General features: G+C 49.1%; 1 protein-coding gene across 1 annotated transcript; it reads right to left on the bottom strand.

The window, feature by feature from the left end:
* Nucleotides 1–32,947: 32,947 nt before the first annotated feature.
* Nucleotides 32,948–64,141, bottom strand: LNPK (lunapark, ER junction formation factor). Its single transcript, XM_078609082.1, has 12 exons — nt 63,777–64,141; nt 59,304–59,345; nt 56,162–56,349; nt 51,954–52,012; nt 50,953–50,993; nt 49,677–49,760; nt 49,243–49,285; nt 48,164–48,481; nt 47,209–47,314; nt 45,310–45,380; nt 44,176–44,379; nt 32,948–43,272 (listed from the first exon to the last, which is right to left on the bottom strand). Exons 1-12 carry the CDS (start codon nt 63,804–63,806, stop codon nt 42,971–42,973), a joined length of 1,488 nt encoding a protein of 495 aa, XP_078465208.1. The 5' UTR covers nt 63,807–64,141; the 3' UTR covers nt 32,948–42,970.
* Between the last annotated feature and the right edge of the window lie 7,948 nt (nt 64,142–72,089).

Genomic DNA, 72,089 nt, shown 5'->3' with positions numbered 1-72,089 from the left:
TGCTGTGTACTATGTGTCCTGTGTTGTGTACTATGTGTGTAGTGTGTGTGTACTGTGTGTATACTATGTGCGTAGTGTGTGTACTATGTGTACTGTGTGCGTAGTGTGTGTGTAGTGTGCGTACTGTGTGCGTTACTCGGCGGGCAGCTGTCTCCTCGTGCGGTGCATTGTGGGTTGAGTCACTGCGCACGAGCCATGCGACGCGAGTTCGCTTTGTGCGCCTTTTTTAAAAACGCATCTACTACTTACTACTACTACTGCCGCGTAAAGCGAGGGAAGCCCTTGCATTGCACATACAAACCCGCCAAGCAGTTTGAGGAATTCGACGTGGCATTGCAAGTGCAGGCTTGTATCTCTCAGCGGTGCTTTGTAATATTCCTTGGCAGTACATTGAACAAAGTATTAGGGCCACACATAAAATGCGGTCTCAGATCTAACCCAATGCGGATGTGGGAACATGGGGAGAGAGAGAGAGAAAAAAAAAACGCTTTCGGCTGCCTGAAATGAGGGGTACAAAATAATAACTCATTCAACTCCCGAAACCTCTTTCATGTGGTTACGTAAATGCGACGTGAATATCGCCGCATAATTTCGCGGGATTTTATTTACGTGTTTACTCATTTCGCTGGCTTTCATTGCGTTTCCCCATAATTTACGTTCAACTCGGCAACTCGTAATGCAAGTTTGAAAGTTTTCATTTGCACACGATCAGCTTGAGCCTACATTGTAACAGTGATTTGTTAATATTATGACTTCGCCTGTCTACTCCAGAGCATACTAACAACGTCTCCATTGAGTCTCGAGACTAGATTTGATTTTCAGGATGGCACTGCCAAATATTCACAGGAGTTGATGGGGGGGGGGTTGTGACGATCGCTGTTAAGATTCCTATTTGAGTCAATTCGTTCATTGGAATTTCCATGGTGGATTGATGATGACTTTGATGATGATGAATGTTTTGACGACCATACACACCACGCGCCGTTATACTCACAGCTGATTGAATTATTTATCTCAATTGCGAATAGAATTTCGATTTAAAGCTTACTTACTATTAAAATTCCTTCCCTTTATTACTGCTAGCCCTACCTCCTCCCTTTGTTGCTGCTAATCCTACATAATGCACGGGCATAATATGACTTTGAGACCCCCCACACCTCCTACGCATTTCACAAGTAGTGACAAATCCCATATCTGCATTTCCATAAATATGCTAAATTAATCTGTTGATATGCAAATTCCTTTGTCAAGGCGCCCTTCCCCCCCTAACCCAGCTTAAATATACGCTGCCAAGATTGGTGGTGTTCATTCAGACGCTGTCTTTCCGACAGACCTGTTCTTCACCTGAGGACGGCTGCTGGCGTTGTGGCCGAAACGTCGTGAAAATTGTATTTTATTATGTTTCATTTTTGTTATTTTATTATTTCCCTTCTACATGACTTTACCGAAAGAACCAAGAAGATGCTAATAGAATGTTTGCTCAGTTTTTATCCCCCCCCCCACCCGCCTCTGTCTACCCTGCACGATATAACTCAGTCCCACAGGTTAACACGCAGTCGGCTTTCGTGACCGATATCATTCATAATAAAATGTTTCATGGGCCAGATCGCCTGAGTATAGATGTGTCGTTAACCCACCACCACCCGACACAGCCAATTAGTGAGGTTTGTCACGTTAACAAAACGCGCCGAGCCGTTTCTACTTCAGCGCACCGCTTGTGTGTTGCAGAGTTAAACCCACAACATTTACAACGTGAGTAACTGTCACGTGTCACTGGTGACTACAACCAGCTTCGTCAGGCGATGTCGCCAGAATTGTGGAGGAGTCCTCTCGCCCACAGTAAGTCGGTCCATAGTCAGGCCGGGCGCGTGCGTGGTGGTGGGGTAAAACGTGGGTATTCTTCCCACCTTCTCCAAAAAGGACGTCTGGCCATGTCGTGTGGAAGAGTAGGCCGTGAGTATTGCCCCGTGTTAGAGCGGCTCTCCTCTAGAAAGTGCACGGAGTGGATGGAGGCGCCTTTCTGCCAGCAGCAAGAAATTGCAGGGAGCTGTGATATTCCCTGGCAGTATATCTAACAAAGTGTTAGGGCCACACGTAAATGCGTGGTCTCAAACGTAACCCATTGCGGATGTGGGAACATCGGGGAGAGAAATGCGAGGTACAAAATAATACTGGTAGGAACCTCCTGGTTACACCAGCCCACAGGGGATTATTGTGTCCGTCCGTCCGTCCGTCGTGCATCCAAAAATAGGATGGGTGGGGCTGGGTGGAGAGGGGAGGGTGGGGAGGGGCTGGGTGTGGAGGGTGGGGAGGGGCTGGGTGGGGAGGGTGGGGAGGGGCTGGGTGGGGAGGGTGGGGCTGGGTGAGGCTGGGTGGGAGGGGTGGGGCTGGGTGGGAGGGGTGGGGCTGGGTGGGGAGGGGCTGGTCACCCCGTGGTGCCCTTATAAAACTCAACGTTTAACCTACTCACGCCGGCTTGTGCCCGCCCTCACAGTCGGGCATATTTGCGGAATACACCACGCCGCCGTTGACCCTGGCCATTGACCGAGCAACCCAACGTTCCTACCAGCTCCCTCCGCAGGAATGTGTTTAAACGGGTGACGTTGATTCTAAACGTGGACGTTAAAACCGGACCACCCGAAGAAAAATCCACGCGACCACGGGGAGAGAGACACACGCGGACTCAAAATATACAGCAGGAGTCGGTGTGGGGATCGAACTCACGACGTCCTGTATACCAGGCGAGAGTAGTTAACATCTCGCCACCGCGTCATTACCGCGGCCTTTATGTAAAATGGTTCATGTGTATGTACATATCGTTTAGATATTCACGCATCATTTCACAGCATTAGTCGCGCCACCCTAGAAGCTATCACATGGCTCACAAACTTAAATCTGGTCGGATAATTTACGCGTACCGTAACTTGCCATGCGCGCGCCACAAGACGGAACCGGCATCGCCAAATCATCACGTTGTTCGCGATTGCTTTTGAATTATTTATCGCCAAATCATTTTTTGCGCCCACATAAATACCCGGAGATGAGTCTTGCCTGTAACATTTCAGCCATTCTCCAGCATTGATTCAAGCGAGGCTGGCACTGCTGATGAGACACTGCCAGTCGAAACCACTACAATGGATTGACCTGTGTAAAAAATAAAATAAAAGCTATTTTTTTTATTTTGCCACGTAAGGCCCACTGGGCTATGTAGCTCTTTTTAAATCCTTTATATTAAGTTCGCTTGCTTGCTTGCGTGCTTGCTTGCTTGCGTGCTTGCTTGCTTGCTTGCTTTCGACCGTGCAAATCTTTCGGTCGTTTTTTAGCCCACTTCCCGTGATCCAATCGAGCTGACATTTTCCACACAGACTCGTTGTGCCAGACAATTAATGTTGGTGAAAAAAAATTCCCAAAATTGTACACTTTTTAGGCAAAAAAAATTATTTAACATATATTCAAATAGAACTCGTTCATCGCTTTGGCTGAACGTCACAGTATTAGAGCCCAGAGCGTAACCCCTCCACAAGCCGTGGCGGAGTAGCGCAGTTGGTAGTGCCCTCGCTTCCCATGCCAAAGGTCGCGGGATCGATCCCTGCGTCCTCCACAGGCGAATATATTTTAAATCCTTTATATTAAGTTCGCTTGCTTGCTTAGGACCGTGCAAATATTTCGCTCGTTTTTTAACCCACTTCCCGTGATCCAATCGAGCTGACATTTTCCACACAGACTCGTTGTGTGTGACAATTAATTTTCGTGAAATTTTTTTTTCAAAAATTTTACACTGTTTAGGGAAAACAAATTAAATATTTAATTACCAATTGCTTAATACTGGCAGACAATCATCTGACCCATAGATTGCAGCCATCTCAAGCCAGAGGACGAGAGGACTCGAGCCGCCACCCATATAAAGGATTTAGAGTGAAAAACTTTGTTTTTACGGGTTTACTTGTTCAGAATCGACCTGGCCACAGATGATGACTCAACGAAGTGGCTTATCATGTGGAAATGTATAGCAGCCAAATGCTTTAAACGCACGTGGATTGAGAGACACGTAAACTCCAGTAATAGAGGCGTCAGGTTCGGGATCGAACCCACGACCTCCTGTAGATCAGGCTAGGTAGTTAACATCTCCTAGCCACCGTGGCGCCCCCGTGTCCCCTGGCATGTGCCCGTCTATAGCTAGCCGCGTGCTCTGAGAATAGAAACATTGCACTCTGTTGTTGCTTTTGGCACAGTAATTATCTAAAAATATACGTGTTTTTGTTATATATTTGATTTGTTATAGAGAGCGAAACAAATAATGTGACCTGTGTCCAAAATAGTTTTTTTTCAACCCACTTCATCCGTGAAAAAAAACATTTCATTTATGTATAAAAATAAATATATATTTATTACAAAAAAAAATATTTTAACGCCCTTCCGAATTTTTTTTATTCTACTGCCACCCACGAAAAATATTTTCCCCACCACCACCATCAGCATCACGACCGGCAGCAGCAGCAGCAGCAGGAGGAGCAGCTCGAGGAGCTCCAGGAAGAGGACTCCGCCACAAACGGGATGGGCGAGATCCGTACCTGTGAGCGCGTGGGAAAGCGTCAGGGATGTGACCCCGACACACGCACGGACGGTGGAGGAGGAGGTGGTGGTGGTGGTGGTGGGGAGGAGGGGGTTAGAGGAGGAGGTAGAGGAGGAGGTGGGGAAGATCGAGGCGGTGGAGGAGGTGGTGGTGGTGGTGGTGGTGGGGAGGAGGTGGGGAAGCAAGTGGTGGAGGTGGTAGTGGAAGAGGTGGTGGTGGTGGAGGCAGGGGATGAGGAGGAATAGCGGACGAGGTGCAGGAGGAGGTGGGGAGGAGTGTTGTGGTAGACGAGGAAGAGGTGGAGGAGGAGTGTTGTGGTAGACTAGGAGGAGGTGGAGGAGGAGGTGGAGGAGGAGTGTTGTGGTAGACGAGGAAGAGGTGGAGGAGGAGGTGGAGAGGAGTGTTGTGGTAGACGAGGAAGAGGTGGAGGAGGAGTGTTGTGGTAGACGAGGAAGTTGAGGTGGAAGTGGAGGAGGAGGAGTGTTGTGGTAGACTAGGAGGAGGTGGAGGAGGTGGGGAGGAGTGTTGTGGTAGACGAGGAGGAGGTGGAGGAGGTGAGGAGGAGTGTTGTGGCAGACGAGGAGGAGGTGGAGGAGGAGGTGGGGAGGAGTGTTGTGGTAGACGAGGTGGAGGAGGTGGAGGAGGTGGAGGAGGAGGTGGAGGAGATGGGGAGGAGTGTTGTGGTAGACGAGGAGGAGGTGGAGGAGGAGGTGGAGGTGGGGAGGAGTGTTGTGGTAGACGAGGAGGAGGAGGTGGAGGTGGAGGTGGGGAGGAGTGTTGTGGTAGACGAGGTGGAGGAGGTGGAGGAGGTGGAGGAGGAGGTGGAGGAGATGGGGAGGAGTGTTGTGGTAGACGAGCAGGAGGTGGAGGAGGTGGAGGTGGGGAGGAGTGTTGTGGTAGACGAGGAGGAGGTGGAGGAGGAGGTGGGGAGGAGGAGTGTTGTGGCAGACGAGGAGGTGGAGGAGGAGGTGGAGGTGGAGGAGATGGGGAGGAGTGTTGTGGTAGACGAGGAGGAGGTGGGGAGGAGGAGGTGGAGGAGATGGGGAGGAGTGTTGTGGTAGACGAGGTGGAGGAGGTGGAGGAGGAGGTGGAGGAGATGGGGAGGAGTGTTGTGGTAGACGAGGAGGTGGAGGAGGAGGTGGAGGTGAGGAGGAGTGTTGTGGTAGACGAGGAGGAGGTGGAGGAGGAGATGGAGGTGGGGAGGAGTGTTGTGGTAGACGAGGAGGAGGTGGAGGTGGGGAGGAGTGTTGTGGTAGACGAGGAGGAGGTGGAGGAGGAGGTGGAGGTGGGGAGGAGTGTTGTGGTAGACGAGGAGGAGGTGGAGGAGGAGGATGAGGTGGGGAGGAGTGTTGTGGTAGGCGAGGTGTAGGTGGAGGAGGAGGTGGAGGAGGAGTGTTGTGGTAGACGAGCAGGAGGTGGGCCTTGTTTGCCACAATCACGAGGGGCGTGCGTTCGTGCAGAAAAACAGGAAAGAGGCTCTTGATGAGGATCCTACACAAAGACAAAGATCCCCCGTGTAGCCCTAACAGACTGCTGGGGGCAATTGCTGTTAGCGAGCACCTATGAAGTCCGACACGGCACACGAGGGGGTGGGTGACCGGCATCACGCCCGGCCGCCTTTGTCTCCCTCGTAGCGATGTTTTACAAATTGCATCAGAGTCCTCATTTTGAGGCTGAGCCGACCTAGGTGAGGCCCAGAACCGGTTCGGATCGATTCGTCACCGGCGTTGGTGGCCATGAGCGGGGATCGAACTCGGGGTGGGGTGTTGGGCAGTGCGCTCACCACCACGTTGCCGAGGGGCTGGTGGGGGCGGGTGAGCGGGGGGGGGGGGGCTGGGGGGGGGGCTGGGAGGAGCGGCGGGGGGGGGACTCCACGGGATCCTGGCTCTCGAAACCTGCAGCTCCCTGGGGAGAAGCGACGCAGAGGAAGAGCCACTCCCGCCGTTAAGCGAGCAGGGGAGAGAGAGTGAGTGAGTGAGTCGGAGAGAGTGGGAGAGTGAGTGAGTCAGGAGGAGTGGGAGAGTGAGTCGGAGAGAGTGGGAGAGTGAGTCGGAGAGAGTGGGAGAGTAAGCCGGAGAGAGTGGGAGGGTGAGTGGGTGAGTCAGGAAGAGTGGGAGAGAGGGCGAGTGAGTCAGGAAGAGTGGGAGAGCGAGTGAGTCAGGAAGAGTTGGGAGAGCGAGTGAGTGAGTCAGGAAGAGTGGGAGAGCAAGTGAGTCAGGAAGAGTGGGAGAGCGAGTGAATGTGTCAGGAAGAGTGGGAGAGAGGGCGAGTGAGTGAGTCAGGAAGAGTGGGAGAGTGAGTGAGTCAGGAAGAGTTGGGAGAGCGAGTGAGTGAGTCAGGAAGAGTGGGAGAGTGAGTGAGTCAGGAAGAGTTGGGAGAGCGAGTGAGTGAGTCAGGAAGAGTGGGAGAGTGAATGAGTCAGGAAGAGTGGGAGGGTGAGTGAGTCAGGAAGAGTTGGGAGAGCGAGTGAGTGAGTCAGGAAGAGTGGGAGAGCGAGTGAGTGAGTCAGGAAGAGTGGGAGAGTGAGTGAGTGAGTCAGGAAGAGTGGGAGAGTGAGTGAGTCAGGAAGAGTGGGAGAGTGAGTGAGTAAGTGAGTGAGTCAGGAAGAGTGGGAGAGTGAGTGAGTGAGTCAGGAAGAGTGGGAGGGTGAATGAGTGAGTGAGTGAGTCAGGAAGAGTGGGAGGGTGAGTGAGTGAGTCAGGAAGAGTGGGAGAGAGTGAGTGGGTGAGTCAGGAAGAGTGGGAGAGTGAATGAGTGAGTGAGTGAGTGAGTCAGGAAGAGTGGGAGAGTGAGTGAGTGAGTCAGGAAGAGTGGGAGGGTGAGTGAGTGAGTCAGGAAGAGTGGGAGAGAGTGAGTGGGTGAGTCAGGAAGAGTTGGGAGAGTGAGTGAGTGAGTCAGGAAGAGTGGGAGGGTGAGTGAGTGAGTCAGGAAGAGTGGGAGAGAGTGAGTGGGTGAGTCAGGAAGAGTTGGGAGAGTGAGTGAGTGAGTCAGGAAGAGTGGGAGAGTGAGTGAGTCAGGAAGAGTGGGAGAGTGAGTGAGTGAATCAGGAAGAGTGGGAGAGTGAGTGAGTGAGTCAGGACGAGTGGGAGGGTGAGTGAGTGAGTCAGGAAGAGTGGGAGGGTGAGTGAGTGAGTCAGGAAGAGTGGGAGAGTGAGTGAGTCAGGAAGAGTGGGAGAGTGAGTGAGTGAGTGAGTCAGGAAGAGTGGGAGTGTGAGTGAGTGAGTGAGTGAGTCAGGAAGAGTGGGAGAGAGTGAGTGGGTGAGTCAGGAAGAGTGGGAGAGTGAGTGAGTGAGTGAGTGAGTCAGGAAGAGTGGGAGAGAGTGAGTGAGTGAGTGAGTCAGGAAGAGTGGGAGAGAGTGAGTGAGTGAGTCAGGAAGAGTGGGAGAGTGAGTGAGTGAGTCAGGAAGAGTGGGAAAGTGAGTGAGTGAGTCGGAGAGAGTGGGAGAGTGAGTGAGTGAGTCGGAGAGAGTGGGAGAGTGAGTGAGTGAGTCAGGAAGAGTGGGAGAGAGTGAGTGGGTGAGTCAGGAAGAGTGGGAGAGAGGGCGAGTGAGTGAGTCAGGAAGAGTGGGAGAGTGAGTGAGTCAGGAAGAGTTGGGAGAGCGAGTGATTGAGTCAGGAAGAGTGGGAGAGTGAGTGAGTGAGTCAGGAAGAGTGGGAGAGTGAGTGAGTCAGGAAGAGTTGGGAGAGTGAGTGAGTGAGTGAGTGAGTCAGGAAGAGTGGGAGAGTGAGTGAGTGAGTGAGTGAGTCAGGAAGAGTGGGAGAGTGAGTGAGTGAGTGAGTCAGGAAGAGTGGGAGAGTGAGTGAGTGAGTCAGGAAGAGTGGGAGAGTGAGTGAGTGAGTCAGGAAGAGTGGGAGAGAGTGAGTGAGTGAGTCAGGAAGAGTGGGAGAGCGAGTGAGTGAGTCAGGAAGAGTGGGAGAGAGTGAGTGGGTGAGTCAGGAAGAGTGGGAGAGCGAGTGAGTGAGTCAGGAAGAGTGGGAAAGTGAGTGAGTGAGTGAGTCAGGAAGAGTGGGAGAGAGTGAGTGGGTGAGTCAGGAAGAGTGGGAGAGAGTGAGTGGGTGAGTCAGGAAGAGTGGGAGAGAGTGAGTGAGTCAGGAAGAGTGGGAGAGAGTGAGTGAGTCAGGAAGAGTGGGAGAGTGAGTGAGTGAGTCAGGAAGAGTGGGAGAGTGAGTGAGTGAGTCAGGAAGAGTGGGAGAGAGTGAGTGAGTCAGGAAGAGTGGGAGAGTGAGTGAGTGAGTCAGGAAGAGTGGGAGAGTGAGTGAGTGAGTCAGGAAGAGTGGGAGAGAGTGAGTGGGTGAGTCAGGAAGAGTGGGAGAGTGAGTGAGTGAGTCAGGAAGAGTGGGAGAGTGAGTGAGTGAGTCAGGAAGAGTTGGGAGAGTGAGTGGGTGAGTCAGGAAGAGTGGGAGAGTGAGTGAGTGAGTCAGGAAGAGTGGGAGAGTGAGTGAGTGAGTCAGGAAGAGTTGGGAGAGTGAGTGAGTGAGTCAGGAAGAGTGGGAGAGTGAGTGAGTGAGTCAGAAAGAGTGGGAGAGTGAGTGAGTGAGTCAGGAAGAGTGGGAGAGAGGGCGAGTGAGTGAGTCGGCGGTTGATGAGTTTGACCCGCGGTTTAGAAACCTCGCCTCCTGCCACCCGAGCCTCGCCCCTTAGCGAACAGCGCGGGCACGGCACATTCCAGTTTCAGTTTATTTATTAGGTATCGCCCTGTGAGCCATGCAACCGCAACAAACAAAAACAAGAAACCTAAGCGGCTATAGCAGGCCGACGTTTCCCTGACCTTCGCATGAAATCCGAAAAATCCGAAAATCGTGAGTTGATACGAAATCTCGGATTATACAAATTGTATTGTTTTGTTTGTGTCTCGGTCTGCCGACCAAACCTTGCCTGCCCATCTGTGAGCGCACTCCCCCCGCGTGTATCTCTCCGTAGATATGTCGCTCTGCCCACCTGAAGGAAATAAGCGTTGACTTCTCGGCCTCGCATTGTGCTAATGAAAGTGGCTATGGCAAGGGACGCGTGGTTTATGGATCGGCGAGCGATGGTGCTGGTGGTGCTGGTGGTGCTGGTGGCGGAGCCACCCATGCCAGCCCCTGTGCAAGGAATCGAGAACAAGCAACCTTTGGTTTTTGTAGCTAATATGATCCATATGTGTGGCATATGTACTGCAAAGAAGGGTCATTGCCGAAACGTCACCTATTTTATATATATTTTGTATTAAGGCCGTGCTGTGTTCAATGTGATGATGATATCAGTTCATAGACTCACAGTGAGACCCATAGACTTACACATAGACTCATAGATTCACACAGAGACCCATATATTCACAATGAGACCCATAGACTCACACAGAGTCACGCAGAGACCCATAGACTCACACAGAGACCCATAGACTTACACATAGACTCACAGAGACCCATATACTCACAGTGAGACCCATAGACTCACATAGAGCCACGCAGAGACCCATAGACTCGCAACAGAGGAATTTCATAGAGGCCCATAGACTCACACAACGCTAGACTTGATGACGATGATGGCGGGCTCAAGCAGACAGTGCGTTTCTCAAACAACAACAACAACAAATACAACACTAACACCGTGGCCTTAAAAACAAAAAGTATATCATGTAATGGCCCTTCTGCAGAGCACACATTTACAACACAGCGCAACAAATGCACGTGCGCTATGAATAAGGGCTACCGCCCGAAACGTCACTCAACCTGTATATGTATGTATTTATTTTCATTTTAAGGCCAAGCAGTGATGTTATTGACACGGCTGGGGCATCGCTGGCAGGAGCAGCAGCAGCATCACCACCACCGGCATATTTCATTGCTGTGCTCGGCAAGGTGATGGTTTGTTTTTAATCGGTCAGAATGTGACCCCAAATACGCGTGTGACTGGGGAGCGGTGGTGCAGCAGTTAGCGCTGCGTTACGAACCCGGCGATGATTATCTGAACGGGTCCTCGGACTCCGCTAGGTCGACTCAGCCTCAAATTATTACCGGTTGCTGACCTGTCCACACTGGATGTCTGTGGTAAAGAGCTGCGTATCTCATTGGATTCGTCCCGTATAAAGAATTAAAAAAATGTCATAATCTCATTCTGGTGCGGTGTAGTAAACATTGCCGCGAGGGAGACAAAGGCGGCCGGGCGTGGTGCCGGTCACCCACCCCCTCGTGTGCCGCGCCGGCCTTCATAGGTACTCGCTAACAGCACTTGCCCCAAACGCATGTTAAGGCTATACTAAATGGATAGGGAGAAGGGGATCTTTGTCTTTATTTGGAATGTCGATCTTGAATTCTGAATTAAGAACTCGCCGTGTTTATGGCGCGCGTCGTAAACCCACGGCGCGGTGTGTCAGAGCGAGAGAGGGTGAGGAGGTGGAGGAGGAGGGGTGGAGGGGGTGGAGGTGGAGGAGGAGGGGGTGGAGGGCGAGGGGATGGAGGAGGTGGAGAGTGAGGAGGTGGAGGGGGGAGGGGGAGGTGGAGTAGGTGGAGGGTGAGGAGGTGGAGGAGGAGGAGGGGGAGGAAGGTGAGGGGGGGTGAGGAGGTGAGGCAGGGTGGAGGAGGAGGGGGTGGAGGTGGAGGGTGAGGTGGAGGGTGAGGAGGGGGAGGAGGAGGGGTGGAGGAGGAGGAGGGGGAGGAGGGTGAGGAGGGTGAGGAGGTGAAGGAGGGTGGAGGAGGAGGGGGTGGAGGAGGAGATGGAGGGGGAGGAGGAGGGGGTGGAGGAGGGAGGAGGAGGGGTGGAGGAGGAGGAGGAGGGGGTGGAGGAGGAGGAGGAGGGGGTGGAGGAGGGAGGAGGGGGTGGAGGGGGTGGAGGAGGAGGGGGAGGAGGAGGGGGGGTCCCATCCCCTCTCTCACTCGCGGCATGAGTCACGGCCGAACCACTTCCATTGGCGCGCACCTCTAAATAAAAGCGTTATTTATATAGCGGGCCTGATATATGAATAAATACACGTCTATACTTATTCAGATATGTATTTGTATGTTCCCCCTACCCACAGGCGCGACGATTACCAACGCGCCAAACCAGGAAAACGACGATCAATCATTTTATATTTGAAGCTTTCGTGACTGCAAGGATTCATATTCTTAGGTTTTTTCGGTAAAGTCACGTGGGTAAAAAATTAAAATTAATAAAAGTAAAATAAAAAATAAATAAAAATCACGACGTTTCGGAGGCAACACAAGCTCACTTGATACAGCTATCGTGCTGTGACGGTTCCACCTGAAGACGGAAGCTTGTGTTGCCTCCGAAACGTCGTGATTTTTATTTTATTTTTATTTTACTATTATTAATTTAAATTTTTTACCGACGTGACTTTACCGAAAAAACCTAAGAAGACGATCAATCAGCGCGGTGAGTTAGGGCCCTATCAAACTTGGGTTCGCACCGCAGACGAGGGCGACAGCTTTGTCCTACCGCACCTCGAGCGTTCATTGAGTTAATGATGACATATTCTTAGGTTGTTTTCGGTAAAGTCACGTAGGTAAAACATTTAAATTAATAAAAGTAAAATAAAAAATAAAATAAAAATCACGACGTTTCGGAGGCAACACAAGCTTCCGTCTTCTGGTGGAACCGTCACAGCACGATAGCTTGATACGAGAAAGATTAACGAATCACCCAAGCGCACACAAATTAAACGAAACCATCCCCATCCGACCGCGGGTCGGAAACCTGCGGCTCCGGAGCCGCATGTGGTGGCTCTTTAACGACTGCAGCGCGGCTCTGAAAATATTGAGAGTTTTTATTTTTTACCGTATTCCAAAAAAAGTCCTCTAAGCATGGCAGTCCAGTTTACCATGGGTGTCCATTTTACTATGGAAGTCCAGTTTACCATGGGTGTCCATTTTACTATGGAAGTCCAGTTTACCATGGATGTGCATTTTACTATGGAAGTCCAGTTTACCATGGGTGTCCATTTTACTATGTAAGTCCAGTTTACCATGGGTGTCCATTTTACTATGGAAGTCCAGTTTACCATGGGTGTCCATTTTACTATGGAAGTCCAGTTTACCATGGGTGTCCATTTTACTATGGAAGTCCAGTTTACCATGGGTGTCCATTTTACTACGGAAGTCCAGTTTACCATGGGTGTCCATTTTACTATGTAAGTCCAGTTTACCATGGGTGTCCAGTTTACTACGGAAGTCCAGTTTACCATGGGTGTCCATTTTCTTATGGAAGTCCAGTTTACCATGGGTGTCCATTTTCTTATGGAAGTCCAGTTTACCATGGATGTGCATTTTACTATGGAAGTCCAGTTTACCATGGGTGTCCATTTTCTTATGGAAGTCCAGTTTACCATGGATGTTCATGTTACTATGGAAGTCCAGTTTACCATGGATGTGCATTTTACTATGGAAGTCCAGTTTACCATGGGCGGGAGTCGGCTCTTCAAGGACTACTTCTTCGTGACGTTATTTATCAATGACCATCACCGTCTCGTATTCACCACGCAGTGCATTGCGGCTCTTGAAATATTCAGCGTTTTACCGAATTCTAAACAAAAAATATATTATTGTTGTTTTTTTGGTTGTCGACCCCTGCCTTAATAGATAGGGGGCTGCAGAGCTTTGGCGGAATGTGGCGCTGGAGAGCATTGTGCGTGCAATGCTGTGGTCACATTTCACGCGTTCAAGGCATACGGTTGGGAGTGGTCGTGCCTTCCCGCTGCTTGTGAGCAGCACACCTTTACGATGTTAACTCACTCACCCACCCACTCGCTCACTCACCCACTCACCCACCTACTCACTCACTCACTCACCCACTCACTCACCCACCCACTCGCTCGCTCGCCCACCCACCCACTCACTCATCCACTTACTCACCCACCCCACTCACTCACTCACTCATCCACGTACCCATCCACCCACTCGCTCGCCCACCCACCCACCCACTCACTCATCCACTTACTCTCTCACTACCCCAACCACCCACCCACTCACCCACTCACTCACCCACTCACTCACTACCCCCAACCACCCCACCCACTCAGTCATCCACTTACTCACCCACCCACCCACCCCCTCACCCACCCACCCACTCACCCACCCACCCACTAACCCATCCACTCACTCACTCACCCACTCACTCACTCACCCACCCACCCACCCACTCACCCACCCACTCACTCACTCACCCACCCACTCGCTCATCCACTTACTCTCTCACTACCCTAACCACCCCACCCACTCACTCACTCACCCACCCACTCGCTCGCCCACCCACCCACTCACTCATCCACTTACTCTCTCACTACCCCAACCACCCCACTCACTTACTCATCCACGTACCCATCCGTCCACTCGCTCGCCCACCCACCCACTCACTCATCCACTTACTCACCCACCCGCCCACTCACTCACCCACCCCACTCACTCACCCACCCCATTCACTCACCCACTCACTCACTACCCCAACCACCCCACCCACTCAGTCATCCACTTACTCACCCACCCACCCACTCACCCACCCACTCACTCACCCACTCACTCACTCACCCTTCCACCCACTCACCCCTCTACTCACTGACTCGTTCATCGAGATTAGACCAAAATCACCCTCTGGTGGAGAGACCCCTTTCCGCGAGCAGTGGCACATGCAGGGCTGGAACTTTTACCCTTTGACCTTGTGCCAGGGCGCACTGGGTGACGACCGCGAATAACACGCGCCTTGCTTTCCTGTTATGCCCCAGAGTCACGGCGAAGTGCAGGGATTCCGTAAAGGCCCCCCCCTCCGTCCCCCTCCCCTCCAAACTCCTCCCCTCCTCTTCCTCATCAGGCATGGCCAAGCACTGAACCCTCCCACACGTGCTTTGCTCAAACGATGCTTCAACGCGCCAAAGTTGTGTGTGTGGTTGTGTGTTAAGGGGAGCGGTAGTGTAGCGGTTAGCGCGCTGCGCTATGAACCTGGCGACCCGGGTTCGATTCCCGCTCTACGGCTAACACCAGTGACGATTATCTGAACCGGTCCTGGGTCTCCCCTAGGTCGACTCAGCCTCAAATGAGTACCTGGTGCGGTGTGTAAACATCGCCACTGGGGAGACAAAGGCGGTCGGGCGTGGTGCTGGCCACCCACCCCCTCGTGTACCGTTCCGGCCTTCATAGGTGCTCGCTCACGACACTTGCCCCAACAGTCTGTTAAGGCTACACGAGGGTGGGGTGGGGAGGGGACCTTTGCCTCTATCTCTCTCTCAGTTTAAACAATTAAATTGGGCCCCTCGCTGTCTACGTCTTCGTCACGGAGCCGCCCCCGTGTCTGCTCCGCGAACCACGATCGTAATCTCGAGTGTTTGTTGAAGATCGTCGTGGGAGTCTTTGCGCGCGCGCGCGTGTGTGTTCCGTTTTAAAGATCTTAAATGGCTCTCTCGCTCCGGCCTACATATTTATCTCATCTCTCTCTCTCGTCCTCCATCTCATCTCGGTGGCATTATTACCGTTGTTATTTAGATTTGTTTTTTCTTTAAACAATCGCAGTTGTTGAGCAAAATGCCGCTCCAAAAAAACAAGTTATTGGCGACGATGAGGCTGAGCGCTCGTTTTGATGAGGTTCGCGGTTCAAACCCACGCGGGCGCCCTAGTTAATACCGCAGTGTTTATTCAGTGCATATACGTACACTATGCCGCGTCTGGCATCACAGAATGGGGGGGGGGGGGTGGAGGTGGGCGACGTTAAATATCCCCGTGATGTTATTCGAAGAAGAGTTTAGGGCGTTGTGTGTTGCCGGCAGTCACGGTCCAAATTTGCTCAATAATGAAAACAAAAATTCCGACCCACTTCAATTTGGTAACACCGCAGGGTGGCGAGATGTTAACTACCTCGCCTGGTACACAGGAGGTCGTGGGTTCGATCCCTGGATCCTCACAATGCCTGTAATTTGGTGAGATGTTAATTACCTCGCCTGGTACACAGGAGGTCGTGGGTTCGATCCCTGGATCCTCACAATGCCTGTAATTTGGTGAGATGTTAACTACCTCGCCTGGTACACAGGAGGTCGTGGGTTCGATCCCTGGATCCTCACAATGCCTGTAATTTGGTGAGATGTTAACTACCTCGCCTGGTACACAGGAGGTCGTGGGTTCGATCCCTGGATCCTCACAATGCCTCTAATTTGGTGAGATGTTAACTACCTCGCCTGGTACACAGGAGGTCGTGGGTTCGATCCCTGGATCCTCACAATGCCTGTAATTTGGCGAGATGTTAACTACCTCGCCTGGTACACAGGAGATCGTGGGTTCGATCCCTGGATCCTCACAATGCCTGTAATTTGGCGAGATGTTAACTACCTCGCCTGGTACACAGGAGGTCGTGGGTTCGATCCCTGGATCCTCACAATGCCTGTAATTTGGTGAGATGTTAACTACCTCGCCTGGTACACAGGAGGTCGTGGGTTCGATCCCTGGATCCTCACAATGCCTCTAATTTGGTGAGATGTTAACTACCTCGCCTGGTACACAGGAGGTCGTGGGTTCGATCCCTGGATCCTCACAATGCCTCTAATTTGGTGAGATGTTAACTACCTCGCCTGGTACACAGGAGGTCGTGGGTTCGATCCCTGGATCCTCACAATGCCTGTAATTTGGCGAGATGTTAACTACCTCGCCTGGTACACAGGAGATCGTGGGTTCGATCCCTGGATCCTCACAATGCCTGTAATTTGGCGAGATGTTAACTACCTCACCTGGTACACAGGAGGTCGTGGGTTCGATCCCTGGATCCTCACAATGCCTGTAATTTGGCGAGATGTTAACTACCTCGCCTGGTACACAGGAGATCGTGGGTTCGATCCCTGGATCCTCACAATGCCTGTAATTTGGCGAGATGTTAACTACCTCACCTGGTACACAGGAGGTCGTGGGTTCGATCCCAACCTGCTGTATGTTTGGAGTTTGTGTGTCTCTCTCTCTCCCCGTGGTCGCGTGGATTTTTCTCAGGGTCCTCCGGGTTTAGAATCAGCACGCTTCTGATGACGATCTATAGAGTTCATTGTAAAAATATGATGATTCTGTATAAGAACGGCACGAACGCCACCAAATTCATCTATTGTTGTTATTATTATAAACTCGCACTGCCAGCGCTTTTACGTGGGATACAACACCGGGGCGGGGGGGGAAAGGCGTGATGACGTCAGCGCGTAAGAACCCAACCCCGGGTCAACACTGTGGGTTGTGTATGACGTCATCACGCAGAACCAAAGAGTGTGGATTCCTGCAGTCACGAAAGCTTCGAATCCAGATTGATTGGCAAACCAAAAACATGTAATCGATGGGAACTCATCTTGAGGAATGGATGTATCAGAAGATAAAATTCAAATGTAAAGACATCAGAATTACGCACTACGAGCCCGGTCAACCGAGTTCAATTTCCCGGCCACAGCCAACAGCAAGCGGCGAGTCGTGGGGCTACCCCTAGGTCGACTCGGCCTTAAACTGGTACCTGTGTGCGTCGTGTTGTGAGAACGTCGGCACCGCGGGATACGACGGCTGCCACGGTTCGTCACATCCGCACAAACAGCGGCAGATGCGGACACCTGATGCCCAAGTGGGAAATTAATTTTAAACAAAACACGACCCAGGAGTATGCGACTGTGGTCATCCGTGACGGACCACACGACAGATGACGACGCAAGACCCGATCCACAGACACGAAGGAGACATCGCAGCGATACGACACTACTCCCGCTGCTCCCGATGCGCGTATCAGGCTTGACCACGTGAAAGCGACATTGTCGGTTGCTGATCTGCATCTTCATCGTCAGCAACACAACAAGAAAAACAAGTTGTGCCGTTCCGGCATTAAACACATTCCTGCGGAGGGAGCTGGTAGGAACGTTGGGTTGCTCGGTCAATGGCCAGGGTCAACGGCGGCGTGGTGCATTCCGCAAATATGGCCGACTGTGAGGGCGGGCACAAGCCGGCGTGAGTAGGTTAAACGTTGAGTTTTATAAGGGCACCACTGGGTGACCAGCCCCTCCCCACCCAGCCCCACCCCTCCCACCCCCCCACCCAGCCCCACCCTCCCCACCCAACCCCTCCCCACCCTCCACACCCCACTCAGCCCCTCCCCACCCTCCCCTCTCCACCCAGCCCCACCCCTCCCACCCCCCCAACCAGCCCCACCCTCCCCACCCAGCACCTCCCTACCCTCCCCTCCCCACCCAGCCCCACCCCTCCCACGCCCCACCCAGCCCCACCCAGCCCCACCCAGCCCCTCCCCACCCTCCCCTCTCCACCCAGCCCGACCCCTCCCATTTTTGGATGCACGACGGACGGACGGACACAATAATCCCCTGTGGGCTGGTGGAACCAGGTGGTTCCTACCAGTAATAGGTGCTCGCTGACAGCAGTTTGCCCCAACAGTCCGCTCAAGACTCCACCGTCGGGGAGCAAGTTGAGATCGTCATCATGATCACCATCATCCGCCTGCCGTGGTCAATCCACTGCTGGATGAATGCTTCTCCGAGCCGCCGCAGCGCTGTGCCTGTTTGGCGATCCACCAGGGCCACCCTCACATCCCATCGCTCCATCTCCACGATGGAGGTGCTCCCTGGGTGTTTTCCTTACTTCCTTTCGGAGGGATGATGGCCTAACATTTACGGGTGCAGGTAATGGGAGCAAGGGGGCGAGGCAGAGAGTTTAGCCCGGATAAATCATAAATCAATCAAGGCTTTATTTATATAGCACTGTTTCGTGCAAAAGATGCAATTGAAAGTGCTGTACAGGTAAAGCTAAATATTGTTAAAAGGCTAAAATGCAAGAACAATAAAAAGTGAACTTCCAGATAGAACAAAATCGCAATATCATAAATTGCTAGCAAAGGCATATTTAAAAAAATAAAAAGTTAAAGCAATTTTCAAAAAGTATGTTTTTAAATTTTACTTAAAATTGCTTCATGATTGCGGAGCCCTCAAACAAAAACACAGACGATACAAAACGTTGAAATAATCAGCAGCAGCATCAGCAGCAGCAGCAGCCATGATCGACCCACTGCTGGATGAAAGACTCTCCCAAGTCGATGAGGCTACATCGACTTGGCAGGGGCGTGGTGGGTTTGGGGTGGGGGGGATAAATACGGCGAATCGGGGGGGGGGGGGGTGGTGTCGACCGCCCCGGGCCCCGCGCTTGCTCCCCCCCCCCAACTTCGACGTCACGGTGTCAAATGTCGTAACTTGTGGTTGAGTTTGAAGGTAAAAATTTTAAGTTAATAAAAGTAAAATAAAATAAAAATCACGATGTTTCGGAGGGAACACAAGCTTCAACACAAGCTTCCGTCTTCAGGTGGAACCGGCACAGCACGCTTGCTGTATCAAGTGGATGAATGCTTCCCCAAACCTCTCACTTGATACAGCTATCGTGCTGTGACGGTTCCACCTGAAGACGGAAGCTTGTGTTGCGTCCGAAACGTCGTGATTTTTATTTTATTTTTATTTTACTTTTATTCATTTTAATTTTTTACCTACGTGATTTTACCGAAAAAACCTAAGAATATGAGTTTGAAGGCTTCGTGGGGGGCGGTGGAGGGGGGGGGCACACGGTGGGGGTCTGCCCGGGTCCCCGAACCCCCCATGGACGGCCCCTACCTCCCAGTTGTCATTGGAAAAAAACCTAGCGATGACTTTTCAGGAAACAATTTTGCTCGGTTGGAGTTTTTTTTATCTTTCCATTTATTTTCACATCCACGTTATTTACAATGCCGCGGAGTGATTCTGTGCTTTTTAAATGTTGTCGTTTAATTTTCTCGCGCACAGAGAGACAGCCAGAAGGGGGGGAGGGGGGGGGCTATGTTGATACATTGCTTGTCAAACAAATTTCAATCTCTATTCTAAGTGTACATTTAATATTAGTTTATACCTACACCTTTAAATAATGCATTACACACACACACACGCGCGCGCGTCCGTAAACGCACGCACACGCGCGCAAGAGCAGAAATTCCACATAAAAAAGGTGCAAAAATATATATGTGCGGTAAATTAATTCAGCCGGAATCTTATTGGAATCGCGGTCTTTGAGGCTGGCTAAATTATGGACAGCACGGCGGGCGGGCGTAGCGATGCACGAATATGCGTTTGAGCTAAACACGAACCGAACATCCTTTGAACAAAAGAAAAAAAAAACCTGAGAATTGTAATTCGTCATTTTGCCGTCAATGTTTCGTACCACGCGTAACCTCTGCTGTATTTTTTTGCTTAAATTGGTCTCGCTCAAAGAACAGAGACCACTGGTCCATTAAAGCTGCCATAAATGACCACACACGCATACGCACGCGCGCGCAAAGCAAAGTCACCGAGTTAAATGTGTGTGTGTGTGCGCGCGCCAGGGGCTTGTGGCAGATAGGCCACTTTTGAAAGCATCTCAACTCAGAAGTACTTCTGTGATATCCACTTTCTGTATACCCCCGCTCACGGCCAACACCAGTGACGATTTTCTGAACCGGTCTTGGGCCTCCCCGAAGTCGACTCAGCCTCAAATGGGTACCTTGTGCGGTGTGTAAACATCGCCACTGGGGAGACAAAGGTGGTCGGGCGTGGTGCTGGCCACCCACCCCCTCGTGTACCGTTTCGGCCTTCATAGGTGCTCGCTAGCAGCACTTGCCCCTACAGTCTGTCAAGGCTATACCGGGGATCTTTGTCTTTGCCAGGGACTTGTGGCAGATAGGCCACTTTTAAATGCATCTCAACTCAGAAGTACTTCTGTGATATCCACTTTCTGTATACCGTTTGCCACAATTCCCAGTGGCGGTGGCGGCGGTGGTGGTGGTGTTGGCGGGGAGAGGTAGGGGAGGCGGGGTAACATTACCGCGGGCGATGGAACTTCAGGATGGAATCCCGTCTTGTCAACACGTGACTTGCGCAATTTGCGATAAAATTGGAACGGTCAAAAAAATGAAAAGAGTAAAACCGGTGGGAGAAAGAAAATAACTCACGCCGCCGTAAATTATGGGCGATCTCGTGACCGAGTGAGCGGGCCAACTGGGCGGTAATGGAAAAGCCCTTTGCATTGCACATCGCAAAGCGACTCTCGATCAATCAACGTCACGTGGCTAGCCCCGATGCAATGTAACCCCTTATTATACACAATGCAACCCTTTGAGATACATTTAACACGTTATTATACACAATGTAACACTTTGTGATACATTTAACACGTTATTATACACGATGTAACCCTTTGTGATACATTTAACACATTATAATACACAATGTAACCCCTTGTGATACAATTTGATGTTGTGGTTTCACGCTTCAACACACCGGTGGGCTAAAGCAGTGAACTATTTGTCTTTTGTCAACGTGACACTTTTTTGCTGATTGGCCGTGTCGGGTGGTGGAGGGTTACGACACATTTATAAATAACGCGATCTAACCCAAAAACGTTGATTATGAACAATTTAACCCGTTATTATAGACAATGTAACCCTTTGTGATACATTTAACACATTATTATACACGATGTAACAAATTGTGATACAATTTAACACATTATTACACACAATGTAACCCCTGGTGATACAATTTAACGCATTATTATAGACAATATAACCCCTTGTGATACAATTTAACCCCGTATTAAATACAATGTTACCGCATTCAATACAATGTACAATGATACAATTGAACTATTGACATTTAGGGACCTTCGGAAGCCAACAGATTCGTAAGTTTCACGTCCACGGTTGTTTGTGAACCCGTATTTAGCCCCCCCCCCCCCCCCCCCCTGGGTTATTATCCAAGCTGCGCAAACCGTTAATTCAGTAATACAATTTATAATGCGCACGAATCATAGACGGTACTATTTTTAAGGTATTAATATATTTTATAGCCTCAAATAACCTCTTGTTCTTCTTGGTTCTTTCGGTAAAGTCACGTAGAAGGGAAGTGACTTTACCGAAAGAACCAAGAAGATGAATCCCTGCAGTCACGAAAGCTTTAAATCGAAATTTAACCTCTTGTTGTAACAGCTCTCTGGCCGGTTCAGCAGTTCCACTGCTGGATTATTGTTTCCGCCTGAGGACGACCGCTTGTGTTGCGATCGAAACGTCGTGATAGATTATTTTTTGTTTTATTTTATTTTTCTACCTCCGTGACTTTACCGAAAGAACCAAAGAGTAGATATATTTTAAAGAAGTTTTGCTGGCTGGCCGACTGGCTGCCATGCAGGCGGGAAAGGAGGGAGGTCACTTGAGTCCGATTGGAGGTCGCGGATGGCGCAGACGGCGGCGGATGCGAAAATCGTCCGGCTCACCGCTCGGGGGTTTAAACCCCCCCCCAGCCCCCCCCCCCGCCCCCTCCCCCAACCCCCCCGCGTGTTGTGAAATCTCTCGCAGACATCCGCGGGGCTCGGGGTTGTTGCGCCGTCATTCTCGGCGTGCGCTTCTCGCTCGCTCGCTCGCTCGCTCCGTGTAACCCCACGCGGCGCGCGTTATCAACGGCAGCGCGCAACAAGCACACAACCACTCCTCCTCCTCCTCCTCCCCGTCACCTCGAAGCTTTGCTTCCACTTGACGTGAGCGGTGATGTGTATCTCCCGTTCACAGCGGCGCGCCGGTAATAGACGTCCACATTACTATGGCACGGGCCTGGTCCATCCACAGGACGAACCTGAAAAACGCGACGCTTGTTTTCTTTTTGTCGGGCTCACACGGAAGGGCTGATGGTGCCGAGTCGAGCACGTGGGAGAGATGTGAACTTGCAACCCAGCCAGCCAGTCGGCCAGTTGATTTCTTACGCCGCGGTGGCCAGGAGATGTTTACTACCTCGCCAGGTATACAGGAGGTCGTGGGTTCGATCCCGACCCTCACTCCTGTTGTATATTTGGATTTTGCATCTCTCTCCCCGTGGTCGCGTGCATTTTTCTCCGGGTTTCCCCTCCACATTTAGAATGAACATCACGCGTTGAGAATATATGACCGCTTTAAATGTCCACACGATGATCAGCCGCCACTTCGTTGTGGTGGCCATGTCGCTTGTGAAAGAAGAGCTATGCAGCTCAGCGGGGCCTTACCTGGTAAATTATAAAATAAAAATCGTTTTACAGAGGGCCACTGAGATAATAAGGAGACTTTCCATGGGTGACTTGGCAAAAGCAGCTGTTTCGGCATCAGAGCATTGCCACCCGCGACGCTTCTCCAGCCACTGCGCTACCAGCGACGTCGTTCACCCTCAGCCGTTGTTCGATCCACTGCTGGAGGAAGGCCTGCTCCGTAGTCGTCGCCGTCTCTCACGGTTCTGTGTCGCTCCATCTCCGCGGGAGTCGAAACTTACTCTCCCCTCCTTTGGCTGCGATGCCGTCACCAGTCTCGTCCGTCGACCATCGACCTCTTCTCGCGTCGTGAACTGTCCAAGCCCCCCAAGTCGTTAGCCATATAATTATATATTTTAAAAAGGTATGTACGTTGAACTTCTTTCGCACCGTACGTAGCCAACTGCGCTAATCGGAAGTGCGGGGGAAGGACAAGCAACGAACACACAAACAGTTGTTCCGAAAAAAAATTGAGTTTTTTAAATCCAGCTTTAAAGTGCATAGCTCCATTGGGCTTCCTAAGATCGGAAGGAGGAGCTTTCCAGACGGCCGCAGCAGCGCATCTGCGAGCGCGCGATGCAGTGGCCGTTGTCGTTCGATGGTCAGCCAAAAAGGCGGTGCGAGGGTGGCCGCAGTTCGCTCGACAGTTCATACTCCTTGGGGTATGAACTCGTGGCAAGCACTTCGCGTGCAATGGACACAGCGACGCATCACTGCGGGCACGTATACAGCATCACGTCAATGCTTGAAGATAAATAAAGATTCATGATGAGAGAGGAGAGGAGAGAGGCTTTCATTCAGCGGTGGAGTGGTCGTGGCTGCTGTTGACGATGAGCGTGGGAAAAAAAAGAAGGTCGCAATTAAAATCGCGGACGTGTTTAGTTGGGAACAAACAAGAAACGCTCGCGAGAGGCGGAGACGCGAGACGAAGTTTTATAGCGAGATTCCTGAGCGCCCCTCCCTCGCGCCTCCCTCCAACCTCATCCCGAACATCCCAGACGAGGCCAGACGTGGAGGCGCCAGGGCAAGGTGCAGTGGTGTCCCCCTCCACCACCACCATCCCCACCACCATCCCCACCACCATCCCCACCACCATCCCCACCACCATCCCCACCACCATCCCCACCACCATCCCCACCACCATCCCCACCACCATCCCCACCACCATCCCCACCACCATTCCCACCACCATCCCCACCACCATCCCCACCACCATCCCCACCACCATCCCCACCACCATCCCCACCACCATCCCCACCACCATCCCCACCACCATCCCCACCACCATCCCCACCACCATCCCCACCACCATCCCCACCACCATCCCCACCACCATCCCCACCACCATCCCCACCACCATCCCCACCACCATCCCCACCACCACCACCACCATCACCACCATCATCATCACCACCATCATCACCACCACCATCACCACCCCCACCACCATCACAACCATCACCACCACCACCACCATTTCCACCATCCCCACCACCACCACCAACCCCACCATCCCCACCATCACCATCACCACCACCTCCATCCCCACCACCATCACCACCATCATCATCACCATCCCCACCATCCCCACCACCACCATCACCACCATCATCACCATCCCCACCACCCCCACCATCCATCCCCACCATCATCACCACCACCACCACCCCCACCATCCATCCCCACCACCCCCACCACCATCACCACCACCACCATCACAACAACAACAAGCTCATACCCCGCAACCGCGGCGCCGGCACCGCCCCACCAACACGAGGGGAGGGGGCGCCCCGGGGGGGGGGGGAAGAGTCACCCCGCCCCCACCCTCACCCCCACCCCACCCCCACCCTCACCCAACCCCGCCCCCACCCTCACCCCACCCTCACCCCCACCCTCACCCCCACCCCACCCCCACCCTCACCCAACCCCGCCCCCACCCTCACCCCACCCTCACCCCCACCCTCACCCCCACCCTCACCCCTCCCCGCCACTGAGCCAAGTCATCAGCAACTTCATAAACAGTCCAGAAAAAATAAAAAATCTATACTTTGTCTAGTATTTATACGTGCAGTTTATATTAAAATCAGAAAAAAATACTATGGAATAAAAAAACTGTCACGCGAAAAAATGTTTTTGTTTTACTGATCTGTGAATAACTCAGCCTCATCTGTGATCGTGTCAAGGCGAACTGGATCGTCTTTATACGATTTCAACGGGGAGGAGGACTGATGCAAGGTTATGAGACATTAAGGAAAATCATTTTTTATCGAGAGCTAATTTCACGATAAATTTGCTAACCTTGACTGTTCTCCAACCACGGGTCTCTGATTTAATAGCAACTTTGCCCAGCGCGTGACACCTTACTAATGACACCGCCAGACATTCGGGACAATTAACGAAGTCAACAAGGCTGTTAATATACGTCCGTAATTGTTAGAAGGTGAGAAGGTTTTAGTCATTCTATTTTATTTTTCATCAACCAAACGTGAGCCGACGTTTCGACCGCAACAACGAACGGTCGTCTTCAGGTGAAAGAAACTAACTGCTGTGGACGATAACACATTCCTGCGGAGGGAGCTGGTAGGAACGTTGGGTTGCTCGGTCAATGGCCAGGGTCAACGGCGGCGTGGTGTATTCCGCAAATATGCCCGACTGTGAGGGCGGGCACAAGCCGGCGTGAGTAGGTTAAACGGTGAGTTGTATAAGGACACCACGGGGTGACCAGCCCCACCCCTCCCCTCCCCACCCAGCCCCTCTCCACCCAGCCCCTCTTCACCCAGCCCCTCTCCACCCAGCCCCTCTCCACCCAACCCCTCTCCACCCAACCCCTCCCCACCCAGCCGCTCACCACCCTCCCCACCCAGCCCCTCCCCACCCTCCCCACCCAGCCCCTAAACCACCCTCCCCACCCTCCCTACCCAGCCCCTCCCAGCCTCTCCCCACCCTCCGCTCCCCACCCAGCCCCTCCCTCCCCACCCAGCCCCTCCCTGCACGACGGACACAATAATCCCCTGTGGGCTGGTGTAACCAGGAGGTTCCTACCAGTATAATACCTCGTCCACAGCAGTCTGTTTCTTTCACCTGAAGACGACCGCTTGTTGTTGCGATCGAAACGTCGTGATCTATTACTTAGATTTTATTACTTTTATTTTCTACCTATACGCGACTTTACCGAAAGTCTCAAATCAAGATTAATAGTGAGCCGATTATTTAATACGCGACTGGGTGTTATCCGTCAAATGCGGAAGGGATGCGAGAAGACAATTCTATAGGCGACTGTAAAAAGTAAAATAGAATAAAAACTCCAACTTAATTTTCTGGATTACAAGACTCGCCCCAAAAAAGGTGTGCCAAAGTTCTGCAAATTTCTCGACTTAAAGCTTTCGTGACTGCAGGAATTCATACTCTTTGGGTCTTTCGGTGAAGCCACGTAGATAGAAAAATAAAATAAAACATCACGACGTTTCGATCGCAACACGAGCAATCATCATCAGGTGAAAAAATATAGCGGGAGAGCTGCCGTGTTGCGATCGAAACGTCGTGATATTTTTTCTTTTCTCCATCATTTTTCTATCTACGTGGCTTTACCGAAAGACCCAAAGAATATGAATATTCTGCAAATTTGTATAACTTTAGTGTCCACTGACAACAAAAACGTGACCATGTAATTATTAGGACCAAAAAAAAAAATTTGACCATTTGTTCCGGATTATAAGACCCTCCAGAAAATAAAACACAAATACAAATGTTGCCCATGAAGCCTTAACAGACTTTTGAGACAATTTCTGTTAGCGAGCACCTATGAAGGCCGTCACGGCACACGAGGGGGTGGGTGGCCAGCACCACGCCCGACCGCCTTTGTCTCCCTAGAGGCGATGTTTACACACCGCACCAGGTACCCATTCTGAGGCTGAGTCGACCCAAGGGAGGCCCAGGACCGGTTCAGATAATCGCCGCTGGTGTTGGCCGTGAGCGGGAATCAAACTCGGGTCGCTACACGACCGCTCACCCAAAAGTAAGATCCATACACACACACACTCATACACAGAATCTAATTGCAAACACTGCATTTGCTGACTGAGATGACCTTTTAAAACGATTGCTGATCACGGTATTTTTTTAGAATAATCTTAACACCCGCCCCCGCCCCTCTCTGTCTGCGTTCATCATCCAAGGCAAAAGGCAGTAACATAAAATAAAAACAGGAATTTAATGGAAATTCGGAACGTGTGGAATTATCCCCTTGTATTTACAGCGTTTCAACACGTGAACTTTACAAAAAATGCATCTCACTTTACATTTCTAATTCCGAGTCAAAAAATGCAATCGCGCTCTCTGTTGCGTGTTGCTGAAGGGATTTAAAATAAAGAAATGTAAAGGTGCAGACCCTGCAATTGACAGGCGCACGCCACTGCCGGTGGAAGGGACCTCGAATAGATGCGGCTCTGGAGAGGGCCCCCCTCTAGTGGTTGGGTTATTTGGCCTACTCTTCCCACGTCGGCCAGACGACCTTGTGAAGAGCTGGGAGGAGGGGTAGTCCACACTTGGCCCCGACCGATGTCGATTGACCCCAACGCGCGAAAGTTGAGACCATTTAACGACAAACGTGAACGCAAAGTAAAAGTGATGAGATATCTTCTTGGCTCTTTCGGTAAAGTCACGTAGAAGGGAAATAATAAAATTATAAAAAGAAAACATAATAAAATAAAAAGTATATTATTTTATTCTTTTACTATGTTTAATTTTAATTATTTTATTATTATTTCCCTTCTACATGACTTTATCGAAAGAACCAAGAAGATGAATCCCTGCAGTCACGAAAGCTTTAAATCGAAATTTAAAGTGATGAGATACTTAAAGAAATACGCTACGTGCAAGGGAAATATCTAGCAAACTTAAAAGTACCTCCACAAAATAAACTGAAGGGAAAAGAAAAAAAACACAACTTATATATATAAACAACAACACTTAACGGTGGATTTTGGTACAGATAATAAAACGCAATAAGCATGATTCCTGTGTTATCCACGCGGGCAAGATGCCAGAATGAGATACACGGCGAAAGAACATTGCTGTACGGAGACTATCATTAACTGAAAATGCTGCGTATTATTTTATTATTCTCCCTCCCTATTACAGCTCTGATGAATTGAGACAGCCAGGGCAAGGCTTGTGGCTTACAGGCTCCTTACAGGGAATATAAACAGTGTCTCTCTCTCTCTCTACCCACAGATTGCTATAGGAACCCAAGCGAAAAGTGGTCTCGCAAAATGCCGTTTCTGTCTGCCTCCCTAAATTGGAAAACATCGTCCGACAATCACGCCCCTTCGTGGCATCTTTACAGGGCAGGCCTTCTCTCAGCACTTGTGCGTTTCAAGCCCGTCATATATCAAGCGGAGGCAAAGCAGAGTCATTCCATATCGCTCTCTCCTCTCTCGCTCTTGCTGCACGCGAAAATGTAAAACAACATTTGCGAGTGGTGCACGTGTGGCTATGAGATGTTAACTACGTCGCCTGGTCTACAGGAGGTCGTGGGTTCGATCGAAACCTTGACGCCTGTTGAAAAACTGGAGTTTGTGTGTCTCTCTCTCATCATCATCACGGTGGCTATGAGATGTTAACTACGTCGCCTGATCTACAGGAGGTCGTGGGTTCGATCGCAACCCTGACGCCTGTTGAAAAACTGGAGTTTGTGTGTCTCTCTCTCATCATCATCACGGTGGCTATGAGATGTTAACTACGTCGCCTGGTCTACAGGAGGTCGTGGGTTCGATCGCAATCCTGACGCCTGTTGAAAAACTGGAGTTTGCGTGTCTCTCTCCCTGTGGGTTTTTTTAAAATCTGGATCCTCCGGTTGCTCAATCAACATTTAGAATCAAACACGCGTTTAGAATGTTTGGCGAATATAAATTTCCACGCGATAAGCCGCTTCGTTGAGCCATCATTTGTTGCCAGGTCGCTTCTGAAAAAGAGCTATACAGCTCAGTGGGGCATGGACCTGGTAAAATAAAACTAAAACATAATAAAATAAAATTCTCACGACGTTTCGGCCACAACACAAGCAGCCGTCCTGTGTTGTGGTCGAAACGTCGTGATAATTTTATGTGATTATGTTTTATTATTTATTATTTTATTCTACGTGACTTTACCGAAAGAACCAAGAAGATGAATCCCTGCAGTCACGAAAACTTTAAATCGAAAAATAAAAATAGTTCGCTGAATTATTAAATAGGTAGCATGGTGTATTAACATGCCTGGAAAAGGGTCTCAATGTGCATCGTAAATAAAAAAAGGAGGAAATACACATACGCCAAACGCGTATGTGTATATATAACATCTGATATATGTGTAAACTTAAGATGTAATCTCACTTCATGTAGACAGTACTTTAATTGAAAAAAAAAGTGCTAGACTTAACAAAACAAAATAAAGGTCCCCCTTCTTGGTTCTTTCGGTAAAGTCACGTAGAAGGGAAGTAATAAAATAATAAAAATAAAACATGATAAAATAATTCTCACGACGTTTCGGCCACAACGCAAGCAGCCGTCCTCAGGTGAAGAACAGGTCTGTCGGGGAGACAGCGTCTGAATGAAACACCACCACGCTGTCTCCCCGACAGACCTGGTCTTCACCTGAGGACGGCTGCTTGCATTGCGGCCGAAACGTCGTGAGAATTATTTGATTGTTTTATTTTCATTATTTTATTACTTCCCTTCTACGTGACTTTACCGAAAGAACCAAGAAGATGAATCCCTGCAGTCACGAAAGCTATAAATCGAAATGTAAAGGTCCCCCGTTGAGTCTTCACGAACTGTTGGGGCAAGTGCTGTGAGCGAGCACCTATGAAAGCGGTACGGCACATGCGCGGCCGCCTTTGTCTCCCCCACCAGGTACCCATTTGAGGTTGAGTCGATCTACAGGAGGTCCATGACCGGTTCAGATAATCGTCACACTGGACTTGCAATCCTGCCACAGACCCTCCCGGTTCCATTCCTATCAACTCGTCATGGCAGTTGAATTAAAAATGGCACATTTTAGTTTTTTTTTATTAAACCTGGCCGGCCTTTCCACCCCAGCAGATATTAATAGCGAATGGGAGCTCTGCACTTTTAAATATAAAATTTAAAACTAATTTCTTTAGAACTGCTTTTTGTGTTTCGTTTGTTGTCCTTCCCCACCCGCACCTCCGATTAGCACGGTTGACTACGTACGGTGCGAAAGAAGTTCAACAAACACACTACCCATAGACTCAACACTACACATAGACTATCACTACCAATAGACTATCACTACCAATAGACTAACACTACCCATAGACTAACACTGCCCATAGACTCAACACTGCAACTCCGATTAGCACGGTTGGCTACGTACGGTGCAAAAGAAGTTCAACACACTTACTGTATACAATAGGGGGGGGGGCGGGGGCACCACAGTTAAGTCGAACAATCGACGGGTCGTGGTGGTGGTGGGGTGGTGGAGTCGTGGTCGTGGGGTGGTTGTGGTGGTGTGGTGGGGTGGTGGTGGTGGGGTGGTGTGGTGGTGGTGTGGTGGTGGGGGGGTGGTGGTGGTGGAGTCGTGGGGTGGTTGTGGTGGTGTGGTGGTGGTGGGGTGGTGGTGGTGGGGTGGTGTGGTGGTGGTGTGGTGGTGGTGGGGTGGTGATGGTGGGGTGGTGGTGGGGTGGTTGTGGTGGGGTGGTGGGGTCGTGGTGGTGGTGGGGTAAAACGTGGGTATTCCCTCCTCTTACCAGGACATCTGGCCAACTCGCAAGCGTAGTCCAAACGCCACTCTGGCTGCACCTTTAACTTTTTTTTTTATATATACAAACGCCATAAGGAATTATATTTATTTGAACACGTAACATAATAAAAAAAAACACATGAATATATATAGATGCAGTATACCTGATGTATGTGTTTGCAACAAAAAAAATCAATCTAAGTGGCGTATACAATGTTTAATTTCGCCCCAAAAATTTTCTGTATATATTTTAACTGTTTTTGCAAAAGTGGCTCTCTTTTTGGTTGGGTGACTTTAACGTCTTGGCAAATAACTCTGCTGCATGGGGATAACAAGGCGCGAGATAAAGGGGACACGTTTATTGAGCACGAGAGAGTGTTCTTTGTACGTACACATTATTAAACAACAGCAGGCAAGGGGGGGAAGTCTCGGTACAAGATCACAGAAGAGCCGGTTTGGTCGATTACTCCTCAAACAAGTTTAGATTCAGGAGCAGCCCTGCAATGTCTTGCTCAAGGCACTGCTGGTGGGTCTCCAATAGATGCGGCTATAGCGAGCCCCTCCTCACCCCTATATTTGGCCTACTCTTCCACACTGGTCAGACGTCTTGGACACCCATTGTACCCATTTTAGTTAGAGGTGCAGCTCTGCAATGGCTTATTCAGGCCACTGCTGGTGGAAGGGTCTCCAATAAATGCAGCAATAGTGAGCCTCCTCCCCCCAATATGGTATTTGGCCTACTCTTCCACACTTACCAGATGTCTTGGAAGACGTGGGAGTACCCACATTCTCAACCAACACACGCGACCTACCAATATATTAACTGCAGTTGTACCCATTTTAGTTACAGGTGCAGCCCTGCAATTGCGTATTAATGGTCACCGCTGGCGGAAACGGTCTCCCCTCCATCGAACCCGAGACCCAGAGTGCATTTGGTCGACTCATCCGCGTTGACTCGACGTCGTTGGAAGACCTGCCGATGAAATTACTTTGGTGCACGCCCCGCCCCCCATTCACACTGCTGAGTGGACAGAGGTGGGCACTTGTCAGAAACTTGTCATTGGTGACATCGAACCGGTGACCTCTGGGTTACAAGTTCAGGGTGCTGACCATTAACACCGCTGCGACGGCATCTTCCAGATGGACGCTGGACATCTGTGATGAAGAGCTTCATAGCTCATCGGATTCTTGCAGTCTAAATAAAGATTCGGATTCAAATATATTACATTTGTACATCAGATGCATGGATATATTATCACTCTTTTAGACGAATACAAAAAAAACACAAATGATTATCCGTGCAGGCAAAAACGTTAAATGTTATGCTGTTGTAACTTTTTAAACTTTTGCTCACACTGAGGCTTGTGGATACACCGAGTAACTTGACATGCATGGAAACGACAGCAGCGATTTGAAATATTTTCTGTCAATGTCTATTGTTATTATTATTAAGGTTTATTCCCAGTTTAAAGGTCACGTCATTGTTGCGGGTAAAACGGGTCGGGAAAAAAGCAATGTTGCGTTCAATTATTTATTTAAAACAAAACAAACGCAGCGCATTTTTTCCATCATTTCTAATCCCAGTGTTAAGATTGTACAGAGTACACGTCCGTGAACGGCCATCTATACCAATCCACTGCTGGATGAGTGCCCTCCTTAGGCCTTGTTGGGTTGTGGAGCAGAGTTGGAGGTGAGTTGATCATACTTCACCACGCTGGTTAATAGGGGGAGGGGGGGAAGGAAATATGTTGACGCATAGAAGTACAGTACAAATTCACCAGATCTCAGAAGCGAAGCAAGAGTTGAACCAGGACGACTTCGCTTTCATGGGGGCGACCGCCATGCATAACAGGTGCTATAGGCTCCCGCGAAGCCACGTGGTGGGCAGCAGATGGCAGTACAGCAACATTCCACGTCTCTGCTCCCCGCCCGTATTCACGAACCCACACTGACCAGCGTGGTGAAGTATGGCGCAAATAACCCACGCGATTTTGCGGAGAGGCTCTCATCCAGTAGCCGATGGGGCACAAGGTACTGTCAGTTGCACCGCCTAAGCGTGAAATATCTGAGGGTTGTTCCCCCTTGGAAACATAACACACGAAATCAAAACTCGATAACCCACAAATACCCACGGGGGGGGGGGGGGGGCAGAAATAAGTTGTGGGTTTGGTTGCGAGTCTCTGGATCGTGACTGAAAACAAACGCACGACCGTCATCACCGCTAACGAGACGCAGCGGAAATTAAGAAGGCCACAACTGTTGTGCCCCCCACCCCCCCCCCCCCGTGTCAATGAAGCTACACAAATTATATACAAAGCCCAGTGGCAAGTCCAGTTGTCCTTCCCCCGCACCTCCGATTACGCACGGTTGACTACGTACGGTGCGAAAGAAGTTCAACGTACAAACGTGGCCACACGCACACAACCTCCCGTGTTATAAGACGCAGCACCCCCCCCCCCACACTTGTTTTTACTTTCACATACAGGGGCAGGTGGCGGGGGCTTATAATTCGAAGTTTATTGTGTGGCCATCTGTGGCTTCGTATGATACCATAACAATCTATGGCAAATGGATTGTAAAGTGATCCAATGAAGATAGTCGGCAAAAACGGGGCAGTCTTTCAAAATATTTATATTTGCGGGTTATCAAGCCTTTCCAGAAATCCTCACTTGTTATACTGCTGAGCCGTACATGCTTACTGTGAGAATACTAATAATGATGATGATGATAATGTCATCGTCATAACGCCCCGCTCACTCTCACAGCGAGGGGGAACGATTCAAGAGGAGCGGGAAAGGAACAGAAGCAGACACGCACACGGCGAGCCGGCGGAAACAACTGGCCAAGCTCTGCGGTCCTCTAAACGTCGAGCTGTACCGCCGTCTAAAAAAAAAATAGACGTCAACAGCTCCGCTTCGTCGCGTCTCGCGATCCGATAAACAACTCCGCAAAGGCACATCTCTCAACGCCCGAGGGGAGATGGGTTCGGACGGGGGAGTCTTTGTACACACGAGTTCGTGGTCATAGCCAGCTGTGCGTGACCGCCGAGAAAACTCACTCGGGCAGGCAATTGCCACGGTAAACGCAAGGAAATGTAATATTACAACACAGAGAGACAAAGATCCCCCCCCCGTGTAGCCGCAACAGTGCAACAATTGCATCTTCTCCATTTTAATGATTTGTCCAACGACAGATGTCTGGCTCAACCTCCATCCACTCGGAGCAATCTGATGCTTTCTTCTTCACGTGACTGAAACTACCTGGATTCAATTACCAATAGTGCTCGTCAGTGGCACGTAGCATCTGAGCCTGTTCCCGTGCTGCCCCCTACACAAAGGTCCCCCGTATAGCCTGTAACAGGCTGTTGGGGCAAGTGCTGTCAGCGAGTGACTATGAAAGCCGGCACGGCACACGAGGGGGTGGGTGGGTCAGCACCACGCCCGGCCGCCTTTGCCTCACCAGTGGCGAAGCTCAAACACCGCATCAGGTACTCATTTTAGGCTGAGTCGACCTAAGGGGAGGCCCAGGACCGGTTCAGATAATCGTCACTTGGTGTTGGCCGTGAGCGAGAATCGAACCCGGGTCGCCAGGTTCGTAGCGCAGCGTAGCGCTAACCGCTCCACCATCGCACTATGCCACACATACGCGTCCACAAAAGACAAAGATCCCCCGTATAGCCTTAACAGACTGTTGGGGCAAGTGCTGTTAGCGAGCACCTATGAATACACACACACAAGGACGACCTAACTTGCACGGAGCATCACGTTCAATGGAGAGACGCTCGCTTGGAATCACGCCGAGAGACAGCGGCGGAGTTAGCGGGGACACGCACACACGTTCGGGCAGGAACGCGTCGTGGGCACGAGCGGATGATGACGACGACGGCCGGCGGTCAACGCGACAGCTCAACGGAATGGCAGCTAAAGGAGGGATGATAAAGGCCCGAGAGAAAGAGTGAGAGTACTTCCACTGTTAAGGAGATGGGAGCGATGCACGGATTTGCCCACGTGGATGGTTTACATTGCGAGAGGATGATACAAGCCGGAGCTCACGGGGTGTATAACCAAGCCGGCGCTCTTCATAGCACGGTTGGTTATGTACGTCGCGAAAGAAGTTCAACGCACGTCAACACGACCGTCGCACCGATACAATTTACTTTCACTTTTCAACTATTATTCGTTTACAACTCCACTCCTGTTTGTCCCCCTTCACTGTGCACCCGTCAACGCGACTCTTCAAGGTGAACTCGCTCCACAGTGACCCCTTACTTTTGATGCACTCACTCTTACGCAACAACGCGTACAGGCATACGCGCAGTACTTACGAATGACCCATGATGCAACACGTTTATAGGAACTCCAGGCCTTGCGACCACCCCCCCCCCCCACCAAGGTTCGCCTCTGCGAGCTTACCAACTTTGCGCATGCTATACGCGCCTGATGCTTGCTAAACACAGGCGAGAACTAGAAATCAGCCCCCCTCTCTCTGTACGCACCACATGCAGCGTGTTGAGTAATCATGGGGCAAGTGCAGCGTATCATTATTTACTTTGTATTTCAAATCTCAGTTTTGGAACCTCGGGCCAAAACATAACGAGCAGATTTGTGAGCAAAAGAAAACTTTTATTTTCCAAACTTGGACTTTTTATTTATTTAAAGTGAATTATTTGGCGATGCCGCGTTTGCAGTGGCGCACAAGCACAATTAACAACAAAATGTGTCTCAACGCGTTCATCGATAACACCGTGGCCTCATATGGGAAAATATTTACAGGCAAAATTGAATGGCCATTGCGCAAAACATCACCTGTTATAAATATTTTTGTCTATTTAAGACCACGGTGTTATTGACGAAGGTGTTGAGGTTTGGGTTTTATTACAATGTGGCTGGGCAGTGTTGTCACATACAGGGAATACAATCAACTCAAGACTATGCAGGGTGATGAGGACGTGGAGTGGCTCAGATAAAACAGAAACAGCGGGTTATACAAAACACGTGTGGATGAATCCAAAGGTGGCGGGTTTGATTTCCCGATGCGGCAGGTGAAATAAGTTGTGTGGGTTTCTTAAACCCACACAACTTGTTTCTTAAACCCACACACTCACCAACCACCCACCACCAACCACCCACCAACCACCCACCCAACTACCATTCAACCCATCCACCGACCACCATCCAACCCACCATCGACCACCATCCAACCCACCACCAACCAAACCACCACCCACCAACCAACCACCCACCCACCACCCACCCACTCAACTACTAACCCATCCACCCACTCCAACCTTTGCTCACCCAGCAGCAACTGTTGATCGGCAGGTCGCGTGAGGTGCGGTAAAGTGTGTGGTTAAAGCCACCCCTACCGGAGACGTCTGGCCGAGTACGCCCAAATAGCCTTGTACGGAGGGAGCTCTCTCTCTCGTTAATAGCGGAGACCCTTCTGCCAGCAGAGGCGTGAGCAAGCAATTGCGGGGGCTGCGCCTTTGCTTTAAAAACAAAAAAGGAAAATTCTTACTTAGAGACACAAAAATCGCACGATAAGAAACTTGGCAGCGATGCTAAAAGCAAACAGCTTTGGGGGGGGGGGGAAGTTGGAACGGGATGTGACCGGTGATTATGGCCGTTAAGCTATTTTCCCCACCTGTCTTTCCAAAGTGGCCCGCGTCTGCCAAACACAACAACGGGCCAGCCAGACTCCCCGGCCACTCTGCGACACAAACGATTCATATTTGTGTCGCTTCTTCGTTTCAATAAAATTCCATTTGCCAATGTGCGATGGTGGCGATAGGGGGGAATCCGGCCTTCGTTACAGCACCCGCCCCCCCCACACACTGGGAGGTGGACATTGGTTGTGATTCACTCTGCTCATGTTTTTGTTCTTTCCCCCCCCCCACCACCGCAAGCGACAAGGGAAAGGTGCAGGCCCTGCAATGTCATACGCACGCCACTGCTGGTAGAAGAGCATCAACTAGAGATATCTGAGGGAGGGGGGGGGGGGGGTCGATTTGGCTTACTCTTACACATTCGCAAGACATCTTCGATGAGCTAGGAGTTACCCAAATTTGACCCACACCACACCACGAGTGATCCTGCCGATTGCATTGCTGCGGCGTTACCCATCGGACACCGCTGCGTGGACAGAGGCCGAGGTGGGATTGAAGAAACTCGCGCCGGGAGGGTGAATCAAACCGGTGGGACCTCTGGGATTTCAATTCCAGTGTGCTAACCCCATTAGCATCTCCACAAGCAACATGCCAATCAGAAATTAATTGTCTCGTCGTGTGATTGAATCGTATTTCTTGACAAAAAAAAAAAACCCTGGCGATTGGTTTCGGGTTATTTCCATTGCGTTACCATCAGCACCAAAGCCTTTTAAACGCCAAACCACGAACTGACTTCAAAGTATACACACTGCAACCGGCATGCTTATTCTAAAGTTAACGACAGATGGCAAACAAACATCTTGAACGGGTAAGGTCAAATAAATTATGTGGAAAGCATCATGCAACGTTTTTGTTTGTTTGTAATACGCATATAAATTAACAACACCACAATACGTAAAAAAATACGCGTGTAATTTAAAAACCAACATGCTCGCAACACTTACACGGTTTGCAAATGAGGTCAAGGGTCATTGATAAACGTAATAATACCACACGCACGTGCGTAAACACGCGTTTGAACACTTCCTCCAGCTACGGAGGCATTTCAAAAAGCCGGAAGAAAAATTGCATGCAGGCCACAAACAAAATATATATGAACACAAAACACGCGCCCCGCAAAGACTTCCAAAATAGCAAAGCAATAGGAGGAACAGCCAGCATGCTTTGCATATCGAGATGACGCCACCGTACAACTGTGGTGACGCACGGCTATCTCCGATGTGATTCTCTCCGGTTGTACCGCGCGATGTACCGACGTTTCACTGGGCGTGCTGCAGCCTTCCTCAGGTGGTAACAGCCAGAAAAAAAACATTGTAGAGCTGCGACATCGGCAATTGTTTTGGGCACAATTCTGACACGAGACGCATTTTGCCGACGTTCGCGTGCCGCACACGTGGTGTGGCTTCAGTAAATGTTGTACGCGTTAACCGTGAACGTGACGTTATAAGTCGACCCATGCTCCCTGCATTTGCATGCTGTCATTGTCCACCGGTGCTGCTGTGTGTGTGTATATCTAAGCATCGGTTCGCGATGTGTCAGAAAAACTGTTCTTTCAAAATGTAACCTCGCTTCGTTTGAGTCGATTTCCCATTCCAAAAGACGACATTGAACGCGAATTTCTAATCACATTTTTGAGTTTCAAAATCGCACGCTACACAGTTTTCCTCACCCCCACCCCCAACTCCCCACTAAACTCGTGCACGTTCCACGCGGTGTTGCACTCTTCAAAGCGAGACTCGCGTTTCGCACGTCCAGACTCGCATCGCACCCCTAGACAAGATTGAAAAACTCATCGCCTTCGAACTGCTGTCTAGATTGTTGTTCGTCCTCCGCTCCCCCACCTCCAATTAGCGCGGTTGGCTACGTACGGTGCGAAAGAAGTTAAACATACACACATATACATACGATGCCCAGCTCACACTTCGATTGCCGCGTGAGGCCCAAAGGTCCCCTTGACGCCACCCCCCCCCACACCCCTCGCCAGTGGCGTAGCTATCGAGTGTGCAGGCGGTGCACCTGCGCTGTGGAACCCACGGCCCACAGAGAGCCCCCCCCTCCCACCCCACAGGCAAGATCAAAAGTAAGACCACCGCTCGCTCAGCCACCGACAATGATGGTGGACGTGAACGGATGACGTCGTCCTTTAGCTCGAGCGGCTACTGGTAACCAACCACCCGATTAGTAACCAGAGCCGTCCATAGCGGGGGGTGGGGGGCAGTGCCGGATTATCCGAGTAGCAAAAGTAACATATGCTACGGGCCCCGCGCTAAATTCTTTCAAGCCATCAATTCCGGTTCAGTGATTCTGCACTTGCTCTATTACTATAGTACTGTACTTCCTTCCAACTTTTATGAACGACTAATTGTTTAAGGTTGGTGATGTGTCGTATTATCCATCTGGCTGTATAGCAAATGAAAAAATACAATTACTTTACCGTGCAAGTTAAACATTTGTGTTTTAATATTTGTTTTAGGCCCCTTTATAAGATATGCAACAGGCCCCGCGCACTAGCTTAATCCGGCACTGGGGGGGTGCGGGACCCGGGGGAAAATCACACCGTGCCCCCCCCCACACCCGACGCCTTCAAATTAAACCGAATATTATGACATCTGACACCTTGACGTCGAAGGGCGGGCCGCCCCCCACCCCCCGCCAAACCGCGGGGCCCGGGGCGGTCGCCCCGATTCGCTGCATTTCCCCAGGGGACGGCTCTGTTCGTACCGATTCGTTAAAAAAGAAACGGCCAACACGAGCGAACTGCTTGATAACTCAGCTCGTTTCGACGCACAAGTCGCCGTTACTGGTCGCGTGAAAGCACACTGGCGCGACTAAAGTCAGAGGCAGCGGTGCCTACGAACGAAGCATCTGGTCTGGGCTCGTGGACAATCCCATTGCACGTGGCCCTCTTGTGACGATGGATAAGGGGATGAGCTATGGATTACATTTATTTGTGCATATGCGGATTTATTTTTAGGCCCAATTTTTATATATCTTTTTCATTTTAAAGGTCACGTTTTTCTATAATGTTCATTATTTATGCACGAAACACAACAATTCCAATCACTTTCAATGTTAATCGTATAATGCTATAATTAGTTGCTGGAGTAAAACAAATGTCAACGTAAACATTTTCATATTTATATTGTAAAGCACAAGTGAAGCATGACTGTACCTTTAATGGGGAAAACACGGTGACGTCACAGAAGTGACGCCACGCGTTGTGACGTCACTTGTTGCGGCGTCACACTTTCAGGCAAATATGATAGACAGCAAAACAATTTGGATCATGCAAAACTTCATACATTTCGGTCAAATTTGGGGATTTTTTTGGGATTAACCTACCAATCACCTCTAGGGTTTAATCGTGTTCAAATAAAAAAATGTTTAGATTACGTTTCCAGTAAACACCAATATTTCTCAACTAATACGAATGTGCAGCCCTTGGGCGGCGTGTCTGCTTGGACCGAACAAGCACGGTGAACGATCAGCCTTGCCGCTGTTGCTTTACGATGGGACATGTTGTACTGTACACTTATGTTCGTACGTCTATGCTCCCTGCCTTTCCCAATCTCAGCGAGTGGCCATATGGTGAATCAACGAACCCAAAACGACGACCCCCCCCACGTCGCGCCAAGGGGCACCTCGTCGTCTGGGGGCAGATTGACGAGTGGACCCGCCGTGACATCGAAGCAGAGCTGCCGCGTGGTCTACAGCACACCAGCAAGCCGTGACGTCAGTCAAGGCAATTACTTTGGTGAAACGAATATATTTAGAGACGGTGTCACGGAAAGAGCGACGGCAAAACAACAATAACACTTAAATAACGGACTTGCAACTGCGCAAGTTTTTTGTTTTCACGGTCGAGCTTGTATACGACTGTCAGACGAGTTGTTTTGTTTCGGGTCGTGCCGCATGCTGTCCGACGTTTCGCTCCAAACGGCATAGGAGCTTTTTTTTAATGTTTCAGCTCCCGGGAAGAAGCTCTCAGCACCATAAGTCCACCGACATGCACAGCGGTAGAACCCGTAAAACGCATCTCAAGATAACTCAAAACACCTGCCCACAATTAGGGCGTGTGGACACTATGAAATGTCATGGATTCACATCAAACTTATATTTAATAATGCCCCAAGTGGGGGGCTAACAGTAACTGGGTAACAGAGAAGCACCTTGGTCTAATTCTGGGTCCTTCTGTAACTGAAGCACAATTTACACAAATTACTCGGGATTGACCTGTCATGAACCTACAACCAATATAAAATCAGGGTTCATTCAACACTATCAACATTTCAAAAATTTAAAGTTGTCTTCCCCCAGTGCGCCTTCCAATTGTTCCTCCATTGACGTTGCGGTCCTGGAACAAAAGATGTTCCCCACTCGGAGCTCACGCGGCGAGCAGTGGAGGACCACCTCATGAAGCTAGAGCACAACTTCAGAAGACGACCTCAGAATTACTGATGACCACGCTTCAACAAACCTCTTCATCCAGACCTCCCCCAGCCGCACAACTTTAATACGTGCCCCGCAAAGAGTGCTCATCGAGTGTCAAATCAACATGTCTTGTATCTCAAGAGTTGGAACGGAGACAAATTAAGTGTGTAAAAATACATTTTTTAAAACTTAATGCAATGGGGGTTCATCGTGCAGCCAACGGCGACTGAGACCATCGACCCCGCTACGCTTGAGAGCCTGGATTCGAACCCAACTTCTCAGCAGTAGCGGCTCAGTCTCTCTGACCAACCGAGTCATCCGGCCACCTTATTTTACCTTTCCAATTTACGAACCCTCAAAAGATTCGCGTAGGAACCGCACCCGGATGGGAGGGGGGGGACACACACCTCACGAGAGCTATTTTATTTTTCTTCTTTCTATCGCGCATTCATCTTAAGTGCATTCACCACCTGGCATCCTATGGCTTTTACTGTTCGTGGGGGGACGCGAGCTGAAACATTCACTCAATAAAACGGACAACGCGACCCACTCGGCTGTTCGACCAAGGCGGGTCTCCGAGGTCTCAAATCCAAGGATCTCGGCCCAGTGCCGGGCTCAGGTGTCCCAACGCCGAGGCGACGTTTCCAACGCAAAACCCGTTGGCGAATTGCAGCAGAACTCCTCTCTCTCAAACGCGACCCGCCGATTGCCCCCCAAACTCCCGTTATCCGCGGGAGCTGTAGGACCCCGCAAAAAAACCCTCCTATTCTCTATTCTTCCTGTTATCCACACAATCATCGATCACTGCAATGGTGCGCCCTCTTGCAGCACCGGTTGTGAATGAGGTGTGCTCAACGTGTGTGTGTGCGCGCGTGTGTGAAAATGTACGGTTTGCTCGCCAAAAATAAGTGAAATTTCCTATCCGGCCCTAGGTAAGGAAAAGATTCTCCCCACCACTCGTCTAAGGTATTTCTGCTTGTCGCATCTATTTCTGTTCAACCAGATATAGATTCACGGGGCTAAACACTTTCAATGGACACACAGCCACAGACATAAGCGCCAACAGCGACTTTTCCAAATGATGCTACTTAAACTCAATGAAATAACACGTATCTCATTCACAGAACTCTCAAGCCTTAGCGTATCGAGACAGTTTATCTAAATTCTACAGTGTGGAATAGTTACGAATTTTTGTCGAATTTGGCACTGGTACGCAACTATCTACTCTTGCGAACAATGCCAAAGGTCTTTTGTTTGATTTTCTCGCTTTTCCGCGCGAACTTACAGTGCATTCACCGGTGGCTGTCGCGACTTGGCAGTAGTAGCATTTGAAAAAAACAAAAACACCAACCAAAAACCACAGGGTTTGTACTGCGAAGGATTTCGCGGTTGTGTTGCGCAGATCTCCCGTACGTTTCCTCGGTTGTATATGCCAACGCGTTGTTTCGCCAGAATCTGACGTTTTCGCTCGACGTCGTTGAGAAACAGCGGGAGGAGGCGAACCAACTCGCTCGCGCTTCGGTCTTCCGGGAAGAAGCGGATCGTCGGGACGTCGTCTCCAAAACAACACGCTTAGCGAACCGCGGAGCGCACACCCGGCGAGCCAAAGCAAAACACTGCAACAACGGGCGATTGGTAAGCGTGTAACGATTCTCCACCGCCAGTTGGTGGGTTCGAACCAACTCCGGTGATTGAGAGCGGTCATTCGATTCAATACTCGATTCTTGTTTCTTTTCCTTAATTTTTGGCGCCTCATTTTGTATCGTCGTTCATCGACGGAGCCATTAGAAAGCAGAACGAGCGCGCTGTTAGAACGCCTAACGAGTGCGCCATTAGAACACAAAACGTGCGCCGTTATAGCACAAAACGTGCGCCGTTATAGCACAAAACGTGCGCCGTTATAGCACAAAATGCGCATCATTATAACACGGAAGGCGCACCGTTACAACGCGATTTCGGAGCGGTCGACGACGAACTACTTTCATGAGCTGAGCGGCTGAGCAGTGCGATACAGTACGTGGAGTGATGCGCACCCTCGGTGATTTGTTTCGCAAACCTCACACTGCATGGTGTGCGTACGTCGTAGCTCGCCAAACTCTGTCGTCGCATTATTTACGGGGAAATTGTTTTCGCTTAACGCGGTACTTAGCAGAAACGCATCTACCACCGCGTTAAAACGAGGACGTCCCGGAATTCAATCTTAAGCTCACGACGACGACGACCAGACACGCGAAATGGCGATTGCAAGAAATTATTTCTAAATCCAGCAGAGCTTTTTTTGTGTAAATGGATGGCGGAAAATCCTTTCACAACTGGGGAATCGAGTAAACTGGTTTGAAAACAAATAAGACCCGTGGCTTGGGGCTGTTTGGAAGAGCAGCCCTCTCTTCGTGCCGTTGTTAAACCTGATTGCGTCGGAATCCCTTTCAACCGACGAACATGCAATCGTTACACGCCAACCGCTCGTACCACGGAAATGAGATAAATATTCAGAGAACGAAAAACAAAATAAACAAAATTGACCGCCAGGGAGGAAAGTATTAGGAGACGTCCATGCTCTCGTCAGCCGATTTATCAGCCTGCCCGGTTGCTGGGGGCTCCGCTTCCAGAGTCTCCACGTCGCTGAGACTCGCGGGTGAGACGCTCTCAGCTGTGCTCGCTCCATCTCTGTCCGTGCCTTCCTGCGGAACCACCGGATCTCCCTCCGGAAGGGTGACGAATCCAGGACTCGCCTCCTCGGAGGCAGAAGGATGATCATCTTCATCAGCAGCAGCATCATCATCAACGGCGGCGGCGGCAGCAGCAGCAACATGTGGTAGCTCCTCTTCAGCGACCTCCACGTCTGCACAAGCAAACAGGAGGGACGGATTGAAATGTTGCTGCGGATTTCGTGAGAATTATTTTATTATGTTTTATTTTTATTATTTTATTATTTCCCTTCTACGTGACTTTACCGAAAGAACCAAGAAGATGAATCCCTGCAGTCACGAAAGCTTTAAATCGAAATTTAAGTGAAGTTGTGGAAGACTCGCCGGTAGGAGGGTCATGAGATTGCACACACAAAGACAAAGATCCCGCCCAGTATAGCCTTAACAGACTTTTGGGGCAAGTGCTATTCGCGAGTAGCACCTGTGAAGGCTGACACAGCACACGAGGGAGTGGGTGGCCAGCACCACGCCCGTATACTCACTCACATATACACACAGACTTGCACACAGGAAGACACTCGCGCAGACACGTATAGACACAAAAACAAAGACACACACCAGCAGCCGTTCACCAATAAGTGGCAATGGCATCACTACATCGCGAGGCCACTTGATGCAAGTCACGCCGGCAGGAAGTTACAGGACTTGAGATGACTGGCAGATGCACCACCGGTGCTCGACACGGTGTCAACATTTAGCAGCCCGGCGCGCTGCTCGTTGTTGTGGGCATCGCTCCGCCGCCCTTCACTGATGTTGGAGGGCGACTGCCTCAAACTGCCCAGTCGGGTCCCTTCACGAGCCTCCTCCAGAGAGGTCGATCTTGACACCGCTGGGAATGGGTGCACTCAGCTCCACATCCTCCCATACCACATCAGCCGATACCAATACCCGCCGACGTCACCACGGCGCCAGTGCCAGTCCAGGTGCACTTTAAAGTGTCGAAAACTCGCTGACAGATCACAGGACAGACCCACGCAGATACACCCACACGGACACACCACGACAACGACAACCAGCGCACGCGCTCACTAACTCACCGGACGCTGCATCGTCCACTGCTGGGGCCGCCTTATCGCCGTCTGCTCCGGCCGCGGTTGGGGCAGGCCCTGCGGCGGTGGCGGCGGTGTTGAAGCCGGGGCGAGATTGTGGCTGGGCCTGGGCCCTCGAGTCCCCGAAGCGTGGGGCGATGGGCCGCGTTCGCCGCGCGGGGTTCAGCGAGAAGCAGTAGGCGCAGCGGTACGCTGCGGGGGACGAGACACGCGCCTGTGTGTCATCGCCTACAGCTGGGACGATTGGTCGACTTGGTCGATCGGCAGCCTGATGAGCGCGTGTCAGTGTGTAACCCAGCGACCCGAGTTCGATTACCGCTCACAGCCACCAACACCAGTGACGATTATCTGAACCGGTCCTGGGCGTCCCGCCCTCGTGTGCCGTGCCGGCCTTCATAGGTGCTCGCTAACAACACTTGCCCCAACAGTCTGTTAAAGGCTATATGGGGGATCTCTGTCTTTGTGTGCGAGTGTGTGAGTCTGTCCCGTGCCCTTCTGTCAGAAAATCTTCGATATTTCATGTGGCCTCAAAGTGCGTGATGTCACCGCCACTTAGTGGAGAATAGCGGGTGTTGTTGTTGTGTGTCAGTGTGTGTGTCAGTGTGTGCATGTGTCAACGGTGGGGGGCGGTAGTGCAGGGGTTAGCGCACTGGCGCCACGAACCCAGCGACCCGAGTTCGATTCCCGCTCATGGCCACCACCAACACGAGTGACGATTATCTGAACCGATTCTGGGCCTCCTCCCCTAGCTTGACTCAGCCTCAAATGAGCACCTGGTGCGATGTTTAAACGAGGGGGTAGGTGGCCACCGCCACGCCCGGCCGCCTTTATTTCACCGGTGGCGATGTTTACACATCACAGCAGCTACTCATTTAAGGCTGAGTTGAGCTAAGGGAGGCCCAGGACCGGTTCAGATATTCGGCACCGGAGTTGACCGTGAGCGGTAATTGAACTCGGCTAGCCAGGTTCGTATTCCCGGCGCGCTAACCTCTGCGCCACCACTCCCCACGTCACACACACACACACACGGGCTGTCGATGAGGCCACACAGGAGGCCCACACAGAAGGCAAGCATAAACAATACTATTGGTAATGTGAAGGGCACCTGTTGGGGAAACCCACCTATGTATTCGAATTCTTCTCGCAACGCCATCCCGTTGTGAGAAAAGCACTGCTGGCAGATGAGAGCGTACCTGGGGTACCAGACAGTAAACACACACACACACACACGGTGATTCAAACTAAACAGTGAATGGAAACCAATCTTAGAAACGTTCAATATCTGCCGTTCATATAACCGGGCACTTCGTTAACGATCCATTAATTTATTGAAACGATTGCTTTGTAATGACAAATACCCCTATAGAAAATTTTAAATGTGACGCACATGCCGACGATACAGGACATCGAACTGCGCTCCACATAGGTGAGAGTCGACGACTTGTAAATGCCTAGAAATCTCACGCTAATGTTACACTCGGGACTTTCAATGAGACCAGAACTAATCACATGTTGAGTTGTACAGCGATACCGCGGTTTACGTCGGGCGGGGGATGCGTTCCTCAAAGGTGCGAGGACGAATATCGAAACGTAACAAAGTAATTGAGAAACTTTTTTATAATTTTATTTTACCAGGTAAGGCCCACTGAGCTATACAGCTCTTTTCAGAAGCTACCCTGACCACATGGACATTTTTAGCAGTGGCCAAATACTTTAAGCGCATGTTTCTAAATGTGGAGGGAAAAACCGGAGGACGCGGACAAAAATCCACGCGACCACGGGGAGAGAGAGAGAGACAGAGACACATGCAAACTCCAATATACAGGTGTCAGGGTCGGGATCGAATTCATGACCCATGACCTCCTGGATACGAGACGAGAAAGTTAACATCTCGCCACCGTGGCGCCCTACAGGATAGGTGGTGGAGGCGGAGAGGCTACGGAGACGGGAAAGGACAGACGACGCAGTCAGCGACGTAAGCGTGCGTGGGTCGAGCCGACGGAAAATATGGTAGCGGTATTCATACATTAGCGACGTATTTGCAAAACGACGTAAATCGGGGCCTTTCGCCGTGTTGCATGGGGTGTGGGGAAGCGGGCGAGGGGGGTGGCAGCACTCCGTGCTGTCTTTGAGCCCCGCCCCCCTCCCTCCCGATACGTTCCATTCATTGGCTACCACATTCTGATGAGCTCCCCCCCCCCTCTCCTCCCCCCTTCAACTTGCTTATAAGGGATTACTTCTTGAATCATTGCCTCACTCGATGCAGCTAATTCGGCTGTGACGGTCCCACCTGATGACGGAGACTTGTGTTGCCTCCGAAACGTCGTGATGTTTGTTTTTATTTTATTTTATTTTCATTAATTTTGATGTTTTACCTACACGGTGACTTTACCGAAAAAACCTAAGAATATAAAATGGTAAACACGCCACGTGCTTACAATGACACACGCATTCCGGCCACGCAGTGTTATTGGGGGAGGGAATGCCACAATGTTAACTGCGATGTGTTTTCGTCAGCTGTTGGGGACTTCTTTAAACACGGTTTATGACCCCAATTGTTTTATGAAGGCTTTTAGGGCTGTGTCAGTTCCTCATTTTCATGAAGGGCTGTCCTGCGCAAACAGCCTGAAGTATTATCACGGACTGGAGTGTACACGCAGCACTATAATACCGTGCATCAATACCACTGCAGTAATAATATCGATGTCCTATATCCGTCCAGGAAATCTTCACCGAGTCTCAAGAGGTGGAGACAAGACACAGACAGATGAACAGCCATACATACAGATAGAGGGGCAATGCAGGTAGTCAGACAGGCAGACGGATGGGCAGACAAACAGCCAGACATACCGACAGAGAAACGAGGAACAGGCAGAAAGACAAACAGACGAATGGACAAACAGATAAACAGGCGTGCACACAGCGGGACGGAGAGAGGGAAAGACGGAGGGACTGACAGAGGTACACGGGTGATGCATGAAGACGATGGGGCCTCTGTGGGAGAGTGCGACGAGCACTCACCGGTTCTGAGGGCCATCGCCCACCAGGTACTCGATGACGCGGTCGGCAACGCCGCGCTCACGAGGCAGCACGGGCCTGGGGAGGGGAGGCCCAGGCGGGTGCATACCTACACGTCCGCACGCCCACACACACGGCAAATGTACACGCGTTCAGCGAAAACAATTTCCCCATAACTAATGCAGCAACGATTACGTTTTGTGAGTTACAATGTAGGTACACACACACACAGGAAGGAGAAATAACCGACGGTACGTCGCAGCGTTGCTGCATCACTGTAACTCTCAACCGTGCAGCTCAAGGAAGTACAGTAGCTCATCGGTTATCCGGCAGGTACGGGGGGGAAGGGGGCGCCGGATTTTCCAAAATGTCGGATAATCACATCACTATTTAAAATAACTTATTTTTGCACATTCTTGCATAACATTATGTTTTAGGTGTTGTGTCTGTTTTTGAGTGTTTAAGATTTGTTTACTATAGCAAATTGGTATCAACATACAAATAGACAAAAATAAATATGATACTGTAAAAAGTTACTGTATTCACTGTGCCTTCCACTCCAATCTCAAAGAGTCTGCATGGGGTGATGGAGGTACAACTACACTCCTGACTTTACCGAAAAAACCTAAGAATATACACTCCTGTTCATCGCTGGACTGGTACAGCCTTTGGAGCGGTTTTGCCGGATCAGCAGGAGGCTGCCGGATGTTCGAAGCCGAATATTCGCGCGGCGCCGGATAATCGGTGATCAACTGTAGCTCGCTGTCGTCTGCCGCTCAGAAACCGCGTGATAACGGTGCGTGCGTTCCGCGGAAAAGCGTTCCCCAACGGAAGCACTGTCCTCGTCGCGGAAAAATCGTCGCAGTGCAAACGACGACGCATTGAGCGAGGACTTGGTGGCGTTCAAACCAAGCAGAGCATCATGCAAACCAACGGGGCATCAAAACCCAAGCCTTACCAAGGTGGGGGGGCGGAAAGAAACCCGCGTGTGCGGCAGCAGTGGTGGCGGCAACATGGCTGCTGGGTCTTCGCGCAAGAGCCCCCGTCGCGCCCCCCACCCCCGCCAGCAACCCCTTTTCCGGGGGGCCCCCGGGAGCAGTCCCAGGACCCCCGGGAGTGCTCGGCGCGCTGGGGCTCCCCCCTCTGCCCGCCGATGGGGGTCCCGGGGGGCCTCTGCCGGGAGTCTGCATTGGGGGGCCGGGGTGAGGTCCGAGCGGAGACGATACCGCAGGGGGGTCGTTGACGCCCCGCTGCGACGGCGTGCGCTGACGCAGCTCTGGACACGCGGAGACGAGATAGCGTCGTAGAGGTTCGGAACCGTCGACTTGAAAAAACGTTAATTTCACGCCTTTTTTAAAATCCTTTATATTAAGTTCACTTGCTTGCTTGCGCGCTTACGACCGTGCAAATCTTTCGGTCGTTTTTTAACCCACTTTCCGTGATCCAATCGAGCTGACATTTTGCACACAGACTCGTTGTGCGTGACAATTTATTTTCGTGAAATTTTTTTCACAAAATTTTACAATTTTTAGGAAAAAAATAATTATATTTAATTACCAATTGCTTAATGGTGGCAGGCAATCATCTGACCCATAGGTGGCAGCCATCTCAAGCCAGAGGACGAGAGGACTCTAGCCGCCACGCATATAAAGGATTTATAGTGAAAAACTTTGTTTTTACGGGTTAATTTTTTTGCAGTCATTAGTGACCAAGTTTGAGACGATCATCAACCCCGTTTAATCGTGGGCAGCCGAAACCCGGATTTAGACGCGGGATCTCAACAGCGTTAATTATCCCTTGCACAAACAATATGAACCCCACCCACAACCCCCACTCTTAAGCAACCCGGGGTGGAGTCGTGGCACAGGGGCTAACACGGCGCACGACAAACCTGCCAGTCCGAGTACAATTCCCGTCCAGCGTTTGAACCTGGGGTCTCAGCAGTTGCTGGCTTGATAGACAATAACAACACCCACCACAAAATCCACATGCTCCCCGATAAACAAGCACATTTTAAGACTCTCGCACAACACACACCTTGCCCGGCTGACGCTGCGGCGATGGCAGCTTGCTCCAGCTCCTAAAACGACATCAAGTCGTGAGTTATTACCGATTCCTAATGCGACGGGGGATACAGTAAAACAAATAGAACACGGGGCCCTGCCATAAAGCACATGGCATCCGGAGAACACTGCCCACAATTGGCTTAGCATTGGCGCTGTTTGCGTAAATCACATATATATTTTAACGGGAGTATAGTCTTTTCATTTTAAAGAGAACCATTTTTTTTTTCACAGAACGTAGCATTTGAACGTTGCTTACAATTGGCTTAGTATAGGTGTTGTATGTGGGATTCGCAATATATAATATATTTAACGAGAATATAGTATTTTGCTTTAAAAGAGGGCCCCCCACTTTTACGGGCACAGCCATCGGAATGTGCGCCGTGTAACGGGAATGGTTTGAGAAACCTTTGCCTTCTTCGCCTCCGAATCGAATCTCTCCAGGATTTCCTTTGCCGTCTTGTAGGTCTCCTTCTCCATCACCTCCTCGAGCTGCGCCAAGGGAGGGAGGGGGAGGGAGGGGGAGGGAGGGGGAGGGAGGGGATCAGCACCGCCACCGCCGTTTGAGCCGCGACTCCCCGTCCAGTGAAGCCACTTCTTTATTAGAGTTGATCAAAACATTTAAGGGAACAAAAAAAACTAATTCACCCAGCAAAATTTGAATTCGCTGCTGCTGCAAAAAAAGTTTAACCCGCCAGGTGCGTATTGAGCTTGGTCGGAAATCGTGTTTTCGTATTAAATATGGGTTCAGTTTAACACGTAGGCTTTCGCGACCAATATTATCTACAATAGTTTTTTATGGGTTATATTGCTTAAATATAAAATATGCCAATTAGTTACTAGTTCAACGAATTGTCATGTTTTGTTTAGGTGACAAACCTTACTAATTGGCTGTGTCGGGTGGTGGCGGGTTTAACGACACATTTCTATTTACGTGATCCAACCCAAAAAAACCTCTAATATGGGTTCAGCCGGGAGTGGTGGCGCCTTGGTTAGCGCACCCGTCACAGACCACGGCAACCTCCGTTCGATTCCCGCGGTTGACACGAGAGCAAAGATACAGCGATTTGTGGAAAGGGAGCGCGACGATGGGGGGAGAGTGAGTGGGGGGCATGCGAGGGCGCAGGGAGTGGTGGGAGCAGTGGTCAGCAGCGCTACCAACCCGACGGACGACCCGAGTTTGATTCCTGCTCACGGCCATAAACAGTCACGATTGTCTCAACTGGTCGTGGGCTTCCCCGAGGTCGACTCAGCCTCAAATGTGTACTTTGTGCAGCATGTAAACATTGTTACCGGAGAGACAAAGGCGGTCGGGCGTGGGGTTGGCCACATACCCACCTCGTGTGCCGTGCCGGCCTTCATCGGTACTCGCAAATAGCACTTGCCCCAAAAGTCGGTTAAGAGGCAATACACAGGGGATCTTTGTCTTTGTTGCCTGCCAAATGTTATTAAGCATCCGACTCTGGCCGTGGTTAAGGAAAAGCACCCCCCCCCCCGCCTGCCTCCCCCGCCCACGATGTACAGAAACAATTCGCATTGGCCGTGCCTTCGTTACCCTGCGCTGGTGATTTACGGCCGGACCGCGGGTCCGTTTGTAATGCCCTTCCATTAGTCCGTATCAATACGACGCATCATCCCTCTCCCATTCCCAAAGCCGTAAATCGCAATGGCGGCGCACACTCACGATTTTCCGCTTTTTCTCCTTGAGCCCTTCTAGAGCAGTGTCTGTGAAAGGAGACAGAGCATGGTTGGCGAAGCGGACGACGGGCACTTCAAATCCATCACGAAGCAACATCTTTTTGTTTGCACTTCCACACTCCGTTGGGAAGTGCAATGGTCCGGAGCTCACGTAACGAGAAGGGCTTTTCTCAGCTTGTAGTCCACGTGACGCTTAGAATCCATGGTAAGCTATTTTCTAAAACTGTTGTTCTTGCTGACGGTTACAATGTTGGGCAGATATGATTATTATTATCTGTCATAGTGGTCTCATTTATAACTCATAAGCAAACAAGAATGTGGACATGAGTCATCACTGCAGGACTATATTAAGGCAGCTTTATGGTTCAAATCAAAGTCATTACCATCATCATTTTAGTTTGAATCTCAACACACAAAACTAAAAATCGAATCGTACGTTTGAAAAAAGAGATCTCATGGTGGTTTGCGGTGCCATATTAACGACTAACTTAGAAGCCTGTCCACTGAGCGAGCATCGGAGCTTTGAACTTCAACACAGTACAGAACCAATGGACAGAGATGGATCATCAAGTAGCATACCAACTGCAACAGGCATTGAGAAAGGCTGTTAACAAAGCACAATAAGAGTTCTAAAAACCCCATGCTGAATTTACAAACCACTGAAATATCTCCATCTGACAAGTGTGGGGAATTATACTGTAGGTAAAGGCACAACCCCGCAATTTCTTGCTCGTGCCACTGCTGATTGAAAGGCCTTCAACGACAAGATAGCCCCGCTGGAGGGCTATCTGAGTTGATCTTGCAGTCCTTCCCCCGCACCTCCCGATTAGCGCGGTTGGCTCCGTACGGTGCAAAAGAAGTTCAAGATACATACATGACCTAGCCTTCTACGCTGGCCAGACATATTGTACCCACACTAAACGCCACCAAACGCGACCAGCCCACCGACTTTACTGAATGAAAACCGCGGTTAAACTGCACACTCACAGTTGCTCTGCGTCCTTCTCACGAACCACCAGCACATAAACCTCTTGAGTAGCCACACTCTGCAAGAGAACGATGCACGCGCATGGTACAGGCAGGAAGCGTGCAAGGGAATCGCCATCACTACCCACGAACGTCCGATGTACGGCGCTTTCCGACGTCCTTTCGGAATGTGCCACGCGTCGTTCGGCACGTGGAGCGGAGCGTCGGACATCGTGCCGAACGGCGCGCGCGGCGCAACGCGCAGACGCAATCGGAGAGACGTGATGCGGCACAAACCGAGAAAAAAACCTACGCGGTGCGGTTCGATGAATCGACGGCTAACGTCAGCTCACCCGAAACCGCATCCACTGCACAAACCATTGCTGCAGGTGCCGATAACCTGATGCACAAATGGAAAATTAAAACGTCGGCTGTCGCGACCAATATCACCCATAATAGAGGTTGTTTTGAGTTAAATCGCGTAAATATATAAGTGTCGTTAAAACCCACCACCACCCGACACAGCCAACTAGTAAGGGTTGTTACGTAAACAGAACGTGCCAATTTGTCACCAGTACAGCACACCGGTGTGATGGAGAGCCAAGCCACAACATTTACAAACTGAGTACGACGTTTCGCCAATAATTACAACTAGCTTCATCAGGCTATCGCCTGAAGCTAGTTGTAATTACTGGCGAAACGTCATCCTCCAAACGACACCGTCAGCACTATTGTTATATTATAAACCAGTACAATATATAATCTATACTCGTAAACGTCAGCATGCTGCCCGCGGCTTTCTAGCGGCTTTCGCGTCACACTCCGAGGGGGGGCGATTTACTTGGTCCATCACTACGGCTGCTGATGATGATGATCACAGAGCTCCATGCGAGTGCTGAGCGCGAGAATCGGAGCAGTGATGGGGAGCTCCAGGCCGAGGCTGCCCCGTGAGTGAACCAATCGGCGACCTCCGTGCCCTCCTTTTATGTGGACCCAACATTCCAATCGTTTTTGCTGTCGCCATAAGCATCAACTTGACTATAATTGTGCACAAACTTCAGCTTTACAGCTCTTATAGAACACTGGTTAGAATTTACATCAATCGGTGGAATCAGTCGCAGTGGTCTCTATGTATTAGATTAAAATATGATACAACACGATTACCATTGGGCACACGTCGTTATCAATGGGAAAACAAGATAATTATTTACTAATGATACATCCATTACACTGGCGATGCCTGTCAAATAAAAGGGCTAATTACGACCCGTGGCAGACGGCGAAGTGCGACAGTTGGACGGTAACAAAAAGTTAATTGCCATAATTTCTACCGGAAGCGTTGTAACAGAGCCAGAGGAAATAACATCAAAGGGAAATGTTTACGACAGCAAATGATTAACGTCAAAAAAACCACGGTGAAACATTAAAATATACACGTGTCCTGGCCCTTGACAATGTTAACGCGGAACGGAGGCCTCCCACCACACCGTGTTGGTCACTATGCACGCACGCTGCAGAGATGAGCATGAAAATATCCATCGACTCTCAGACCACGCAACTCTATATTCAATACAATTAATGCGATCGTGTTACGGCGACCTCATGTCAATCCACCAATGGATGAAGGCCTTCTCACGCCATCTCGGTCATGGGGGTCGTTTGTCCATACTTCCGGCACTGGTCAGTGCCGGTTGTTGGTAAAGTGGTGCGGGGAGGGGGCAGGACCAGTTCAAATATCGCTCGCCATTGATGTTAGCCGTGGCTGAAAATCGAATTCCGGTGGTTGATGTGGAACGCACTTTGCTCCATCGTCGTCGTCATCAATCATCTCCGTGGATGCCCCAAAGGCCTAAATCACCGCCAACAAAGGAACTCTCGGTTCTCACCCCTCCCCTCAAACCGCGCGCATCTCACTTCACCGCCGGCGGAGGAACGCGCGAGCGGTTCGTTAACCGTGGAATCACTCGGAGGGCACTGGGAGCCAGGCCTGTTATTATTTAGCACCTTAATTCTAGATTTGAAGTTTTCGTGACTGCAAGGATCCATACACTCTTTGGTTCTTTCGGTAAAGTCACGTAGGTGAAAATAAAAAATTATTATAATAATAATTAAATAAAAATAACTACATTAAATCACGACGTTTCAGAAGCAACACAAACATGACGGAGGCTTGTGTTGCTTCCGAAACGTCGTGATTTAATTTTATTATTTTCATTTTTATTTGTATTCTTTTATTATTTGTATTATTATTTATATTTTCACCTACGTGACTTTACCGAAAGAACCAAAGAGTATTTAGCACCTTGCTTGTTATTATTTCTCTTTGTTTGTGTTTTACATGAACGTACACCGCTAGCATACGAGCGTACCATTTGCATACAATTTGTATTAATCACATTATATCTTTTTACACGCAATATTATTGCATATTGAGCGGAGTAATCGACTTCAACCGATGAATCCGCAGCATTATTAAGACGCCAAATATTTTGAAAGTCTCTACGAATTATTTCGTTTTTTTTTAACATCAATTTTTTTCTCTCTCTCTCTCTCCAGATTCCGCTACACTTCTCAGATGTCTCCATTTCTTCACTCGGCACTCGAACGAGAAGATCTCGAAACGCCTGTAAACGTGTCGGAATCAATCAAAAGCCAGGACGTTTTGCTTATCTCGAGTGTAATGCACTTCTGGCTGAAAGTTCAACTCTCCGCTGCGACGCCCCTAAGCTCCTTCTGTGTCAGGCTACAGACCTTTACATCACCCCTCGTAAAAGCAAATACTTGAGATTACATCTGAAGCCCCAAGTGCACAAGGCCACTCACTCGGAGGCTGTGCTTTCAGGTTCAGCGATTTGAAACTCGGTTCCACGGGACAAAAGTTTAAAAGGCACGTTTGTCAAGCAACTTATATTTAAAAATTTTTTTACAAAAGTACGACGCAGAAATGCCCGTGGCCCTGCGCTATTATGTTAACGGTGGCGAAATGTAAACTGCCTCGCCTGGTATATAGGAGCTTGTGGGTTTGATCCCAACCCTGACGCCTGCTGTATATTTTGCGTTCGCATGTTCTCCCCGTGATTGTGTGGATTTTTCTCCGGGTCCTCCGCTTTTTCCCTCCACATTTTTAATCAACACGCGTTTTCAGTATTTGGTTCCTGCTATAAATTTCCACGTGATGATAAGCCACTTCGTTGACTATCATCTGTGGGCAGGTCGCTTCTGAAAAAGAGCTCTATAGCTCAGTGGGCCTTACCTGGTAAAATTAAAAAGTTTTGTTTTTCGATTTAAAGCTTTCGTGACTGCAGGAAATTCATCTTTTTGGTTCATTCGGTAAAGTCACGTAGAAGGGAAATAATAAAGTAATAAAAATAAAACATAATAAAATAATTCTCAGTCAGAATTATTTTATTATGTTTTATTACTTTATTATTTCCCTTTTACGTGACTTTACCGAAAGAACCAAAAATAAGTTTTGTTTTGTTTATAAACCTAGCTCGGCGGATAGGTACATCGCAGAATAGCGAGAGATGGTGTAGCGGCGATGGCTAGCAGAGGCCTTCCTCCAGCAGTGGATTGACCACGACTGCCGATGATGCCGATGATGACGAAGCTGACGTGTACAACGTCACGCGTGATGCAAGATGGACGCTCGAGAAGCTACGAGCCAGCGCTGAGCCGGTTCCGCCGAGGTGCTTGAGTTCGAATCTGGGGTCGTATTTCTCGTGATTAAACCGCGTTATAGTGAGGCAGGAAATCATTCACTTTCTTGGGAAGGGGGGGGGTTATTATTATTTTTTGCATTAATTAATAAAACTGTGAAACTACAACAATTTTTATTTTAACCAGATAAAGCCCACTGAGCCATATAACTCCTTTTCAGAAGCGACCTGGCCACAAAAGATAGCCCAATTAAGTGGCTTATCGTGTGTAAATGTATAGCAGCCAAATACTCTAAACGCGCGATGTCGATTCTAAATGTGGCGGGTAAAAGCCGGAGGACCCGTAGATAAATCCAGGTGACCACGGGGGGAAGAGACACGCAAACTCCAAATACACAGCAGGCGTCAGGATCGGGATCAAACCCACGACCTCCCGTATACCAGGCGAGGTAGCTAACATCCCCGCCACCGTGCCATTGAAACCGGTGACCTGGGTTTCAGTCCCGGTCACGGCTAACATAATTGGGCGAGCGAGTAGTTAACATCTCGACCACCGCACGTGACACTCACAGGACGGGAAATAGGAGCAAGGGCAGTGCAGCGAAGATCCAGTCCGTCCACTCCTTGGGGAAACTCCAAAACCAAAGGAAGGCGGCTGCCACGATGTAGGCGGCCGACGAGTAGAAGATGAGACGGCCGATCCACAGGCGCTGGAGGCGCTGCGTCCTCTCGCTACGCTCCTCCAAGTCGGTCATGTCCTGAACGCCAACCGCGTAAAAAAACAAAGCAGGGGGGCAAGCAAGCGCACCGCCGCGTTTTTTGAGCCCAAGGCCGACCCCGCCTCCTTTCCCCGATGGTACGCAGTGGGTTACGCGACCCGTCGACTTATTCATCCCGCGTTATTCACAGCAAAGCGTGGCGGATGAGCAGGCTTTCATAGCGATCGGTCGCAGCACCTTGGTGTTGATGTTAAACTAAAACTGAAACGATTGTTGGTTTTTTTGGCTACGTACGGTTTCGAAAAGAAGTTCGACACACCTATGTACAAATGAAATGGAGAGTCTGCAAAAAAAAAATTTAAGGCGTGTAAAGGCGGGGCCGCCCTGCGGAGATGGAGCGACGAAATTGGTTGCTGCGTGGATCGTTACAGCTGGCAGCGGAGGCTTGGGGAAGCCTTCATCCAGCAGTAGAATGATCATGGCTGATAATGATGCAATATTTGACGTGTGATTGCATCGGCTATGCCCCCCCCTCCCAACATAAAACTTAATCTATGGATTAATACGTAATAGTCTTGGAATTAAATATAAATGTTTATTAAAATCCTACCGGGAGAAGATAGGCTTGTGAATTTCAGCTATCATGTCATTAGCAGTTAGGAATAAAAGTGTGGTTTCATAGGCTCTCAGTGTATTATGAATATTTTGTCGTATTTTAACCACAGTGGGAATGGTGGTGCGGAGGTTATTGCATTGTCAGATGAGCTCGGTGATCTAAGTTTGATTCCAGGCCACGGTTGATGTCAGTGGTGAGTGATAATCGAACCGGTGCTGGAACATCCTTTCACAAACCTGTCCTGGCCAGCGTGGTGAAGTATGGTGAAGAAACACCTCGTAACCGACAGTGCGGATGAGCCTTCATCCGAAAGTTTATCAACGCTTTCCCGTTCAGAGACGTCTGCAAGTTGCAGGGTGGGTGTCCCGTTCACCTCTCAATCTCGGAACGTGCGAACGGCTCAGCGTTCATTTTATTTAGAGAGGCAGAGAACCATAGCGACACGACCACACTCCAAGACTGCTAAAGGCCAAAAGTGTGCCACAGGCCCTCCCGCATGGCCTTGTGGGAGCCTCTCGGTACCGATAAGGTTATTTTATCTTAGTTTTTCTTCCAGTTTCGTTTTTCGTTGATGTAAACGTACGTCATCGAAACGGGAAAGGGTTAACTGCTGGGCACACATTTCTACTGCTGGATGGACAGAGGAGGAGGGGGGGGGATGTACAAATTTTGCCCCCCCACCTCGGGATATGGAATCAAACCGGCGACCTCTGCATTGCAAGTGCGGTGTGAAAACCACCACGCCCCGCACGGCAGCGATCCCTTTTAACATATAATTTGTTGTTATCACTTCATGCAACTTAGTTAATGCAAACTGCCTTCATGTTTGGCAGCTCGGGACGTGATGCCGCAATGAACAATCTGAACCTCGTAAAAGATACTACAGAGTCTAATTAAGTGTATGCTTTACAGCAAAATGCCACGCTGTGTCGCAGCATGAATGAGCAGAGGGTGGGAATCCAAACAGGCAATGACTTGCAACGTGGACTGGTGCCAGTTGAGCCGAGAGGCTGTGCAACCGCTCAGTAATCTCAGCGTGGTCGGGCGGAATCTGATTTGGTCCGTTCCGTACGTCATAGCTGCAAGCGTGCCAGACGCGCGGACACTGACAAAGGAAACACAACAGATGTGCCCAAAAGAATGACGTTTTCATCAGTGTATATGTTTTACCTGCTATTGGTATATGGCTCAGAAATAATTACATTGACAGATAATATGGAACACAAGCACAAACGTGTGCTAAGGCCTCGACACAGATGCATTGTTTCTCTGTGTGCCTATGTGTGTGTCTCTTTCTGTGCGTCTCTGTGTTGTCTCTCTCTACTTGTGTCTGTCTATGTGTCTCCGTGTCTGTGTTTTGTCTCTCTCTCAAATTTAGCACCCTTTGGAAGAACGTAATCAACCAGGTAGGGTGTTGACTGTTATGTTAGCCGGCTTTGTGTTGTTTTGTATTATATTTCTAAGTTTACTAGGTTTGTTTTTCTCATTCATTCGTACCTGATGATTGCTTGTGTTGCGATCGAAACGTCGTATTCTATTATTTCATTTATTTTCTTTCTACGTGACTTTACCCAAAGAACCAAAAAGTCATTCCTGCAGTCACGAAAGCTCCGAATCAAGTGTAAGCAAAGAGATCTTCGGGCGCCGCGGTGGCGAGATGTTATCTCCCTCGCCTGCTAAGCAGGAAGTCACGGGTTCGATCCCGACCCTGGCGATACCTGTATATATTTGGAGTGCGGCGTGTTCTCTCTCCCTGTGGATTTTTCTCCAGGTCCTCCGGTTACGTCCTCCACTTTTAGAAAGTTGCGTTTATATTATTTGGCTGCTGCTATAAACTCCAACGTGTGATGATAGAAGCAAACTTCGACGAGCTATCACGTGTGGCCAGGTCACCTCTGTAAAAGAGCTAATCGCTCAGTTGGGCTTTTAACCCGGTAAATAAAGTCGTTTAGTTTAGTATGTTTGGAATCACAGCAGTAAGAGACTGTGGATCAGGACATCATCACAATGACTTCACAAAAGTTAAATGGGCATTGGTAGCACATGCCGCTAGACGAGATGATATTAGGTATAGCCCTGTGAGCCATTCGGCTCTTGAATCGAGTGCAACCGCAACAAACAAAAAACTAAAACATGAACAAGAAAACATCTTAAAGTGAATATGTGACTAAGTGGTGTTGGGAGCAGTAACTAAGGGAGATAACACAACCAATACGGTGACCTCCGCGGAGATGGAGCGATGAGATGAGTTAATGTGCAGGAGAGATATGGATTGTGGCATAACAGGACCATGGTGGGGATGTGGTGATGCCATGGATAGGCAATGAAGATGATGATGATGAAGATAGTTTGTGGTAAGTTCAATGAACTGCCTTACCTTTTCCAGTGATTCTAACTGTTGTATGGTAGAAGGCTTGGCCTGGAACAACAACAACAACAAGAGAAGTTGTAATGTACTGTGTTCATATCAATTCAAGTGTTTTACAATTTATATATTCTATGCTAGACTTCTACAAACTTTCACTGGTGATATATGATGCCTAAATAACTTTTTACCAGACAGAGTATTTAATAATCCTCCTGTACGTTTTATGTTAATTTAAGTACTTTACAATTCACAGATATCGCAAAAGGCCTAAAATATCAACCGCAAAAACAGCAGCTATGCAAACCTGTTCGGCACATCAGCCCCACGGCTAAGAGCAAGTTTGCTGGCAAGTGCATTTGTTGCATTACAGCAAAGCAGAGAGATTGTGGGATTAACTGGGAGAACGAGAAGGAATTTTGACATTGACAAGAAGGAACTCGGATTAGAAAGGTACACCATAGATATCACCCAGGATCCGAGGTGGGGGCTGGACCCGGGTTCGGATATCACTCGCCAATGGTGTTAGCCGTCACCGGGAATGAAACCCAGATCACTAGTTTCAATGGCACTGTGGCAAGATGTTTAACTTCCTCGCTTGGCATACAGGAGATAATGGGTTCGATCCCGACCCTGACGCCTGTATATTTGGAGTTTTCGTGTTCTCCCCGTGGTCGCGTGGATTTTTCTCCGGATCCTCTGGGTTTTTCCCTCCACATTTATAAACAACGTCCGTTTGGAGTATTTGGCTGCTATAAATGTCCACGAGATCAGCCACTTCGTTGGGCTGTCAACTGCGGTCAAGAGCTATGTAGCTCAGTAGGCCTTACCTGGTAAGACAGGAATAGTAAAAAATTAACCCGTAAAAACTAAGTTTTTCACTATAAATCCTTTATATGCGTGGCGGCTAGAGTCCTCTCGTCCTCTGGCTTGAGCTGGCTGCCACCTATGGGTCAGATGATTGCCTGCCACCATTAAGCAATTGGTAATTAAATATAATTTTTTTTTCCTATAAAGTGTAAAGTTATGGAATTTATTTTCACGAAAATAAATTGTCACGCACAACGAGTCTGTGTGCAAAATGTCAGCTCGATTGGATCACGGGAAGTGGGTTAAAAAACGACCGAAAAATTTGCACGGTCGTAAGCGTGCAAGCAAGCAAGCGAACTTAATATAAAAGATTTAAAAAGAATAGTAATCATTGAGCCACTGTGCTCCTTCACAGCCATAGCAAGCATCACTAAATAATATTTATTCATTGACCTTATCACTCGAGGCTCATCCTCCTCATAATACCTTCTTGTGTCGTCTTTCCAAATACTGAGGGGGTATGTTTTCCTTCCCAAGGGCTCAAGGGGACTCTCGCACATAACCGTGGCAGGTCAAACATCAACACGACCTTCGTCGAAATCGAATAATTAATACAAATGCTTCGGCGCCCGCCTTTGCCGTAATGACAAAAGTGACCGAGCGCGCCAGAATTGTAAACACAGTGTTGTTGTTGCCAGGTCCAAAATACTGCCTTCTCGTACCCGATCAGCGTGGCTAAAAAATGCTTGCAGCAATTGGTAAATATCAATTGAGGGCCAATTTAAAGTGATTGGGCCTTTCATAACCACGGGCCGTACGGAATTAAGTCGAGGGCCGTATTTGGCCTCGGAGCCGGAAGTTCTCCACTCTTGCCCTACCCTTCTCACACGTGTCCATGTACTTGCCAAATCTCCCACTGCCCCCTTTGCCAAATGCCCAAGCCCGCCCCCACCTCCTGGCATCAATAACAAATTTCATGCAAATCCCCTTGCCTGCTACACACCCACAAACTCATTAACCCAACCACTCACCCACCCACACCCCCGACCCACTCACCAACAACAACCACCATTTGCAACTAAGTGGCGGTGACGTCACCACGGTGCCTGTGCCAGGCTACGTGCACGTTAAGGCCACGCGAAGTGTCGAACGCCCGCTGGCAGGTCACGGGACAGACCCCAGGTGCCATGAGTTGACTGACTGAGATCATTGGCCAATGCACCACCTGTGCCCCCTACTGTGCCAACAACACCCACCAACCCATCAACACATCCACGAAGCAATTCACCACCCCACTCATCCACCCCACTAACCCCACTCACTCCCCTCACCCACCCATCCACTATCTACCAACCCACTGACCCACCCAACCCAAACTCAGCACACACCCCCCCCCCACCTTCTTTCATTTATAAATCCTCACCACCTGCCGCATGCTCGTCTAACAACGCGACTCCGCGTGCTTGCTGGAAGGCGTTCAAAACGCCGCCACGGTCAGTTGCGCGCTCCTGCCACCGATGCTAGGTAGGCTCTGACCAATCTGCCTTTCCCCGAGGGCAAAGCGATCGCCAACCTGTCTCCCCGATGTCTCGCCGACCCGAGCACATCGTTAACGTATCCAGCTCATGTGGGGGTCCGCGCAGGCAAAGCGAGAGCGTGCTACGCTCGCTACGCCGCGGTTGTGTGAAATGCCACAAAGCTCTACAACTCCGTTACAAGGGGCAGGGGGGCCACGGGGTTTGTCTGGAACCAGCAACGATCCGTCTGGTTGATGTGTGTCGCACGGGGCAATTGTTGAGAGATTGGGAGCTGGGGTGGCTCGTGCTTTGTTAATTTCCTCGCCCGGTATATACAAGGAGATCGTGGGTTTGAACCTTGACGCCTGTTGTTGTATATTTGGAGTTTGCATATTCTCTCTCTCCCCGTGGATTTTTCTCCGGGTCCTCCGGTTTTTCCTCTCTACATTTAGAGTCAACATTCAGATTTGAAACTTTCGTGACTGCAATGATCCATACTCTTAGGTTTTTTCGGTAAAGTCACATAGGTAGAAATAAATAATAAAAATTATATTAGAAATAAAATAACATAATACTTTATTTCTATTATTATTTGTATTATTTATTTTTATTATTTATTTTACCTACGTGACTTTACCGAAAAAACCTAAGAGTAGAATCAACATCACCACGCGTTTAGAGTCTTTGGCTGCTAGACATGTCCACGTGATCAGCCAATTCGGTGGGCAAGACATTCGTGGTCACGTCGCTTTTGAAAAAGAGCTACGTAGCTCAGTGGGGGCCTTGAAAGGCAAACTAGAAATAGTCTAATAGTATAGTTTATAGTCTAATCTTTGAGCATTTTTTATTTAAGTTTACAACTCTCCATTCTCCGGAAGCAGATTATCCAGGCTGCAAATGAGCCGCGCTCTTACGCGCCCTTAAATGTGCACGTTTGTTTAGTTGGCATCATCACTTTCATCATCACATCGACATCTCTATGCCTTTTAACATACATATTACCATAACCACCATCAGCAAACAGCACCACCATACATAATTATCATACGTAGCAGCATAATTATCAACTCCACCATTATCAGATAACATCAAAACTGTACCAACAACAACCGCCTTTCGCCACTAAGTGGCACTGATGTCACCACGGCGCTTGTGCCATGCTAGGTGCACTTTGCACCGTCATTACCACCATCACCACCAACATAATCACCACCACCATCACTATCACCAGTCACAACACCATCAGCAGCAGAAATGATTACCATCACAATGTTGCCAAACATCACCAGTTTCTATTGTTGCTATTGACACCACGGTGACATCACCAATTAAACATCATCACACATCACCAGCAGCATCGTAATTTACCACCACCCATCAACATCACAATAACCATCACCACCATTACAATCACCTCTGGGCGGTAAAATAAGGTACCACTTTGTGGACAAGTGGGTTAAACTCAAAACACATTCTCGATGCAAAGACAAAGATCCCCCGTGTAGCCTTAACAGATGTTGTGGCAAGTGCTGTTAGCGAGCACCTATTAAGACCGGCACAACACACAAGGGGGTTGTGTGGCCAACACCACGCCCGGCCGCCTTTGTCTCCCCCAGTGGCGATGTTTACACACCCACACCAGGTACTCGTTTGAGGCCGAGTCGAACCCTAGGAGAGGGCCCGGGACCGGTTCAGATGAATCGTCAGCGGGCGTTGGTGGCCAAGAGCGGTGAATCGAACCCGGGTCGCCGGGTTCAGCAGCGTAAGCGCTACACCACCGCTCCCCACCGCTCCCCACACACACCCCCACACACACACCACACCCCACACACAACACCCCACACACAACACCCCACACACAACACCCCACACACAACACCCCACACACAACACCCCACACACAACACCCCACACACAACACCCCACACACACACACTCCCACACACACACACTCCCACACACAACACACCACACACACAACACCCCACACACACAACACCCCACACAAAACAACCCCCACACACAACACCCCCCACACACAATCGCAAGACCCCCCCCCCCACCACGTCGCCGTTATTTCGTCGCCGATCGTTGTAACTTGAAAGCGTCAATTCGCGTCCGAAAGTTTCCCGAACGCAACAGCAGCCTGCGGCCTCACCCTTCGGAAGCGCGAGACGAGGACCCCCATCGCTGCTTGCCGCTTGCTGCCTGCCGCTTGCCGCTGTTAACAAGCGAATGGTGGTGGGGGGAGAAAGACACCCACACCACTACCACCACCAGCACCAGCACCACGCTGGCAACACGAAACAAGGCCGAGGAGATATTTCTCGGGGCGAAGATCTCTGGGCTCGCTTCACGAACGAAGCAAAAGTTGTACGAATTGTAAAGGTAGTGGTTGGTTGTGGTGGTGGTGGTGTTGGTGGTGGTGGGATATTAACTTTGATTCCCACCGTCCGCACTGTACACAACGACGCAGGCGGGCGGGGGGGGGGCTTCAAGCGAATGGGCGCGGACTCGAGATTTGAAATCACACTACGGATAAGCGGCGAGGTCTTGTGTCCTCGAAGCCGATTCGTCGGTGTGAGTTGAAACGACAGCCAATGGGGAAGGGCAGTGGAAGGCAGGAGCGGTGGTTGGTGGGGACGGCGCTCGATTTGGCCAATGGAGAGGCGCGGAATCGCATGCCGATGCGCGTCAGTTGTGTGGAATTTGGTGTGTACGTCAGAGCCGTGGTGACGTCACGCGAGGGGTGTGTCACGCAGGCCGACGAAGGGCCACGTGGAAATTAAAAAAAACCGAATTAATTTGCACCGCTGCAATCGTCAATTACGCTATGCGTGACCTTTAAAATGAAAACAATGTAACATATGCGACGTTTCGGCTAATGGCCCTTCTTCCGAAGGCGACGTTTAGGGCAATGGCCTTTAAAAAAAAAATTCCATGTGAAAAAGGGTGAGTGCCCGAAACGTCACTTATTTGACGTTTGATTTTAGGGCGGCACAGTGTTACGCGCGAAGGATAGTTGTCCGAAACGTCGCCAATTATATATTTGTTTATTTATTAACAAGGATACAGTGTTACATGAAGGACAACAGAGACGTCGCGGTGGCTAGGAGATGTTAACTACCTCGCCTGGTATGCAGGAGGTCGTGGATTCGATGCCGACCCTGTCTCCTGCTGCTGTATATTTGTCGTTTGCGTGTCTCTCCCATTTAGAGACGTGCGTTTGGAATATTTGGCTGCTGCTATAAGTTTCCACGTGATAAGCCACTTCACTGAGCTTTCATTTGTGACCAGGTCGCTTCTGAATTAGAGCTATCTGGTAAAATATATTTTTAAAAGTTTATAGTTTGTACTGCATGTTTACTCTCAAGGCAGTGACAACAAATGTGTTGCATAGTTTTTTTTACTATTTGTCGAAGTAATAAATAGCTTAGGGTCGCAAGCTGAGTCGGGGACTACTTTTATATGTGTATGCACTCTGTATTTTGAACTTCATTCGCACCGTACGTAGCCAATTGTGGTAATCGGAGGTGCGAAACATGCATACAAGTCAGACAACCACATCGGGAGTAGTGGAGTGTTATCGCTGCGATGTCTACCTTCGTTAGGTCTCTGTTCCGGATGCTGCAGAGTTTTATTTTTTTTACACGCTTTTATTATTTAACTTATATTTAACTCTGTTGTTGTCGTTGTTGTTATTCTTGGTTCTTTCGGTAAAGTCACGTAGAAGGGAAATCATAAAAAATAAAACACTTATTATTTTATTATTTTCCTTCTACGTGACTTTACCGAAAGAACCAAGAACATGAATCCCTGCAGTCAAGAAAGCTTTAAATCGAAATTTAAGTCGTTGTTGTTGTATCCTCAAATCGTGTAACTCAATTTTAACCCACTTCCCAATGTGGTATCGACTGCAAACTTGGTATACTTATGTCATACTGATGACAATACCATATTCTATCATAAAAAATAAACCAAAACAATTGTAAACTATCTTTTTACACGCTTTCTATGAACTCGATTGTATCCTCAAATATTGTAACTCAATTTTAACCCACTTCCCAATGTGGTATCGATTGTAAACTTGGTATACTTATGTCATACTGATGACAATACTGTATTCTATAAAAAATATAAAAAGTTTTTTAAACATTCATTTTTATATGTTATGTTTCGGCTTGGGTCGAATTGTCCACGGCCACTGCCTGGCGTCGTGGAGTTCTCCCATTACGAGTAGGGTACATTTCATTAAAACGTGTTTAAAAAAAAAGTATTTTTCAACATTATTTATTTATTTATCATTTGTGCATCTGCTGCAGCCACGGTCTGTGGGGATGCCCTTTCGGGTGGACCATGAGCTTCGTGCAAGGCCTTAAATACCGCATGGCAAACAGGGGTCCCGTAGAGATATATACTCTTAGTTTTTTCTGTAAAGTCACGTAGGTAAAAAATGAAATTAAAATTAATAAAAAATAAAATAATAAAAAATCACGACGTTTCGGAGGCAACACAAGTCATCAGGTGAGACCGTCACAGCCAGATTTGCTGTATCAAGTGTGGCAGGGATTCCAAGATGCAAGCTCTTAAATACAAGTTAAGGGGGAGGAGAGGGGGGGGGAGCTTATCAGAATGTGGTAGCCAATGAATGGAACGTATCGGGAGGGGGGGGCGGGGCTAAAAGAGAGCACGAGGTGCACGTAGACGTGGACGTGTTTGTGCGCAAGTCCCTGTTGGTGCGCATGATGACGTATTGGAAGGGGGGGGGCTAAAAGAGAGCACGAGGTGCACGTCCCGTAGAAATATCTGCTTAAAATCCCAGATATCAACGCAAGCCGCACGTTCACACACGAACTTCAAGGGGCCCCTTTTTCGGTAACAGACGTGACCTCGCATGCTCAAGTCAGGGGCTGATGATGTTGCCAGGTCAAATGTAATCCCCCTAATCCTCGAGCACCGATTCTCCGGCCGCGAATATACTCGCGGTGACAGAAGCGACCTCGCATGCTAAAATTAGAAAGGAAGCGTTTTCAGGTCGAAAATACTCTACAGTATTACCCTCTCTGTGTAGCCTGTGCTGACTGAAATACACATATTAAAGGCGACGTTTTGAGCAACGGTCCATCTTCAAAGAACATTTTATATTTTTTTTTTACGTGCTATGAACAAGGGCCATTCCCCAAAACGTTGCCTATCAACAATAATTTGATTATCCGACTTACTGACAGCCGCACTAATCGGGCACTAATTGTTTGGCGATGCTGCTGCTGCTGCGTTGGCAGTGGTGCATGGACAACAATGCAACCCAAATGATGATATATCTGTACCGGTTGCTGGGACCACCTTGTATACCAATTCGCACTGACCAGCGTGGTGAAGTATGGTCAACCCCCACCCCCCCATGACTAATTTCTTTTATGGCGTAACCACCCCACCCCCTGCCCCCCCCCCCCAAAAAAAAATGTATTCGACCTATTACTATTCTTATTTAATACATGGGGTTTGTTTCTAGCGATAATATTCCAGCGTGTACCGTTCACACCGCCATGTAGTTTTTGACATGCCAGACATTGCGTAGCGTAACTCTCTTAGGGAGAGAGTTACGCCATACAGAACGGCCCTTTTAGAATGACGAAACATCTGCGCCCGTAGACAGACTCCATCATTAGAGCGACCTCCTGCTATTCACAAACACGCCTTGCAAAACAGAGAACTGACTAAATCGAATTATCTTAGCTCAGTGCTTCTTAACTTTTACAGCAGCCTTGCACCCCTTTGGTTTTTAATCGTTTAAAAAAATGTACAATGTTAATAAATACATCGGTTTTGATGAAACAAAGTAGTTGTACTTACGTGCCCCTGCTTTCGGTAAAGTCACATAGGTATAAAATAAAATAAATTAAATCACGACGTATCGATTGCAACACAAAAAAAACATTTTTCTTGCTGTGGGTTTCCCACCTGATGATGGTTGCTTGTGTTGCAATCGAAACGTCGTGATTGAATTAATTTTATTTTATACCTACGTGACTTTACCGAAAGAACCAAAGAGTATGGATCCCTTTAGATTTGAAGTTTGGATCCCTGCAATCACGAAAACTTCAAATCTAGATTGCCCCTGCTTAATTTGTCTTTTATAAGAAGACCTGGCCATGTCTCGCACCCCCAGAAAGGGCATCTCGCACCCCAAGGGCATCTCGCGAGATGCACCCCAGGTTAAGAACCACTGTCTAAGGCCAACATCCCTCGCCCCCGAATGAATGTGATGGTTGTTTGTGTGTGTGTGCAGCCATTGCTGACGGAGCTGACAGCGTCAATCATTGAGAACCCGGTCTGACCACAATGATCAAGTCAAAGTGATTTCCTGCTCGGTAAAAAAAAAAGTTAAATTTTATGTTCCAAAGCTATTGCCATTTCTATAGGCGAGGCAAAATCGGCAACCGGTTTTTACCGGTTTTCATTGGACTTTAAACGCGAGTAGCCATCCCAGCTGCACTGTGTCTGTGTTATTTTTTTGTCAACTCCATTTGCTTGAGAATGTTGGCTCCATCCCAGAATGTGTGTTCTGGGGCCGGTTCACAGCGTCAGGGCTGAGTTTTCATTCCCTGCGTCCGAGAAAGAAATTCACCACCGGCCATGCAGGTCAGACCACAGGAACATTTTACCTTAATTTGACTATTAAACAATGCATGTATGTATGTTGAACTTCCTTCGCACCGTACGTAACCAACCGTGCTAATCGGATGTATTGTTTTTTATCCACAGACAGACCGATCTTGACCTTGGACTCAACAAATACTTTTTTTTTGTGGAAACCTGTTAATCGGGGGTATGTCTGAGAAAGAGGGGCCCAATTTATTAGCTGAGCTGAGTTAATTTTTGGCACAGGTTAGATGCCATTGGGTAATGAAAGCCCGTTGTCGACTTGTCTACGGGAAACTGCAGGTTACACCATGGACACCTGATTACGGTAAAAGAAAACAAACAATATATATGAACAATGCAAACAATTTAATACGATCAGTTTGGAATGGCAACGTCATTAATCAACATGGTACAACCAACACAAAGAATTCAACGAGACAATTAATTCGATTTGTCATGAACACCAGCCTTGTTTATAGATACTAACTTGAGTTAACTTTCAAAATTTAGGTTTTCTTGGCCAGTACAATGATCTGCATTTGTTTCTGGGGTCGACCACGTGCTGGTGGTGGTAGTGGTGCTGGCGGGCACGACATGGGCTGGAGAAGAGATGGACTGATGCGTATGGGAGGATGTGGAGCTAAGTGGACTTGCCGACGACTGGTACCAGCGGTGTCAAGATCGGTCTTATATAGCAGGCTCGTGAAGGACGCTACTGGGCAGTTGGACGCAGTCGCTCTCCAGCAACAGAGGAGCGACGCTCACAACAACAAGCGGAGCACCGGGCGGATAAAATGCAGCAAGTTGGCACAGTAGGGGGTACAGCTGGTGCATCTACCGGTCATCTCAGCCAGGCAACCCATGGCACCTTGGTATGTCCAGAGACCTGTCAGCGAACCTTGGACACCTGGCCTGGTACAGGCGCCGTGGTGACGCCACCGTCACTTCGTGGCGAACGGCGGGTATCGGTATTCGCTGGTGGTGGTCGTGGTGATGGTGACGGTAGCGGTGATGGTGATGGTGGTGGTAATAGTTTGACGCCAATATTTTTGTACGTCAGCGGTGGCTAAAGACGTTGCTATTATTTAGATAATTTTGCTGCTATCAATTTCAATTATTTTGCTGCTATAAATTTAGATAATTTTGCTACTATAAATTTAGATAATTTTGCTGCTATAAATTTAGATAATTTTGCTGCTATAAATTTAGATAATTTTGCTGCTATCAATTTAGATTATTTTGCTGCTATCAATTTAGATTATTTTGCTGATATCAATTTAGATAATTTTGCTGCTATAAATTTAGATTATTTTGCTGCTATAAGTTTAGATTCTTTTGCTGCTATCAATTTCCACGTCATAAGCCACCTCGTCGAGCTAGAATTTGCGGCCAGGTCGTTTCTGACCAAGAAGCCTAATAGATCACTGGGTTTTCCTTGGTAAGGTTAAAATAGTTCGTTTTATTGGTATATATTTTTCAAAGTGATTTCCTTCCCTTTCTTATACTTTGCACTCCTACCGTGTCTTTGTATTGTAACGTTCTGACCCGCCCCTACTAGATATCTGTAAAAAAAAGAGATAGCTCATCGGATAAACACACATTCTGATTCCGGTTTCTGACTGAATTCAACACCAGCATGAGAACGACGACGTTTCGCTCCGGGAGCTTCTTGATGTGATGGCTTCGTCAGCTGACTGCTGCGCATGGATTTGAGGAACCCAACCTGACCACTTCATTTGCCCATTTTCATCGAACGTGACAAGACTCAAGATAACGACTCGCGTCGTTGTGGAGAATATCGATCACGATAATGATAAGCAAAGTATCCCGTGTCTCCACGTAAACTAAATCAATTATATTTCTTTCTCAACTCAGCAGCCGCACTGCCTTCTGGGAGTGTGTAATTTTAACAGAATTGTCTAAAGACGATCACTGGTCTGGAGCGGTTTCGACATGGCAGTGTCTCATCAGCAAGGTCAGGCCGCTGGGATTGTTGGGCGACAGATTAATGAAGGAGGAGAGACCCCCCAATCGCACGGTGCAGTATAATCTGCCGTGAAGTCTGGATCAGAAATACGAACACCGACAATTAAAAATATTTTTTGCAGAAAAATAATTCCAACCGGCACGGCCGATTTGGATTTCGTGTCTTTGACCCCCCCCCTCCCCCTGGTCCGCCTCCGATAACACGACGTGCAACAATCAGGGAGTCGCGTGCGACTGATTGCTTTACCAGACGCCTCGCTTATCGCCTGAGAAATCATAATATATGTTTAAAAAAAACTGATGGACAAATAACTCGGCAATAATTCACGACCATGCAAATCCAAGCAATGCGAAACATCTCTAATATGAAATATAATAGGCTGATCTGGATCAAAGCAATTTCACATACGATTTAAAATGCCTCCAACTATATATAAAATTTAACATAATTTAACACGCCTCCGTCTGCACATATACGTAGCATGCAAAAACAAATATTCTCCCTCTTTCACATAGCCTTCATCAGACTGCCGGGCAAAGTGCTGTTAGCGAACACCTATTAAAAGTCAATTCTAGATTTGAAGCTTCCGTGACTGCAAGGATTCATACTCCTAGGTTTTTTCGGTAAAGTCACGTAGGTAAAAAAATTGAAATAAAATAAAATAATTATTTAATAATATTTAAAATAATTATTTAATAAAATAATTATTTTATTTATATAGTTTTTAAAATAAAATAATTATTTTATGTTATTTATATTATTATGTTTATTATTTATTTTTATTTTTACCTAAGTGACTTTACAGAAAAAACCTAAGACTATTAAAAGTCGTCACGGAACACGAGGCAATGGTGTGACCGGCAAATACGCCAGGCCGCCTTTGTCTTTCCAGTGCTGGCGTTTACACCGTGGTCTTTTATCGGTTTTTCCAGGATTCCGATCCTAGCGTCGTATATTGTAGTATACGACTCACAACGTACACTGACCCTCAAGACGTATATTATTGGTATACGGCTCACACCGTATACACTGCGCACTGATTAAAAACGAGCTGAATGGGATTCAATAGAACTCACAGACAAGCAACACCTTTTGTGCAAGACCCAACGCAGAAGATGCCTGGGATTTGATCTCCCACGAAGCTCGTGGTCCACTCCTTAACCGCATCCTCCGCACAAACCCCCTGGCTGCAGTAGATGCGGATGATACCCGATTCACGCGTGAAAAACTCTCCAGCGGTGTGCGACTGGTTAATCCAGAACAGAGGCCGTAACGACGTATAACGACGCAGATACTACGAAGGTAGACATCGCGGCGATTGACACTGCTACGCTGCTCCTGCTTTGACGCGGTTATCCGGCTTGACCACCTGGATGTGAGATTGCAGTTCCGCATCGGCGACATCAGCAGCCGTTCGACAAGAAGAGGATTCAGAACGTCACTCCTCGTGCTCGCCAGTGGACGGTATACCGACTGCACGCTGATATTTCATTGTCAAACACTTTTTTTTATAAAAAAAAACACTGCAAATCAAATCTCGATCGCCCCTTTGGTCCATTATTCATTTGTTCCCGAGATATATATATATCTAAAATACTCAATTATTTATTTTATATCAAGCTCGCAAAAAAAAACTGCTCATATATCTGCTCATATATATTCTGTCTGCGCATAGCATACATATACAATTCTAAATGTAGTGATGCTATCGTACAATATGACTGGCGTAGAATTTCTGTATGCACTATTTTAAATTCAGTTATTGAAACTTTTTTATTTTACCAGGTGAGGCCCACTGAGCAATGTGGCTCTTTTTCAGAAACCATCTGGCCACAAACG

The sequence above is a fragment of the Lampetra planeri genome, chromosome 31 (assembly GCF_965212315.1).
Source record: "Lampetra planeri chromosome 31, kcLamPlan1.2.h2, whole genome shotgun sequence".
NCBI classification, from domain to species: Eukaryota; Metazoa; Chordata; class Hyperoartia; order Petromyzontiformes; family Petromyzontidae; genus Lampetra; species Lampetra planeri.
Note: the sequence above shows the minus strand (reverse complement) of the source record. Positions and strands in the feature narration are given on the sequence as shown.

Bases quoted from the DNA above. Each gene is read 5' to 3' on its own strand.
- LNPK (XM_078609082.1), bottom strand. From the start codon at position 63,806: ATGGGGGTCCTCGTCTCGCGCTTCCGAAGG. The intron at 56,350-59,303 runs GTAAGGCAGTTC...GTTGGCGTTCAG, and splicing joins AGTTAGAATCACTGGAAAAG to GACATGACCGACTTGGAGGA. The intron at 47,315-48,163 runs GTAAGGCTTGGG...GCGGACGTGTAG, and splicing joins CTTTCCGCCCCCCCACCTTG to GTATGCACCCGCCTGGGCCT.